This window comes from Magnolia sinica, chromosome 2 (assembly GCF_029962835.1).
Source record: "Magnolia sinica isolate HGM2019 chromosome 2, MsV1, whole genome shotgun sequence".
Lineage (NCBI taxonomy): Eukaryota > Viridiplantae > Streptophyta > Magnoliopsida > Magnoliales > Magnoliaceae > Magnolia > Magnolia sinica.
This window is the reverse complement of record NC_080574.1, coordinates 100,816,355-100,888,443: the sequence shown is the minus strand read 5'-3', so window position 1 is coordinate 100,888,443 and position 72,089 is coordinate 100,816,355. Positions and strand designations below refer to the sequence as shown.

The following is a 72,089-nucleotide window of genomic DNA, read 5'->3' as shown; positions in this document are numbered from 1 at the left end:
TGTAGATTTCTGTCAGAATGACCCGATAAACTTCAAATTACACGAGGGGCCAATCGGGGCATTTTCCGTGGGACCCAAGGGGGAACCACATCATTTGGACCAAGGAGGACCAGGAGGACCTCGCCAAATCGGCGAGGCATCGCCGATATGTCCAGAGACCGGCGATGCCATCGCCGGTTCGGCGAGAGATCGCCGGTCGTTGGGCCGACGCGGGCCGATCGTCCCGATCGTCCATGAGGCTTGTGTGGCCCACCCCTCCACGGGTTTCACTTTAAAACCACCCCTTTTACCTATTTCCTTTACAAAACCCTCTTCCAAGCTCTCCTTTTCTTCAACAACCTCTCCAAACTCTCTCAAATCTCTCCCAAATCTTCATCTTCCTTCCATTTTCGTGCAAACCCATCACCCCATTCTCAAATCTTCTATTCCATTGCTGATTTCTCCATTTTTCCTCTCATTTGAGCCCTTTCATTCCCTTTTTGGCTCATAGTTGTGTGGAAGCTTCACCATCTTCCTATTTCTCTCTTTCTCTCATTTCTCATGGCCCTCTTTGAGATTGTGACGGCCATCTTTTCCATTTCTTCCCTTCTTTCCTTGATGGGGAAGAAGAGAGCGCCCGTGGATGAAGCCGGGCCGAGCCGCCCAACCCGTGCACGGAGGCCGAGAGGTGCCGCTGCTAGCACATCCGCCACGCGCGAGTTCCAGACGAAGCGGGACCTCGATCCTCGAGCTCCTGTCAGTAGGACCTTGTTGGCGGAATTGTCGCATGGAGTCTATGAGGGGCGTAGAGTCCTTTTTGAGGCTCATGTTGATCCGCGGCTCTTTGGTGAGTTCTTTTTGTTGGAGCGCCTAGAAGGGGCTGGTTGGGGTCCCTTGTTCGAAGGCGAGTATCGCGCGAATGCTAGCACTGTTCGGGCCTTCTATGCCAACATTCTGGAGCCTTCGCTGGATCTGCAGTTCAAGATTTCCTGTGGTAGCGGTCGAGTTGGAATTGTCAATGTTGCTTTGATATCCCGACTCTTGAAGGTGCCACTTGGAGAAGTGCATGCCAGGCGAGAAGAATGTGGACAGTGTGCGCGAGAAGGATCGTCGCACCAGATCCTTGTGTGGTCGTCTGGTCGAATGGCAGCCGAATAGGAGTCTTTTGGCTTCTCACATGACGGACGACTTCCGTTTGCTTCACCACATCTTTACGTTCAATGTGTATCCCAGGTGGAGCAACCGCAGCGAGTGTACGCGCCTGATGGTAGATTTTCTATATTGGGTGGGGCAGGATGCGAAGTTGTGTGTGCCGACGTACGTCCTGCGCCAGATTATTCTCATCGCTCGTTCGAGTAGACGGACCGAGTCTCTTCCCTTTGGCCGCCTCATTTGCAAGATCGCACATGAGTTTGGCTATAGGCTTGGAGCCGAGAAGCCGGTCCCTCTGTTCGCTATATCAACTTGAGGACCCTTAAGCCGATGGAGGTTGGTTCTGGTCGGCTTGCCTCGAGGGTGAGGCCGGGTCTGAGAGTGATGATGAGAGTTATCTTTGAAGGTGGTGCGGAGTCTCGAGGAAGAAGCGAGCAAGACGAGGAAGAGATTGGGGCACAAGATTCGAGTGATCGCTCTCCTCCCGTGGTGCCAGAGCAGGGCGCAGCCAGGTTGCCAGAGATGCCCATCTTACACGGCTTGAAGAAGGGCAAGCCGCTTTACGCCAGGAGATGGTGGATCTTCGAGGCTTGGTTAAGCACAAGTTCAAGAAGATGTCCCGGACTTTGAAGTCTATCCTGTGTTGCTTGCGGGATAAGGGTGCTCCGCCTCCGTCTCCTGACTCCGACGAGTAGCATCGTCGTGGCCGTCTTTGCTTTGTTTGGGGTTTCTTTCTGTGTGTAGCCGTTGTTGGCTTGTAGTTGGAGTTGTTGTAGTGTGGTAGCTGTTAGTGGTTGTAGTAGTTGTGGTTGTTTGTAGTGTTAGATGTTGTTGTTTTCATGCTTTCCTAGTCGTGATTCATGTATTGTTGCACTACTTGTATTGCGGCGATTTTGGTTAATGGAATGCATGTTGTTTGTTTTGGAGTTGTGCTGTTGTGTTGTTGTTGTGTGGATGGATTATGTGACTTAGAATCAGGTTGCATCCTTTGATTTAATGTAGGGATGCCTCCTAAGGGTTCGAAGACTTGGGCCCGTCTCTCCTTGATTGAGTCGCTTGCAGGGGTTCCTCCCTTGAGCGATAGCCATCAGATCCGCAGCGGGTCCATCTCGTCTTTGGTGTTGGAGTCGACACCTATGGCTCCTCCGGTCACACCCTCGGTTTCTGAGCCGAGCCATGCACCTTCTTCTACTCCACTGTTGATAGGTTTGAGCAGATGATGTTGTTGATCCAGTAGCAATGACGGCGGCAGCGGCAGCGGCGGGGAGTTCCTCTCCTCCATGGTGGCATCTTTGCTCAGTCGATAGGGAGACTCCAACTGTTTCACCTATGCCTCCATTGGGAGTGCTGGGAACGCGAGTGCCGGCGGCACATTCGAGCGATTCCAGCGCTTGAGACCTCCTACTTTTGCGGGTTCTCAGACCCAGGAGGCCGAGTATTGGATTGACCGCATCTCTAAGATGCCGAGGCCGCTTCACTGCTCTGAGGTCGAGCAAGTTGAGCTTGCCACCTTCATGTTTGAGAAGGAGGCCGGTTTGTGGTGGGACGGTGTGCTTCGCACTGTGTCGAAGAGGACTTCGTGTGGTCGTGGCGGGCGTTTGAGGCGCGCTTCCACGAGAAGTATTTTCCGGTGACGTACCGGCATGAGAAGGAGAGTGAGTTCCTTCGCCTCAGGGAGGGTTGTCGGTTACGGAGTATGAGAACCGGTTTCCTGAGTTGGGGCGGTATGTTCCTTTGATCCTGGGTGATCAGCCGATGAGGATGCGGCGTTTTTATGAGGGGCTGCGACCTGAGATCCGATCGAAGATTTGCTGTGCCAGCATTTCTTCATATGCGGAGCTAGTGAGCATGTCCTTGCGAGCAGAGCAGGACGGAGATAGAGCGTCCCGCATGCGAGCACCGATGCCTCCTAGGCCGAGACCGGATTTCCATTGTGCACCTTTCCTTGGCAAGAGGCCGCGTGTTGATTCTCCTCCTAGGCGTTCGGCGCCGCCGCTCAGCAGATGAGAGCCGATCTTGAGATGTTCTTATTGTGGGAAGGTTGGGCACTTGGACCGTTTCTGCTTTTCGTATGCGAGCCGGTGGTTTTACTCCACCGCAGAGGGTTAGCCGTCCGATGCCTCGGTTATTTCTCCTCCTCCTCTTCGATCGGCGCCACTCATCCATCCTTCGAGACTGCAGTTCTGGTTTCGAGCCACCTCGGGCCCATGGTTCCTCCGCCGAATCGTCGGCGCAGCTCGTGTTCATGCGCTTTCGGTTGAAGCGCTATGTCTGACTTGGTGCCGAGGTCCTTTGAGGTGACAGCGCATATAGAAGGTATTCCGGTTTCTGTGCTAGTGGATACAGGGTCCACTACTTCTCTTATTTCTTATGCGGCAATTAGGCGTTTGGGTTTGAGATCTGTTCCTATGCCGGAGAGACGCTTACTACCGCTACGGGGATGTCCTCTGCCTTGGGCAAGCGTTGGATGGAGTGTTTGGTCGATCGGGGAAGTGGATCGATCCGTGTTGATTTGCTAGTCGCACCGCTTTATCACTACGATGTTATTATGGGTATGGATTGGCTCACGAGGATGCGATCTGAGATTGATTGTGAAGCGAGATCAGTGACGATCCATGGACTGAGGGCGAGATTGTTACTTTCCCAGTTCAGGTCAGTTACCCTATTCGTATTGATTTTTATTCTTCTCTGTTGGAGAGTTCGGCCGAATCGGGGTTAGTTAGTACGCCGGTAGTTCAGGAGTTTGAAGATGTGTTTGAGTCGATTCCTGGATTACCTCCTCAGCGTGAGATTGATTTTGCTATCGATCTTATGCCTGGTGCGGTGCCCATTTCTTTACCCACCTATCGTATGCTTCCGAGTGAAATGGAGGAGTTGAGGAAGAAGATAGATGGTTTACTAGAATTGGGTTTTATTCGGCCCAGTGTGTCTCCTTGGGGAGCACCTGTTTTGTTTGTGAAGAAGAAGGATGGTTCCTTGCGATTGTGTATTGATTATCGCAGGTTGAATCTGGTAACTGTGAATAATAAGTACCCTTTGCTCAGGATTGATGATCTGTTTGATCAGTTGAAGGGGGCACGGTACTTTTCGAAGGTTCATATGCAGTCAGGGTATCATCAGTTGTGCGTCAAGGATGGGGACGTGTAGAAGACCGCTTTCAGGACCAGCTTCGGTCATTATGAGTTCCTTGTGATGTCGTTGGTCGACGAACGCACCGGCCGTGTTCATGGATCGATGAACAGGGTGTTTGGCCATTTCTGTTTCGATTCGTCATTGTATTTATTGATGACATCTTGATTTATTCGGCGGGCAGAGCACGAGGAGCACTTAAGAGCGGTTTTGGGTACTCTTAGGAGCATCAGCTTTTCGCACAGTTCAAGAAGTGTGATTTCTGGAAAGAGGAAGTCAAGTTCCTGGGACATGTGGTGTCCAAGGAAGTATAGCCGTCGACCGTGCAAGGTAGGTGCGTGGTCAGGACTAGAAGCAGCCTGGTTCAGTTACTGAGGTGAGGAGTTTTCTTGGCCTTGCAGGATATTATCGACGCTTTATTCGGGACTTCTCGAAGATTGCCGGACCGTTGTCGCGGTGACACGGAAGGATTTGAAGTTTGCTTGGAGTGAGCGGGCGGAGTTGCAGGAGGTGAAGGACAAGTTGACGTCCGCCCCTGTGCTAGTATTGCGAGCAAGGGGTTAAGTATATTATATATACCGACGCCTCTCGCGTTGGTCGGGTTGTGTCCTTATGCGGAAGGACGGGGTGATTGCTTATGCTTCGCGTCGATTAAGGAAACACGAAGAGAATTACCCTACGCACGACATGGAATGATCGTCATCTTCGCATTAAAGCTTTGGAGACATTACCTCTATGGTGAGGAGTTCGAGCTCTTTTGCGACCACAAGAGCCTTAAGTATATTTTCACGCAGCGTGATTTGAATATGAGGCGCAGATGGATGGAAACATTGAAGGACTTCAAGTTCGATGTTTCTTACCATCCCGGTAAGGCGAACCTTGTGGCGGATGCGTTGAGTCGCAAGAAGGCTTTGAGTTTGCGGCTCCGATGATAGCAGAGTGGGAGATGTTGGAGTTCGTGCGCGATTTTGAGCGAAGCTTACGGTGGTTGAGCCGTATGAGGTTATCGCACACATTCGTGTACCCTTATCGCGAGAGGATCGTTGCAGCTCGGGCAGATGATGAGCTTTTGGTGAAGATGAGGCGGCGGGTTGGTACAGATGGGAACTCCGACCGGAGTGTTAGTTCGATGGGGGCCTACGTTTTCGTGGCGGTTATGTGTTCCCGACATCCCTGACTTGAGACGTGAGGTTCTCGAGTTAGCCCATAGTTCTAAGCTTGCGATGCATCCAGTAGCACGAAGATGTATCGGGATATGAAGAGGTCTTATTGGTGGGACAATATGAAGGTCCAGATTGCTGAATTTGTTTCTCGTTGTCTCACGTGCCAGCAGGTCAAGGCAGAGCATCGCCGACCTCCTGGGTTGTTGCAGCCCATGCCCATAGCGAATGGAAGTGGGATTTCATCTCTATGGATTTTATTTCTGGGCCGACGACGAGAAAGGGATTTGACTCTATTTGGGTGATCGTCGATCGATTAACGAAGTCGGCGCATTTCTTACCGATCGAGTCACTTACTCTGCAGACGAGTTGGCTAGGTTGTATATCAAGGAGATAGTGCGCCTGCATGGAGTTCCCCTGGAGATTGTGTCTGATAGAGACACGCGTTTTACATCTATCTTATGGACTCGTATCCAGGAAGCGATGTGTGAAACTGAAGTTCGGCACCGCGTTTCATCCGCAAGCAGATGGGCAGACGGAGCGCGTGAATCAAGTCCTGGAGGATATGTTGCGAGCTTGTGTTTTGGATTTCAAAGACGGTTGGGATGATTGTCTTCATGCCGAGTTCGCGTATAATAATAGTTTCAGGCGAGTATCGGCATGGCTCCCTTCGAGGCGTTGTATGGTCGCCGTGCGAGCACCACATTGTTGGGCGTGGTGAGCGTAGTTTGCTTGGCCGGAGTTGGTGCAGGTGACTTGAGAGAAGGTTGACATCATTCGACGTCGACTTCTAGCAGCGCAGAGCAGAGAAGAGTTATGTTGATACGAGGCGTCGACCGCTTGAGTTCGTAGTGGGAGATCATGTTTTTACGAAGGTCTCTCCTATGAAGGGAGTTTTGCGGTTCGGTAAGAAGGAAAGCCGACGCCGAGATTTATTGGTCCATTTCAAGTTACGGATCGAGTGGGAGCGGTAGCTTACCGCCTTGCTTTGCCCACACCTCTTGCGGGCGTGCATAACGTATTTCATGTTTCTATCTGAAGAAGTACGTTCTGATCCTTCGCATATTATCGGTTGGGAGCAAGTGCAGTTAAGTGAGGATGCCACTTATGTACTGCAACCGACGCGTATTCTGGATAGAAAGGAGCAGGTATTGCGTAGCAAGGTTATCCCTCTCGTGAAGGTGTTATGGTCGCATCATGGCGTAGAAGAGGCTACTTGGGAATCTGAGGTCAGGAAGACCTACCCTCCGATCCTCGAGGATTATATGAAGGTATGAATTTCGAGGACGAAATTTTCTTTAAGGGGGTAGATTGTAACGACCTTGGAATTTTGTGCTAATCTTTCCTTAAGTAGTTGTTTTTGGGGTAATTAGCGCTTTACTTGATTGCTTGTGAAATTCGCATCAATCACTTTAAATTGTATCTGCATGGCTCTAAACGTGTAGATTAGTGAGCGCTATGTTACTCTAAATCCGGGATCCATCGCTAAATCCAGCTGTTGGGGAATTTTGGAAGATCTGGATCGGACTGGGACCGCGCGTCGAAAGTCCGATGGCGATGATCTTAGTCATTGCGGTCACCGAGTTGGGCTTGGTCTTCACCTCAAAAATCAAGTCGATCGGATTTCCGGGTCGATTTGGTTGAGTTCGGAGTGAAGAGTGTGAGAACAGTTGGAATTTAATAAGCTTTTATGAAATTGAGTCGTCGCTTGCGCGACGATTTTAAGCATCTGACCGTTGGATTTCGACCCAATTTCACCCTCGAATCAGGAGGTTGGCCCGGGCATATCCTAGTGCTTGTGGACTGATCGAGTTTCCGTGACCGTTGAATTGAGTGTGGTCCGCCACGGTGATCTCAAGAGCCGGTCGGTACGAAAACTCGGCGACCTAGATCCATGGTCATGAGCTTAAGTCCGACCTTTCGTGGTTATAGGCCCACCGGAAGTGCTTCGTTGGATCGAGAAAGGCGTACTTTGGTTATAACCTAAGTATACCTTGACCATAGGGTTATTTCCATCATTTTAAGGCCTATATATAGTCCTTAAACCCTAGCTCTCATTTCCATACGAATTTTCTCTAACCCTAGCTTGGAAAGAGAGTGGAAAGAGAGAGTTAGTGAGAGAGATTGGTTGGTGAATCATCTTGATTCTTCCTTGTTCTTCTTCACCTTTGAACCTTCACTTTGAATCGTTCCCTTGGCGATTTTGAGTTCTTTTGGGGTAAGTTAACCTAACCCTAACTTTGTGTTAGAGCTTAGATTAGACTTGGTGTTGTTGTATCTCATTTCTATCCTGATTTTAGGGTATTCTTGCGCCGTTGACGAAGACAACTCGTCTAAATCGTTCGGCGGTTCTTTCTTTGCTTAAGGTGCGGACTTTAAGTGTATAGGTTATGGTTTTCAAGGCTTTCAATCCCGGTTAGTGATTTATTCTTGTTATGGATGAGATTTCACATGTCAAATGTTATGTTTACATTGCTTTCTGATATGCATGTGATATGTTGAGGTTTGTGTATTCTATGTGTATTTATAAAGTACCGTATACGTATAGAATATGCACTTATGTTTGCCATGATTAATTGTCATGTATGTATGCTAGATGCATGTATGACAACTCCTTGATAAAAGGAATTGTCTAAGTGCATGTGTTTCAACATACGTCATGTATGTTGTTCCATGGATGCTAAGTGTTTGTAGAAATGCATGAATGACCTACGTGTAACTGATTACACTAAATGCAGGCGTTGAGAAGTGATTCTCAATACTTCTATGGATGCGCATGATTTCCTTTATGCAGTTACATTCCAAGTTATTTAAATTCAAGCATCTCCTATGCTTACATTTATGTTAAATTGATATTCTTCAGATGTGTATGTAACATGATTTGAGTTGTTGTTCCATTACTGTTTTACATTCCATATGAATATCTGTAGTAGTGTAGGATATTTGGGACTATGCCTTAGTCCAGGAAATCGGTAATTGACCCTATATTCGTGGTTGAGATTGCTTTCGCCACGTGAGATGCATTAGACGAACCCGAGTCGTATTAGAGTTGGCGGCAGTGGTTTGGCCACGCGGAGTGTTTGCGCACTCTATGTCGTTCAATTCAACGTGCGCTCGTGCTAGTCGAGTTCGTCAAGTAACCCGATTGTCCAATGTATGTTTACCATGTATGGACGCTATTGCTTGAATCTAGGGTACCGAACTTACCAGTGAAATCCTTTTAACCTTGGTACTACGATCCGCTAAGACTCATGAGCCGGACATGGTGGTATGGGACACCGTGGTCGAGCTGTCGGCCTACGCTGGGGTGACGAGCCTCCCCGTAGTGACCAGTGAGCAACTAAACTCGTGAGCCGATTATGGTGGTATGGGACACTATATTCGTGCTGTCGGCCTACATTGATTGGTGACGAGCCCTTTGTAGTGACCTCGAGCATACCTGGATACCGCAAGGAGGTGACGAGCCGATCTGTGGTAGTAAGGGCATGAAAGGCGTGCATTGATTGGTGACGAGCCCTTTGCTACGACCTCAACTATATGATCGTATGAGATGTCTAGGATTGACGACCCTAGTATGGATCACTGTTGGATGGTGATATGAGGAAGGTATCTTAGCTTCCCAATCCTGCTGTATGAATTGGACTAATAACAACTTGGTAATCATATTCATGCACCGCATTTGCATGTGCTTTGTAGATGTGGCGCACTTTGAGGCGATGTCATGCGTAACGTAAGATGAAGACGCTGAGGGTGTACGCGTGAGGGCACGCATCATACCGCATTCATACTTGCATTAATAAGAGTACTTAGGATTTATTTAATTGTCCTGCTTTATCATTACTGTTTGATTGAACTGATAACATGTTAACCAGTGCCTTATTGTTCCACTGAGTTGATCACTCACTCCCACGTTTCTGGGGCGGTGTTACACACCCACCAGACTCCTGTCTTAGGCCCCGATGTTGCAGATGTGGATGCGACGTCGAGGCAGAGCAGCTGGATGACGACGAGGCCGCCTTCTCCTATATGCAGAGTTTTGAGACGGGTTCTAGCGAGCCTCGGTGTATTGCGCGGGATCTATGGGATTACTATTTTGGGAACGAAATGATGTAACTTGTACTTATAATTTTGATGAATAACACTTTTACACGATCTGGTTGTATATGTAATTCGGGACTTACACTTGTACACATATTTTACTATAAGTCTTCCGCTTGCTTTATTCACTTATCCCCTGAATCATATCTGCGTTTTGGCTTAATCTATCCCATGTTTATGTGCTAATACAATCAACATACATCATTCATTAATTATGTTGCATAAGTGATGTTTTGGAACTCGGGAGCCGAGTTATGCTCGACCCCCGAATTTCAGGGCGTTCAAATATGTCCTCCTTGGATCACGACCCAACTGCAACATGAATCTTGGACAGTTGGCCTCCAGGATAAAAATGACTATTACCAAGTCCCAATGGTGCACTTGTTTTATGCAGGCTTGAACCAGTGTGCAAAACTTAAACGAAGTGAGTTGACTTGGCAACGAACTTAGTTAGTAAAACAACACTGAACTAGAGACTAATTTTAAAGAACCATATAGAAATCGTCGGTTTTTTAATTAATGAATTTGAAAAAGGAGTAGGTCTATATATAAACCACGATTATGTTCATAAAATACTATTTCAAATGGGTTAGGTCTGTTGGGTTTGAACCCAATAGGTGGGACCACCCGAACAGATGTGTCCATGTTTTGAAATTCATGCAAAACTAACAAGTGCGAGTATACTCACGGAGTACGGAACAAAACTGTTAGTGCGAGTGTACTCTTAGTCCTCACATAGACATAGACCTAGACCGGTGTGCACACACACATCCACGGGCCTAGCCCAGTATATCTCAGTGCGTGCGCATGTCTCGATTCAAACAGTTAACCCCATTTTTAATAAGAGAATGAACCTTTCAAACAATCGGTCCATTAAGCAAGAGAATGGGCCTTTCAAATAGTCGGCTCATTCAACTCGCAAGGGAACATGTCTCTTAAACAGTCCACTTACTCAAGTAAGATAGTGGGCCTTTCAAATAGTCGGCTCACTTAAGCAAGAATGGGCCTTTCAAATGGTCGGCTCATTTAAGCATGGGGATGGGCCTTTCAAATAGTTGGCTCATCCCTAATAAGAGAATGAACCTTTCAAATAGTCATTTCATTTAAAAAGCAAGTGCCATGAATGCATGACTAATCCCATCCATTATTATTTCAAATTTACAAGCAGCCAATTTAGGAAAGCTCAAAGGACATTATGGGGGGCTCGTCACCTAGCATAGGCTGACAGCTCCGGCATAGTGTCTCATTCCACCATCCTCGGCTCATAAGACTCCATTATTAGGATGTTTAATGACATCCTCCTCAACTAGTGCCCAATCATAGTTTATCAAGTGGGACTTGCTATCGCACGATCACATAAAATAATCCATCAAGCTGCCTAGGGCAAATATGTAATAATCAGGGTTGCAAGGGGCAAATATTAGTCAGAAAAAGCTACATAGGCACAACAATCCATGGATGGTAAGCCCACATCAATGTTTCATTTAATCCATCAATCAAAGTAACCATTAGGTGAGTGTCCATTACAATCACAGTCAGTCAAGTTACATCCCAAGTCTGGATGCACATATATAAGTGGGGTTTTCCATTGATAGATATAGCAGTTCTAGTCTTACACGCAATTCACAAACAATCCATAAACATGACAGATACACAAGTACAACATATGGATATTCATACAAGCTAAGTGTTGAGCATATGATTGATAATCTGATTTAATATCTAACAAAAGTTATCATGAATTAGCGATATCAATTATCTTAAAATAAAATGAACTACTACTTAAACTAACAAGGAAGTGTAAGTGCTATAGTTTATAGCCCTTTTTGTTGTCAAATTTGTGGTGCCAAAGACACTGTTATGAAGCTTGCATCTGTGAAGAACAATGCTCTACTCAAGATCAGCTTCGTTTAACAAGCACTGTTCACAAGTCAAGAATCTCAAGAAGCTTTCAAGTTCAACCTCAAGATCTCAAGAAGCTTTCAAGTTTGAGCTCCATCAAGACTTCAAGCCTTGCTACTTTCAAAGGTCTCTTGTCTCTAAGTTTCAATGTCCTTACTTCACTATTGAGGTATGACTGACCTTAGGTTGACCTTTAGAGTAGGCCATTCTGGATACATAATTCATATGTTTTATACAAGTGAGTTTAGGCTATTTTAAGACTAGTCCTAGACCTTGTTTAACTAGTCCTAGCACTGCTTCAACCTATCTAAGCATTTCCTAGATCAGTCGTAAGGTTGTTGCAAAATTCAGATATTTTCTATTTGGCTTTGACTAGTCTTAGGGACTGTTCGACTAGTCGTATGAACAGTGTCGACTGTTTCTTCGGCTAGCTTTGACTAGTCGTGTGTAACCTACGACCAGTCGAAGGGGACCTACGACCAGTCGTAGACCACCTACGACCAGTCATGAAACTTCCAGATCTTATCGCGCCTTAATTTTCAAATATCTGTTAGTTCTACGACTAGTCGTAGAGTTCTTTAGACTAGTCGAAGATATGATTTGCTCACCTATAAATAGAGTACGAATCTCACAATAAAATATGAATTTTAAGCTAATTTAATTCATCCTTCTGAGAGATAAGTCTGTGCTTCATTTTAAGCTAAGTGTGTATATTTAATATTCTCTTTCTTTAACTTTCCTTATTTGATTTTGTTCCTGTATTCCAATCTTATTTGAAAAGTGGAATTGCTGTATTCCGTCTTCTGGGAATCAAAATCAAATAGAGCTACGCCCAATTGGTTTAATTTAAAATCTATTAGAACTTAGAACCATTACAAAGAGAGTATTGGACATTGAACTTTGACATTCAAATATTTACTCCGACTTGGTTCTTCTGGGCTGCTACAACGAAGGTGAAATTCAAGTATTTTACATTTATGTAATTTACTTTCTTTTGGTTTTTCTTTTGGGATTTGCCAGAAAAATCTCATTGTATTGGTTATCTAAGGAGAGCAAGGAAAACTCAGAAGAGGGTTTTTTTTAATTGTGTAAGCCCACAGAAATAAATACAATTGTGAAGGTTTTTGGTGAACCTGGAAAACCTATCTTTGATAGTGAATGCTGATATCCCTTATGTGAGGATATTAGGAGTGGAGTAGCGCTGTGTGGCTGTTGTTGAATAGTTGGTGTACACATAGGCGAACCACTATAACTCTTTGTCTTATGGTTTGAATGCTTGCTTAAGTTTTATATCTCTTTTCATTCAGATTTGTGGAATGTATGTGTGGATGTGAATGTTGTAAAATTTACATTTCAAGCACAGTGGGAATGTTGTAATAATTTAGTTTTAAATTCCCACAATTTATTTCAATTCCTTGCTATTTATTTATTCCTCTCCGGTTTGAGTTTTTGATACAAAAGACATTCTAGAAATAAGGTTGTCCTGCCATAAACCCTTGGTTTTTATGGTGTAAGGTTGTCCTTAGAACTGAATTCGTATCAACCTCTCAATACTTGTTTAGTAAGGTTGCTTTTATTTCAGCATTGTGATTTGATTTAGTTTATTTGGCTATCTATCTTTCTTTATTCCGTTGTTAAAGTTTTATTTTGGCATTGTCCTATTCACCCCCCCTCCTCTAGGACATATAGCTAGGCCATTTCAAGTGGTATCAAAGCCTAATAGCTCCTCTATTGCTTTTTATTTGGATTTAATTCATGAGCTAATGATCTAAGTTATATATAAGATGTCAAATTTTGATAGCCTATCAGTCACTAGGCCTCCACCCTTTGATGGCTCCAACTATGCCTATTGGAAAGCCAGGATGAGGATCTTCCTCAAATCAATGGATGAGAGTGTGTGGCAAGCCACAGTGACTGAATGGAACCCACCTACCGCTGAAGTGACTGGTATCGATGGTTCAAAATCAATGAGAGTAACACCATATTTCTCATGGAGCACCCTTCAGAAAAATGAGAGTAGTGCCAATGCAAAAGCACAAAATGTAATCACTTGCGCACTATCACCGGATGAGTTTAAAAGAATCATATCTTGTGATAATGCAAAGCAAGCCTGGGATATATTGGAAATGACACACGAGGGTACTACAATTGTAAAAAAAAATCTAAAGTCCAACTCCTCACAACCAAATTTGAAGAAATTCATATGGAGGAAAATGAAATGTTTATGAACTTTTACACTAGATTAAATGACATTGTAAACTCAATGTGGGGTCTTGGGATAAAATCCCTGAAAGTAAAGTGTGTGCAAAGATACTACGCTCACTTCCTGAACGATTCAACTCTAAGGTAACCGCAATCCAGGAACTTCGTGATACAGACAATATGAGGGTAGAAGAACTAGTTGGTTCTTTATAAACCTATGAGTTAAACTTTAAAGCTCCTAAAAGTAAATCTATAGCTCTTAAATCTTCTAAAGAAAACTCTGATTCTGAAGATGATATGGCTCTTTTAGCGAAAAAGTTTTACAAGATTTTCAAGAGTAAAAAGAGGGTTGATTTTCAAAAATCAAATGATAAAAAAAGATCAAAACCCAAATCTAAAACTTGGAAGTCTTTGAAAGATAGTCAATGTTACAACTGCCAAGAATATGGGCATTTAGCAAACAAGTGTCCTAAAAAGGACAAACCCAAAAAGAAGGGTATGTTGGCTACTTGGGATGAATCATCTGATTCTGAAGCTTCTTCTGAATCAGAAGATTCTGAAACCGAGTCGGGCAGTGAAGTTAAAGCCCTTATGACTCTAGCCAAATTCACTTTTTTAGATCATGATGATTCAACTAGCGAAGAAAATTTGAATAGTGATTATGAAAATGAAGATGATCTTCAAGATGCTTACAATGCCCTATACAAGGAAAGTTGTAAAATTGCTGTCAAACTTAAACTTCAAAAAGAAAAGTTTTTTAAACTCAAAGAATGTTTTGAATATTTTGTTTTAGAAAAATCTCAAATTTTAGATTGTTTTGAAAAATCAAAATGTGATTTAGAATTCAAAACCTCCCTGATTGAAAATCTGAAATCTAAAAATAAGAGACTTAAAAATGAAGTATCTTCTCTTCTGAGTTTAAAAGATACATGTAGGTTTGCCCAAGGAGATCCAAAGTTAGAAAAACTTTTATCTGGATCTAGAAAATGTGGCGACAGATCCGGGTTGGGCTATGATAAAAATGTTCCTCTTAAACAAAAGTATACTTCTCCTAAATTTATGAAAGGAGAGTCCTCTAACTCAAAAGGAAAAAATACTAGTCAAGGTTTTTCTAAAAATACAAAAGCTTTTCAAAAACCTAGAGGCAACTATGTCAACTTCAAAAATCAGAACAGAAACCCACTACCTGAAAAGATAGTGGATTTACTTAAGGAGCTCTTAAAATCTAACTCAGTAGGTCATTCTTATAACAATAGTCAAAAGAAGACCAACTATACTCCTAAACCCAAAACAGTTCTGAAATGGGTTCCTAAAGTTGCCTGCTTGGTTGCCCACACCACTTTCAAAGCAACAAGCCATTCAAAGTGGTACCTAGATAGTGGATGCTCCAGGCATATGACAGGCGACAAGGGCTAATTCACCAATCTTAAAGATATGACTGATGGGTCAGTTACTTTTGGTGATGGAAGCAATTGTAAGATTATGGGCCAAGGTACGGTTCAACTCTATAACCTTCCTTTGTTTAAAAATGTTTTCTATGTTGAAGGACTAAAACATAATCTTCTAAGCATATCACAAATTTATGATAATAACCATAGTGTTCCGTTTTCTGATCAAAGCTGTGAGATTCTAAATAACAAGGGTTCAGTAATACTAACTGGACGTAGAACGTCTGAAAACTGCTATATTATTAGTGAATCCAGATCATCTAATCAATCGTGTTACATGGTCCATACAGACGAGACTGATTTGTGGCACAAATATCTTGGACATATACACTACCGAAATCTATATAGATTGAGCAAATGAGAACTTATAAGAGGTCTACCCAAACTACAAAAGTTAGATAAAATATGTGGTGAATGCCAGATTGGCAAACAAACGAGGAGCTCACACAAAAAGGTGAATTCCAATACCACATCAAGACCACTCGAGCTTCTCCATATGGATCTTGTAGGACCTACCAGGACGGAAAGTCGAGGTGGCAAAAGATATATCTTAGTAATAGTAGATGACTTTAGCAGATATATATGGGTTGTCTTCTTAAGGGACAAATCAGAAACCTTTGAAGAAGTGAAAAAGGTTCTTAAAAGAATTCAAATTGAAAAAGGTTCTCAAGTCAGTAAGATTCGTAGTGATCATGGATCTGAATTTAAGAATAGCGGTTTTGAGAAGTTCTGTAGTGACCAGGGAATATTACATGAATTCTCAGCACCAAAAACTCCACAACAAAATGGTATAGTTGAAAGGAAAAATAGAGTACTTCAAGAAATGGCTAATGTCATGTTGAATAATATGAAGCTCTCTAAGAATCTTTGGGCTGAAGTAGTCAATATAGTTGCTATATCATTAACCGGGTTTACACTAGTAAAGGTAATAATAAAATAACTTATGAAATGTGGTTTGATAAAAAGCCTACTGTCAAATACTTTCGAGTTTTTGGCAGCAAGTGCTATATTTTACGAGATCGTGAATAGCTAGGAAAGTTTGATATGAAGAGTGATGAATGGATCTTTTTAAGATACTCTTTAAACAGTTGAGCTTATAGGGTTCTGAACAAAAGGACCGGTGTGATTCAAGAGTCTATCAATGTAGTCATTGATGATCACTTAAACACACCAGTTCAAGTTCAGATAATGATGAAGTTCTAGTAATTGATAAATCTGATACTTCATCTAATCAGACTGATTCTGAACTGAGGACTGTTAAAGATCATCCAACCACATAGATTCTTGAAAACCCTCTCACTGGTGTTCATACCCATAGACAACTTGAGGATATATGTAATTACGTATGTTTTACATCCCAGATAGAACCATCTAATGTAAAAGAAGCTCTTGCTGATGAAAACTGGATTGTTACAATGCAAGAACTTAACCAATTTGTAAGAAATGATGTTTGGTATCTCGTAACTAGACCTAAAGATAAACACATCATTGGAACCAAATGGATTTTCAAGAATAAGTCTGATGAGCTTGGCAATATAATTAGAAACAAGGCTAGACTAGTGGTACAAGGTTACACTTAAATTGAAGGCATTGATTTTGATGAAACCTTCGCACCAGTAGCACATCTTGAATCAATTAGACTTTTATATCCATTACATGTTTTAGAAAGATTAAGATTTACCAAATGGATGTGAAAAGTACTTTTTTAAATGGTAACCTGCATGAGGAAGTCTATGTTGAATAACCCAAAAATGCTGATCATGTGTATCGCCTTAAAAAGGCACTTTACGATTTAAAACAAGCTCCCAGGGCATGGTACGAGAAACTAAAAAGTTTCTATTAAGCCATAATTTTTAAATGAGATGTGTTGATAAGACTCTATTTATCAAAAAATATAATGATCACATTTTAATAGTACAAATTTATGTTGATGATATCATTTATGAATCTACCTTTACTGACATGACTATTGAGTTTACAAATTTGATGAAATCTCAGTTTGAAATGAGCATGGTTGGGGAATTGAATTATTTCCTTGGGTTGCAAGTAAAGTAAAAACCTGACGAAATGTTTATTTCTCAATCTAAATATGCTATGAATTTGATTAAGAGATTTGGATTTGAGAATGGTAAGAAATTTGATACTCCTATGAGTACAACCTTAAAACTCTCAAAAGATTCTAAAGGTAAAAATGTGGATCCAAAATTATATCATAGTATGATTGGTAGTTTACTGTATTTAACTACTAGTAGACCTGATATCGCTCTAAGTGTTGGTATTTGCGCTAGATATCAATCTGATCCTAAAGAGTCGCACTTGACTACTGTCAAGCAGATTATACGATATATCGCAAGTACTGTTAATCTCGGTCTCTGGTATCCTCATGAGACTAGTATTCAATTAGCTGGGTACTCGGATGTTGACTGGGCTGGTAATCTTGATGATAGAAAATCAACCAGTGGTGGTTGCTTCTATATTAGAAACTGTTTAGTTTCTTGGTTTAGCAAGAAACAAAGTTCTATATCACTTTCAATAGCTGAAGCTGAATATATCGCAGCTGGTAATGCGTGTACTCAGCTAGTTTGGATGAAATGTATGCTAAGTGATTATGGAATTAAACAAGATTCTATGTTATTATATTATGATAATTCCAGTACCATAAATATTTTAAAAAATCCAATTTAGCATTGTTGTACTAAGCACATTAACATTAGATTTCATTATATTCGAGAATTAGTAGAAGAAAAGGTTATATCTTTAGAATATATCCCTACCGAAAATCAACGTGCTGACATTTTTACTAAACCACTCGACAAAAGCAGGTTTAACAAAATGAAGTTTGATCTTGACATGTGCATTTTAAATTGATTATTTATGCCTATTTATATTATAATGTATATAATTGCTTGATTTATTTTCAAATTTTTGAATATAATGTTGGAAATCAGTTTTTCTGGCCGATACTCGACCAGTCGTGAATCTACATGACCAGTCGTGCCACGACCAGTTGTGTACATCCATGACCAGTCGTGAATCATGTGAATCTCTATAATTTGGGAAAAATGCTTCTTCTTCTTCATTTCTTCTTCACTCTCCAACGGGCCGATGAACGACCAGTCGAACCCATCCTTCAAAATCTTCAAGGTTAGTGCTCCTTTTACATTTTTCTTGTAGATTTGAGTCTAGATTTCTTCTTTTTTTCTCTTGAAGTTATCTATTTCAAATTTCTTTGAGATTTGGAGTTTTTCTTGGGTAAAATCTGATTTGAGAAAACCCACTTCTCAATCCTTTACAACTTTATTTCCTGGAAATCCTTGTTGCAAATGGTATCTAGAGGTAGAAAAACAACATCCCGTGGTCCTTCTTCTTCCTCTAGATCAGCCCTTATTATTAAGCGTCATCTTCGGGCTCCCGAGGATGATCCATCCTATGTTCGGGACATCAGATTACGTAATGTTATTGTTGAACATCCTGTTGACATTAATCATGTTACTCCATTTGAGATCCTTCCTATGCTCCAAGCTGTAGGTTGGGATAACTTATTACATTGGGGTGGGCCAGCATACCGGTCCATTGCCCAGTTCATGTTTGCATGCATATGTGATTTTTCATTGAAAAATTTATCTTTTAAGATAGCCATAAGAGAAGGACCATTTGACGTTGATCGTCATTTGATTTCAGCTCTTATGGAAATTCCTGTGAATGATGAGGGCATTCATATCCATAACTTATCTGAAAAACCCTCAGTATCTGAAAAACGTATGCTCACAAAAGATTTATGCAATTTGGATGTTCAATGGACTCATAAAGGGAATGCGCTTCCTTCAAAATATTTGTTACCCAAATACAGAGTTCTTCACAAAATCTGTGTCTAACTTATATCCTCGATCAGGTAATAAATCTGAATTGACTTCCTTCATGGTCCGTGTTCTTCATGCTGTTGCTAGCGGTGCTCATGTTTGTCTACCATCCTTGATTTGTCACTCCATTATTCAGTTTTGACTCCATCCTGGTCACAGTGACATTCCTTTTGGTTATTTGATGACTATGTTAGCTACGCATATGCTAGTCGATATGCCAGTTGGAGAGGCCCCTATCCATCATTTGATATTTAACAATTCTAATATCAATAAGATGAAGCTTGATTTCCTTCCTGGTCAAGGTGTTGGTGGTGGCAATACTGAAGCTGAACGTGAGGAAGAAGCTAGTGATCTTCCTCCTGATGATATCAACATGGATGATATATTTGAAGAACTTGAATCTAATTCTGGAAATGATCCAGATTATGAGCCTTCTGAGTTTGATGCACGTCTGCATGCATTAGAAGATAAAGTTGAGAATATGAATGTTAAGATTGAAAACATGTCTGTTGCCCATGATTTACAATTCAAGTATATGCACAAATATCTTAGGCGCTTGAACAAGGGCTTGCATCAACTTGATCCTTCCATCCCTGCTCCTTCATCTGGTTTAGATTAGTTATTTTAAGTTAGCTGGTTTGTTATAACTTTATTACTCTTGTGTTAGCTTAACTGGTTTTGAGACTGTAGCTATTTTTGACTTAGCTCTGTATATGAATTATGTGGGCTGTTTATACTGGTTAATCATATCTTATCTTGTTTCCACTCATATATCTCTTTCATTATTTCTCCTCAGCCATTTGTTCTATGCTTCCTTTGTCCTATTGTGACAAAAAGGGGGAGAATGGATATGGATGTGATGTGTGTCTAATGAATGATTATGTTATGAGGAGGGAGTAGCATTGTATGTTACTCAGGGGGAGTATGTGCAGAAGTGGACTGTATGTTATGTTGAATATTAATTTACAGGTTTACAGGATCATGTATGCCGGTTGATAACAACTGGTACATGATATAATAACTGGTGCATGATTCTTTAATCAGATATTCCATGTTATGTAACATATCTTGAAAGTGTGTTTTATCACTAATTTGATAAAGGGGGAGATTGTAAGTGCTATAGTTTATAGCCCTTTTTGTTGTCAAATTTGTGGTGCCAAAGACACTGTTATGAAGCTTGCATCTGTGAAGAACAATGCTCTACTTAAGATCAGCTTTGTTTGACAAGCACTGTTCACAAGTCAAGAATCTTAAGAAGCTTTCAAGTTCAACCTCAAGATTTCAAGAAGCTTTCAAGTTTGAGCTCCATCAAGACTTCAAGCCTTGCTACTTTCAAAGGTCTCTTGTCTCTAAGTTTCAATGTCCTTACTTCACTATTGAGGTATGACTGACCTTAGGTCAACCTTTAGAGTATGCCATTCTGGACACATAATTCATATGTTTTATATAAGTGAGTTTAGGCTGTTCTAAGACTAGTCCTGGACCTTGTTCGACTAGTCCTAGCACTGCTTCGACCTGTCTAAGCATTTCCTAGATCAATCGTAAGGTTGTTGCAAAATTTGGATATTTTCTGTTTGGCTTTGACTAGTCTTAGGGACTGTTCGACTAGTCGTATGAACAGTGTCGACTGTTTCTTCGACCTGTCGTAGAGCTACGATTCAATGTATAGCGTTGAAATTTGGCTAGCTTCGACTAGTCGTGTGCAACCTATGACCAGTCGAAGGGGACCTACGACCAGTCGTAGACCACTTACGACCAGTCGTGAAATTGCCAAATCTTATCGCACCCGAATTTTCAAATATCTGTTGGTTCTACGACCAGTCGTAGAGTTCTTTAGACCAGTCGAAGACGTGATTTTCTCACCTATAAATACAGCACGAATCTCAGAATAAAATATGAATTTCAAGCTAATTTAATTCGGCCTTCTGAGAGATAAGTCTGTGCTCCATTTTAAGCTAAGTGTGCATATTTAATATTCTCTTTCTTTAGCTTTCCTTATTTGATTTTGTTCCTGTATTCCAATCTTATTTGAAAAGTGGAATTGCTATATTCCGTCTTCTTGAAATCAAAATCAAATAGAGCTACGCCCAATTGGTTTAATTTAAAATCTGTTAGAACTTAGAACCATTACAAAGAGAGTATTGGACATTGAACTTTGACATTCAAATATTTACTCCGACTTGGTTCTTCTGGGCTGCTACAATGAAGGAGAAATTCAGGTAATTTACATTTATGTAATTTACTTTCATTTGGTTTTTCTTTTAGGATTTTCTAGAAAAATCTCATTGTATTGATTATCTAAGGAGAGCCAGGAAAACTCAGAAGAGGGGTTTTTTTAATTGTGTAAGCCCAAAGAGAAAAATACAATTGTGAAGGTTTTTGGTGAACCTGGAAAACCTATCTTTGATAGTGAACACTGATATCCCCTGTGTGAGGATATTAGGAGTGGAGTAGCGCTGTGGCTGTTGTTGAACAGTTGGTGTACACACAGGCGAACCACTATAACTCTTTGTCTTATGGTTTGAATGCTTGCTTAAGTTTTATACTCTTTTCATTCAGATTTGTGGAATGTATGTGTGGATGTGAATGTTGTAAAATTTACATTTCAAGCACAGTGGGAATGTTGTGATAATTTAGTTTTAAATTCTTGCAATTTATTTCAATTCCTTGCTATTTATTTATTCCTCTTCGGTTTGAGTTTTTGATACAAAGGATATTCTAGAAATAAGGTTGTCCTGCCATAAACCCTTGGTTTTTATGGCGTAAGGTTGTTCTTAGAACTGAATTCGTATTAACCTCTCAATACTTATTTAGTAAGGTTACTTTTATTTCAGCATTGTGATTTGATTTAGTTTATTTGGCTATCTATCTTTCTTTATTCCGCTGTTAAAGTTTTATTTTGACATTGTCTTATTCACCCCCCCTCTAGGACATATAGCTAGGCCATTTCATGAAGAAGAAAGCACAACGGGAAAGATTCATTACCTTATGAGTCGAATTACACCCAATGTCACTAGGAAGTGTGTGCGCCCTTAGATTTGAATCCTACCATGAATCGTAAGTTGTATGGTTAGATCAATGTTTTACAAACTATCTATAGTTAGGATCAATGTTAGGATCTTGCTATGTTCTCTAATGAACTTTAACCTAAAATCTAAAGTAAGGTTAGGGTTCTGAGAAAGGCAAGCTTCATAGGTATAATATCTAATTAAATAATCAAATTTAAATTACACACAAGAGGGTAGAGAGTTTATACCTCAGTGGAGGTTGGATGTGGTGTCACGTCTAAGACTCAAAAATTGGGCTCATAGAATTTTCGATCGCCGAATCCGGCACCGACAGCCTCGGTAGTTTCCCATTCTCCGCTCTTGGCACCCATATGCCAAATTTCGATCCTGGGATCCTACAAGGAGGATTTTCAATATGAAATTTTTTTGTAAGGGAGCATAACCACAAGCATGACCAAGTCACAAAACAACATCACCACATATCCACTATATCAAAAACTTTGAGTACAATGTGGAAAGGGAAATAGAAATATAGATATCAGAACTCTAAAAGCTCAGCTACATGCTCCTGCCTCAGTGCTTCTGTGATCTAACATCACCTGCATGTAACGGTCGTGCATAAGCTTACGAGAAGCTTAGAGAGTGGTGTAAGTGTGTGCACAAGGCAAGTGTCAAGTATGCAATATCAGAGTAATGCAAAAATATGCTTGTAAGTCCATGAATACCATAAGCCATACCAAGGCTATGCGATGTAAGGCATGAATGCTATCAGTCATACCAAGGCCATGCGATGCGAGGCATCAATGCTCTCGTCCATACCAAGGCCATGTGATGCAAGGCCTATGTAACCAAATGTCATATGCGAGATGCAACACAAATATGCCTGTCCTCATCAAGTACATATATAGTACAGTTCTCCTTTGGGATATCATTGGGGTCCAGTACACTCCACAATGACCGCCGCCTCCCTAGCCGCACAACCCAACGAGTGGAAGAGACCACAGTATCCACCTGACCAGTAGTCTACCAATACCTACCTGGCTTGTCGATAGTGGACCCATTTATGAGCTGGTTAAACTCAGCCTAGTTTACAACCCCCTCACTCAGGCGGATAAGGCCACACCCCCTTCCAACCGACCACGACACAGTGGGAGATACCAAAAAAGTTCTGAGACTTTCACCCAAGGACATCCTATGTGCCCACAGTGCTAGAGCCAATATTTTCGGTATCCAATCTGGCATCCACGATGTCCCTGTGGAGGCCACGGCCCTGATGTCACTGGGCATACAGTGACCATGCAACACAAATGTGAGATGCATGAATCACACTGTCCAGTCATGCAGCAATCCTGCATGTACCGCGTACTCATGTGGGCAACTCCTATCTTGAGTCCCGTAAACAATCTGCCCCATGGCATATGCTATGATCAGTCATTCCTCATTTCAAGCATACATATGATGCGTATGGGCATGAATCATGGAGTTATACTAAGCATGTCATATGGTGATGAACTATCTTCATAATGAAGATGGGCCTAGATGGCTTACACACAACAAGTATGGACTTAACAATGGGCCCTAAGGAGAGTTACAGTGCGAACATTTAACCATCATTGCTCTCACAATGTGGACGTCAAACCATCATGGTTCCCAAGGCATGGCCCGCCATAAACATCATTACATACATCATGGTGGAATCACACATCGCAATAGACCTCATATACATCACATTTGGCCCCATACAAAGGCCTCACATAGGTCTCATTGGGCCTCACTCATGGTCCTTATATACATCACATTGGGCCTCAACCCATGGGCCTCAAATACATCGCAATGGGCCACATATACATCAAGTGGGTCACATCACATGGGCCGCACCAATAGGCCTCATATACATTAAGTGGGCTGCATCCACGGGCCGCACCAATGGGCCTCATATACATCAAGTGGGCCGCATTAATGGGCCGCACTAATGGGCCTCATATACTGTAACGTCTTGAATTTCGAGGGTCAAGCAAAGCTCTACTCTCGAGATCTAGCATATCACTTATGCAACATGGATGATGATGTTTAGATTTCGTCCATATGAATGAGTTAAACATAAGTGAGATTATACTAAAATGGCACATCATACTCCAAAGATAATTTACTTAAGCAAGTGAAAGTTTGAAGCATATATATATATATGTAGGTATGTAAGTGTTTCACAGCCCCCAGAGTATGAATATGTAACCAGGCTCAATTTATACATGTACTGTTTCAAAATTAAAAAAATGTGGAAAGTAAATGTGTTCAACTAAGCCAAAAATCCCTGTAGTCCTTGAACATCGGTACAAGATCTATATAGACCCGCCCGAGAGCTGAAAGTAGGAGAATTCTTCCTCCTCAACCATAAAGTCTTGCTCCATTGCATAGACTTCATCATCACCTACATCTAAACTAGAGTCTGGTTGGTGTTTTAAAACACCATCCCAGGGTGGGAGTGAGTGATCAACTCAGTGGTACTATAAGGCAAAGGTTAACATGTTATCAAGTCAATCAAGCAGTAATGATAAAGCAAATTAACAATCACTTCCTAACTACTCTTGTTAATGCAGGAATGGAATGCAAGTAATAATGTATGCCCTCGCATCAAAGCTCCCTCAACAAGTGACACCAACACCAATATAGCATATGACAACACTGCCTCCTATGCGACTTCCACGCATTTAAAGCATGTCCTAACTAATGCAGTGCAATGCATGGTCATGTTAGCCCAGTAATTAATTAAGCTTATTCATATAGTAGATTTGGGAAGGTAGGCTATCTGCCTTTATATCATTGACCCGAATCAAAGAATCTATCTAGGCTCGTCACTCCTAGTCAAGCATATACGATAGGCAAGTTGTAGGGTCATCACTCCCAATGAAAAGTAGTCGATAGGAAAATTCAAAAGTTTATACTCGCGGTCACTATGGGGTGGCTAATCACCTCGGTGTAGGTCGACAGCTCGAATACGGTGTCCTATACCACCATGCCCGGTTCACGAGTCTGAGTTGCTCACTGGTCACTACGGGGAGGCTCGTCACCCCAGCGCAGGCTGACAGTTCGAACATGGTGTCCCATACTACCATGCCTGGCTCATGAGTCTTAGCGGATCGTGGTACCATGGTTAAAGGGGGCCTTTACATCGGAGAGGGGTACCTTAGATTCAAACAATAGTGTCAATACAAGGTAAACACACAATAAACCGATTGATTTATTAAGCAAGTTTGATTGGTACGGGCACAGGTTGACTTCATCGACATGGAGCGCATAAGCACCCCTTTGTGACCTGACTATGGTCAACAATCATTGTGTGACTCGGATTCATCAAGGATACCCAATGTGGCGAGACTAATTCGGCCACCCGAACAGGAACTGTTACCAATCGCTTGGACTACGTTATAGATCCAATCTTACTCAAATGCAATAGGCAGACACATGTGATAATCATGTCTGCATTTAAATAACCATCCAAATAAATTCCTCATTTGAGCATTTCATCAAACACATTGATCATATTACCTAACAATTGCATTTCACCCATAAATTGCATAAAAACAAATAAAATTACATGAAGGAAACTATACGTATGCATAAGGTAATTGAGAATCCTATCTTAATACTCTTAATATATACAAATCATCACAATTTCTCATTCAGACAATTTATCAAACACTTAGGCTGCACTTCACCATATACATAGACTAGGTTAGTTACAACGTATATTTTAGCAAATCTTTATACAGAGAGGTCAATATACATATAACAATGATGAATCCTAGATTAGTAGACATGGCAAGCATAAATCATATTTACCTATTCATTCAAACATTTCAACAAACACATGGGATGCATATTCTGTTCAACATAGTTCATACATATAAAATATATCAAAATCGGCATATCTAAAATGATATGGTAGTAATCAAGTCAAACATAAATCATTAACTGACATTGAAAGCATTGACAACCATAACCTAAATGTTTATAGTCCGACCTTTCGTCAGAATACTCGATTCGGACTCGGTTCGAATTCTACGTTCCCAAAAACAGAACGTCGGGCACCTAAATAACGTAAATGGTTAGCTAGTTTGCTGATTAATCAATCTAGATCTCTATAACTAGATTAGGGTTAGGTTTTCTTACCCAAATCGTAGCCAAAATAGGGTGTGTAGTGAAATGGGGAAGTGATTTGGTGCGTGGAGTTATGGGAGAAGATTACTGCAACAATCTCTCAAAAGTCTTCTTCTCTCTTTCCTCTTTTCTCTTCTTCTCTCTCTTTCTCTCTCTCTCTCTCTCTCTCTCTCTCTCTTTCTCCTAGGGTTTGGAGAAATTCGTATAAGATAGAGGTGGGGTGAAATAAGGGCTATTTATAAGCCCAGAAGTGATGCAAATGGCACCAGGGCCACTTATATATGGGTTATACCCTTCGGGCAGCTGTTTTTGACAAACAGGGCTCATAGGGTGGTCCACTACTCACTTAGGTCATAGGGTAAGTTCCCTGACAATGGATCTATGCCAAGTTGTGGTTTCGATGCGATTGGATAGGCTGATCGACCGTTAAGGACCCGTGTCAAATCAACAATCGTACTTACTCGATCGGGGCACAAGTATACGGATATGGGCAGGGAAATTTCCTTTTCCCATAGGTGAAGTTTGGTCAGAAACTGACGGTCCGAAATTCTCAATTTCGCGTGTGAGCGAATGACCCAATTTACTTAAGTTCCATTACATTTTCTAAAAATATTCATGTTTCTCTCATACTTCACATAGGCTCAAGTTGTCATTTCTAGACACCATCTGAGCTCGATTCCCGCGATGGTTGTCAAGCCCAGTAGGACGGACATAATCCTATAGTTTCACGGTTATCGGACTCTCGACGTGCGGTCTAGGTTTGATACGGAGTTTCAATGTGTCGCTCTCGGGATTTTTCCTAGGTCTTTATGTAGTGTTGAGTCAGTGGTATTAATGGTTTTAGGTCTTCTCATTTGTGGAAATGGTGGCACAAACTTAATCCACCAATTATTCAGTTTAGTACTTAACTAAATTCCACCTTAATTACAACAGGATATGGTCCTTAGGTATTTCTTCATGAGGTGGTACTCGGGTCTACGTACGGATTTTTCCAAGACGTTACAATCTACCCCCCTTAAAGAAAAATTTCGTACCCAAAATTAGTACCTTTTCATACTCCTCGAAGATCTGAGGGTAGTTCTTACGGACTTCAGTTTCCGTTTCCCAAGTAGCCTCCTCCTCAGTGTGGTGTGTCCACAATACTTTCACGAGTGGGATAACTTTACTGCGTAACACTTGTTCCTTCCTATCTAGAACTCGCGTTGGTCACAATATATAAGTAACATCTTCACTTTGCTGCACTTGCTCCCATTTGATAATGTGGGTAGGGTCAAGAACATATTTCTTTAATATTGATACGTGAAATACGTTGTGCATGCCCGCGAGTGGTGTGGGTAAGGCAAGACGGTATGCTACCACACCCACTTGGTCTAAAATCTAGAACGGGCCAGTGAATCTCAGTGTGAGTTTTCCCTTCTTGGCAAAACGAAGGACTCCCTTCATTGGGGAAACTATAAGGAATATATGGTCCCCAACATTAAATTCCAGCTGTCTCAGTCTCGTATCGGCGTAACTCTTATGTCTACTCTCGGTGCAAGAAGTTGACGCGTGATAATATCAATCTTCTCTAAGGTCGCCTGAACTAAATTTAGGCCAACCAAATTCTTCTCACCAACTTCTACCCAACAATGTGGAGCTTGACATGGGCGCTCATACAAAGCTTCGTAGGGAGTCATGCTAATGCTTGCTTGGAAGCTATTGTTATATGTAAACTCGGCATAAGAAAGATAGTCATCCCAGTTGTCCTTGAAGTCAAGTACGCATGCTTGTAGCATGTCCTCAAGTATCTGATTTACCCGTTCCGTTTGTCCATCGGTCTGTGGGTGGAACAATGTACTGAACTTCAGTTTCACTCCCATTTCTTCTTGTATTCAAGTCCAAAAAATAGACGTGAATCGTGTGCCTCGGTCTAACACAATCTCTATAGGAACCCCACGCAGTCGTACTATCTCCTTGATGTATAGCTTGACTAGATCATCTGCCAAATTAGAAATTCTAATTGGAAGGAAATGGGCCGATTTCGTTAACCGGTCTACAATCGCCTAAATGGAGTCATACCCCTTTCTCATCTTGGGTAGCCCAGAAATGAAATCCATGGATATGAAATCCCACTTCCACTCGGCTATGGGCATGTGCTAAAGTAACCAGGGGGTCGGCGATGTTCGCCCTTGACTTGCTAGCATGTGAGACATCGAGATACGAAGTCTGCTATTTGGGCCTTCGTGTTGTCCCACTAGTATGAACGCTTCATGTCTCGATACATCTTCGTACTGCCCGGATGCAATGCTAACTTTAAGTTGTGAGCAGCCTCTAGAACTTCTCTCCTCAAGTTATGGAGATTTGGGACGCATAGGTGGCCACGATATTGCAAACCTCCATCTGAGCCAACCCTCTATTCGGATTCTTCACTATCACTTGTACGTTCTCTCATCTTCACCAACAGTTTATCTTCTTTCTGAACCACAATTATTCTATCATTAATAAGTGGCTGCACATGGATGTGTGCAATGCTCTCAAATGGCTCCTCCACTGTCAGCTTCTGTTTGAAATCTTGCACGAATTCTACCATAGTCCACTCTTCTATCATCAGTGGGGCTGCAAATTCTTTTATTTTCTTGCGGCTCAATGCATCGTCCACAAGGTTAGCCTTGCCAGGATGGTAGGAGACCTCAAAATTAAAGTCTTTTAAGGTCTCCATCCAATGTCATTGCCTCATATTCAGGTCCCTTTGCGTAAAGATGTACTTGAGACTCTTGTGGTTGCAAAAGAGCTCGAACTCCTCTCTGTAAAGGTAATGTCTCCAGAGCTTTAATGAGAAGATGACTGCTGCCAATTCTAGGTCGTGAATGGGGTAGTTTTCTTCGTGTTTCCTCAACTGTCGTGAGGCATAGGTGATCACCTTATCTTTCTGCATAAGTACACATCCTAAACCGACACGAGAGGCGTTAGTGTATATTGTATATTTGACCCCTTGCTCTGGCAGTACTAGCACGGGTGCGGACGTTAGCTTGTCTTTTAATTCCAAAAAGGTTGCTTCTGTTTTCTTATTCCAAGTAAACTTAAGATCTTTCCAAGTGAGTTGCGATAAAGATAAGGTTGCTTCTATTTTCTTGTTGAAACATGTCATCTATCCTAGGCAGAGGATACTTATTCTTCACTGTGACGTGGTTTAACCTGCGATAATCTATGCACAACCGTAGCGATCCATCCTTTTTTTTCACAAACAACACAAGTGCTCTCCAAGGAGTACGCTCAGCCATATGAAACCTGAATCTAATAAATCATCAATCTGCTTCCTTCCTCTATTTCACATGGAGGCATGCGGTATGTCAGTAAGGAAATAGGCATCGCATCTGGCATAAGGTTGATGGTAAAGTCGATCTCGCGCTGAGGAGGTAGTCCAGGGATCGCTTTAAACACGTCCATGAAATCTTGGACTACTGGTGTGTTCCTAAGTAACGGACTATCATAATTTTCTAATAGGGAGGCGTAATAAGGAATGTGGTAAGTACAACTGATTTGAACTGGGAAAGTGAAGGTCGTATCTTCGGGCCCATGAGCTGTCACTAATTTGGTTTCACAGTCAATCTCTGCCTTCATTTCGGTGAGCCAATCCATGCCGAGGATGACGTTGTAATGATATATCGTGGTGACAATCAAGTCAATGTACACTAATCTGCTCCCTAAGTCTATTGGGCAATTCTTACAAAGCTTAGTGGCGTCTGCGAAGGTTCCTGCTGCTGCGATGACTCTCACCCCAACCATAGGAGTAGTGTTCAACCCTAATTGCTTGACTGTAGAGCATGCTATGATTGAAATAGTGGACCCGGTGTCCACCAACAGAAATACTGGTGTACCTTGGATGTGGGCAGTCACTTCAAAGGCTAGCTGTACTGTAACCGCTGATTCAGATGCTTCGGCTGCGAGGGCATGCACTCGAGCTTGTTGTGGACGATTTGGTTGCACTGTCATAAGTCGTTGAGGTGGCCTATTCCAAGATACAGGAGGTCAGTAGAATGGTTGTGCCGGTGGTGTAGATCGTAGAGGTGGGGCTGAAATTGCTAGTGGTGGCTAGCAGTTGACCTTCTTGGGCGGCGTGAAACTGTTTTCCTTTGTCATGGTAAAACAAAGGGGTCAGTGTGTCCCCCTTTATTACAATAAGTACAACAATGGTCAGTTCATCTCTGCTGGGCCGGCAGAGCCATTGGTTTGGGAGGCGAGTCCGTACGTGGCCTCTTACTGAGAACTGGCCGGATCTGTAGTTTGGGCCGAGGCCTCGGGCCCATTGGCATACGTGTCTAAGACACTCTTTCACCATCCTGCTTGGCTCGCAAGGATATGTTTACTAACTCAGCATAGTTGGGAATGCTAGCGCAACACATCTTAGTGCGGATATCAGCCCGCAAACCTTCTGAAAATTGTCACATTCTCATCGACTCGTTTGCCAAAATTAAAGGAGCATATCTAGCCAGCTCCATGAACCGATTTTCATATTCTGATACGGTCATTCCTCCTTATCGGAGGTGGAGAAATTCGCCCTCCTTTTCATTACGGTAAGTGAAGGGGAAGTACTTTCCATGAAAATGGGTTTCGAACTCGTCTCACATCCACGCAAATCCTACAGGAACAGTTCGTAGGATGCTATCTCACTAAAGACTAGCCTCCTTTTCAAACATATACATAACAAGATCGACTTACTTTGCTTCAGTATAGTGCAATGACTTCAACATCTTGGATATGCGATCCAACCAGTACTCACCTTCCTCGGGTCTATGAGTACGTACCTGCAAAAGTGGGAGGACGGAGGCACTGAAAGTGCTCAAATAGGCCACTTATAGTCATAATCTTAGTAGGCTGCATGGGTGGCATAAGCGGGGCCACATTCATGTTTTGTGCAATGGCCCCTGCTATAGTGGCCAAAACTTCTTATTGTTGTTGCATTAGGAGCATTATCTGCTCCAACCTATCAAGAGGAGAGGCCACTTGAAGCATGTGTGGCATCGACGAAGATGCATGATTCTGACCTAGAATTGGTAGTGCACTCGGTGTGGGCCCATTTGTGGGGCTAGTGGCCGATTGTGAATCTAGCATGTCTCGATACCCAGGCCCAAACTAGGGTCTGTGTGGCTATTGCTCGGGGGAGGGGCCTCGTCAATCGATCTGTCAAGTGGTAGACATGCCATATTTCGAGTGGTTTTAGGAGGCATTCCCTATATACAACATAGGGTGTAACATTTATATGATTAAGATAACATCATCCACTTTTTCCAAACATTTCACACATTTCTAAACAAAAGAAGCTTCATGCATTTCATTCAACAAAATTTATCACAATACATATGATGTAGCTTTTACATGAACTATGACAAAGAATGCATATGAGCTAATTTAACAAAAGGCTTTAACACTTACTAACCTAACATCCATCTAAGCCTAACCAAGGCTATTATAAAAAAATAAAAAATAAAATAACTACAAACATATGACTAGTCCTTCGATTCTGGTGAAGGTGGAGGTGCACTCTTATCCTGCATATAGCACAGGAGGGCTTTTAGGGTGCGAGACATTCTCTTAAACTTTTGCTTCATATAGGCCTGGTTCTTCTCGAACTTCTACTTTAAGTAGGCCTGATTTTCGTCAATCTTGGCCATGTGGGCCTCTAAGGTGGCTCGGTCATGGCGGTCCTCATGTGTAGTAGGAGGTCCCCCATCTGAGTCTTGGGCCTCCTCTTCTTCTTCCTATCCCTCCTCTTCCTCACTGCCTTCCTCTTTTTCACTGCCTTCCTCTTCTTCACTGCCTTCCTCTTCTTTGGTCTCTTCTTTTATCTCATCCCCGTACTCATCAATCCTGGCTTGGCATTGCCTAGGGCATATTCCCATATTGTTGATTGTAGTCTCATTAATGAAGTGGATAGGCGCAAGATTATCCATATGAAGCCTTAAGCCAAAATTGCGGGCGATCTTGCAAATGAGTCGATTGAAAGGAAGGGATGCGTCCCCCCGAGTAAATCGTATGGTATTGATTATCTGAGACAAGGCAAGAGTAGGCAGACACATTTTTTCCCTTGTCCAACTCTGTACAAGAAGTCCACCATAAATCGAGTATATTCTGTGCGGTTACTCCACCTAGGATATATGTTGAACGTGCATATATGGTGGAGCAGGTGAAAATCTTCCATCATATGTGTCGATGCGAGGCTATTTCCTCACCTCCAATTAACTAGTCGGCTGCAAAGGAAATGTGTTCGGCGATCTCTCTCTCATCCACTAGCGAGATTAGTATCACTGGCATGTACCACACCACGCTCTATTCCCATAATACGCGCTATCACATCCGCATCAGCCCTGACTTGAGTTCTTCCCAATAGTGTGATAAACTGGAGAGGCTCCAGAGTTGGGTCCCGTATGTGAGCATAGAAGGCTTGTACGGTGCCTTCACTTACATGAGTTTTTCCTTCGAATATGGGACCCCACCCAATCTCCAGAAAGAGGTCGATTACTGGATACAACTTAAATAAGTTCTCATCAACATGAGCTTCAAACACAACCTTGCGATCATGGAATTTACCGAGCTTGGTGTCCATCGGTAGAGACCTTTCTATCAGGATTCAAGGGTCGAGGTCCCGTTTTAACCTTCGCTCGGCACTTTCCCTTGTCTCGGCACTCGTCTTCCTCTTAGAACGGCTTGGACAACTAGGCCCAGCTTCATCTAGGGATGCTCTCTTCTTTCCCATGAGGGAAAGGAGTGTTGAGATGGAGAAAATGACGGTAACAAGCTCAAATAGAGCCATTGAGATGGAAGGGCTTTGAGAATGAAGTGGGTTGGAAGGTATGGAAGTTATGAGACACAAAGAGGGTTTTTGTGCCCAAATAGGTGAGAATAAGGGAAATGAGAAGATGTAATGGGTAGTTTTAGAGGAATAGTGGTGGAGGGGTGTAGGATGTAGGGGAAATGAGAGATTTAAAGGTATGGGAAAGAGGATTTGAGAGGGAAAGAGATTTGTTGGTGGGTTTGGGGTGTTTGTGGGGTAGGAATAGGGTAAAATGAGCAATGAGGGGGTTTGGAGGGTTAAAAGGGGCCCACCACACGTGGGAGGGACCCACTTGGGCCAGCCGGATGGTGGTGCGTTGCCGCCCCCATGGTGATGCGGCGCCCGACTGTGGAGGTCAGTAGTGCGCTGCCAACTGAGCGGTGTCGCCGTGCCCCTCTGGGGTGTCCGGCAGTGGCTCCCCCCTGGGGCGGTGGCCACCCCCTCCCGGGGTCCTGTTTTGATGCGTGGGGCCCCCTGAGTCCCACCAAGTCTGGCGATTCGGGTCCCTAGGCCCGTAGGGTCCATTTTCTCAGTTCAATACGCGAGTATTCACGCCATTTGGACCCGTTTTGAGTTCAAAATTGTCAAGTACAACTCTACCTCATCGGCTAACGGCCTAAAGGTGACTAAGGTCAATTCACGTGATCTAAAATACGTGGTGGACCACGCAGCTATGTTCGGTCTCGCCCGTCGGTGAAACCTTGGGATCCTAATGCGGTCTCTAAATTTCATTGCCCCCTTTCTAAGTCAGAGTGCGTTAGAGTGCATCATGTTACCTATAACCTAGGTCTAGTTTAATCCAAATCATGCTCTGATACCAACTTGTAACGCCCTAAATTTTGAGGGTCGAGCAAAGCTCTACTTTCGAGATCTAGCACATCACTTATGCAACATGGATGATGATGTTCAGATTTCATCTATATGAATGAGTTAAACATGAGTGGGATTATACTAAAACGACATATCATACTCCAGATATAATTTACGTAAGCAAACGGAAGTTTAAAGCATATATATATGTGTGTAAGTATGTAAGTGTTTCACAGCCCCCAGAGTATGAATATGTAACCAGGCTCAATTTATACATGTACTATTTCAAAATAAAAAAAATGCGAAAAGTAAATGTGTTCAACTAAGCCAAAAATCCCTGTGGTCCCTGTGCATTGGTACGAGATATACATAGACCCACTCGAGAGCTGAAAGTAGGAGAATTCTTCCTCATCCATAAAGTCTTGCTCTATTGCATAGACTTCATCATTATATGCATCTAAACCAGAGTCTGGTTGGTGTTTTAAAACACCATCCCAGGGTGGGAGTGAGTGATCAACTCAGTGGTACTCTAAGGCAAACGTTAACATGTTATCAAGTCAATCAAGCAGTAACGATAAAGCAAATTAACAATCACTTCCTAACTACTCTTGTTAACGCAGGAATGGAATGCAAATAATGATGTATGCCCTCGCATTAAAGCTCCCTCAACAAGCGATACCGACACCAATATCGATATGACAACACTGCCTCTTATGCGACTTCCATGCCTTTAAAGCACATCCTAACTAATGCAGTGTAATACATGGTCATGTTAGCCCAATAGTTAATTAATCTTATTCATACAATAGATTTGGGAAGCTAGGGTACCTCCCTTTATATCATTGACCTGAACTGAAGGATCCATCTAGGTTTGTCACTCCTAGTCAAGAACATACAATAGGTAAGTTGTAGGGTCATCACTCCAAATGAAAAGCAGTCGATAGGAAAATTCAAAAGTTTATACTCATGGTCACTACAGGGTGGCTAATCACCTCGGCGTAGGCCGACAGCTCGAACACGGTGTCCCATACAACCATGCCTAGCTCATGAGTCTAAGTTGCTCACTGGTCACTACGAGGAGGCTCGTCACCCCAGCGTAAGTTGACAGCTCGAACACGGTGTCCCATACCATCATGCTCGGCTCATGAGTCTTAGCAGATCGTGATACTATGGTTAAAGTGGGCCTTTACATCAGAGAGGGGTACCTTAGATTCAAGCAATAGTGTCCATACAAGGTAAATACACAATAAGCTAATCGGTTTGTTAAGTAAGTTTGATTGATACAGGCACATGCTAACTTCATCGACATGGAGCGCATAAGCACTCCTTATGGCCTGACCACTGTCGACAATCTTCGTGCAACTTGGATTCATCAAGTATACCCAATGTGGCGAGACTAATTCAGACACCCGAACAGGAACTATTACCGATCGCTTGGACTACGTTGTAGCCCCAATCTTACTCAAATGCAATAGGTAGACACATGTGATAATCATGTCCGCATTTAACCAACCATCCAAATAAATTCCTCATTTGAGCATTTCACCAAACACATTGATCATATTACCCAACACTTGTATTTCATCCATAAATAGCGTAGAAACAAATAAAATTACATGAAGGAAACTATACATATCCATAAGGTAATTAAGAATCCTATCTTAATACTCTTAATAAATAAAAATCATCACAATTTCTCATTCAGACAATTTATCAAACACCTAAGTTACACTTTACCAAATACATAGACTAGGTTAGTTACAACGTATATTTTAGCAAATCCTTATACAGAGAGGTTAGCATGCATATAACAATGATGAATCCTAGATTAGTAGACATGGCAAGCACAAATCATATTTACTTATTCATTCAAACATTTCAACAAACACATGGGATGCATATTTTGTTCAACATAGTTCATACATATAAAATATATCGAAATTGGTGTGTCTAAGATGATATAGTAGCAATCAAGTCAGAGATAAATCATTAACTGACATTAAAAGGATTGACAACCATAACCTAAATGTTTATAGTCCGCACCTTTCATCGGAATACTCGATTCAGACTCAGTTCAAATTCTATGTTCCTGAAAATAAAACGTCGGGCACCTAAATAACGTAAACAGTTAGCTAGTTTGCTGATTAATCAATCTGGATCTCTATAACCAGATTAGGGTTAGGTTTTCTTACCCAAATCATAGCCGAAACAAAGTGTGTAGTGAAATAGGAAGTGATTCGGTGCGTGGAGTTGTGAGAGAAGATTACTGCAGCAATTTCCCAAAAGTCTTCTTCTCTCTTTCCTCTTTCCTTTCCTTTTCTTTCTTTCTCTCTCCTAGGGTTTAGAGAAATTCGTATGAGATAGAGGTGCGGTGAAATAAGGGCTATTTATAAGCCCAGAAGTGATGCAAATGGCCCCATGGCCATTATATACATGGGTTATACCCTTTGGGCAGCTATTTTTGACAAACAAGGCTCACAGGGTGGTCTACTACTCACTTAAATTACAGGGTAAGTTCCCTAACAATGGATCTATGCAAGGATGTGGTTTCAGTGCGATCGGATAGGCTGATCGACTGTGGAGGACCCGTGTCAGATCAACGGTCGTACTTACTCGATTGGGGCCACAAGTATACGGATATGGGTAGGGAAATTTCTTTTTCCCATAGGACAAGTTTGGTCAGAAACTGACGGTCCGAAATCCTCAATTTCACGTGTGAGCGAATGGCCCAATTCACTTAAGTTCTATTACATTGTTTAAAGATATTTGCGTTTCTCACACACTTCACTCAGGGCTCAAGTTGTGCGTTCCTAGACACCATCTGGGCTCAATTCCCACGAAGGTTGTCAAGCCCAGTAGGACAGACATAATCTTATAGTTTCGCGGTCATCAGACTCTCAATGTGCGGTCTAGGTCCGACACGGAGTTTCAATGTACTCTCGAGAGCGACAGGCTCTTGGAATTTTTCCTAGGTCTTTATGTAGTATTGAGTCAATGGTATTAATGGTTTTAGGTCTTCTCGTTTGTGGAAATGGTGGCCCAAACTTAATACACCGATTATTCAGCTTAGTACTTAACTAAATTTTGCCTTGATTACGACAGGATACAATCCTTAGGTATTTCTGCTTGAGGTGGTACTCAGGTCTACGTACGAATTTTTCCAAGATGTTACATATACATCAAGTGGGCCGCATCTCATGGGCTGCACCATCTGTAATGCCTTGAAATTCGGGGGTCGAGCATAACTCAGCTCCCGAGTTTCAAAACATCACTTATGCAACATATTGAATGATGGATGTATGTTGTCTGTATGAGTGCATAAAACATGGAATAGATTAAGCCAAACTGCCAATATAATTTAGGGATAAGTGAAGAACACAAGTGGAAGACTTAAAGAAATATAAGTGTACATGTGCACATCCCTGAAATACATATACATACCAAGTCGTGTTACAAGTGTTGCTATCAAAATTACAAGTATCAAATTACATCATTTAATCCCAAAAGAAATCCCAGCATCCCGCGCATCAGAACAAGGCTCACTAGAACCCGTCTTAAAACTGCATAAAAGAGAATGCAGCCTCAACATCATTGAACTCCGGCTCAGCCTCAGAAGTCGCATCAACATCTGCAACTAAGACAGAGTCTGGTGGGTGTTTAATACCACCCCAGAACGTGGGAGTGAGTGATCAACTCAGTGGAACAATAAAGCACAGGTTAACATGTTATCAGTTCAATCAAGTAGTAATGATAAAGCAGAACAATTAAACATGTCCTAAGTACTCTTGTTAATGCAAGAATGTATGTAGAATGATGCGTGCCCTCACGCGTACACCCTCAGCGTCTTCATCTTACGTTACGCATGACATCGCCTCAAAGTGCTCCACGTCTACAAAGCACATGCAAATGCGGTGCATGAACATGATTACCAAGCTGTTATTAGTCCTTTTCATACAACAGGATTGGGAAGCTAAGGTACCTTCCTCATATCAATGTCCAAACAATGATCCATTCTAGGGTCGCTAGTCCTAGATCATCTCATACGATCATATGGTTTCAGGTCGTTGCAAAGGGCTCATCACCAATCAATGCATGCCTATCATACCTTCGTTACTATACTAAGGCTCGTCACCTCAATGTGGTATCCTGGCATGCTCGAGGTCACTACAAAGGGCTCGTCACCAATCAATGTAGGCCGACAGCACGAATAGAGTGTCCCATACCACCATAATCGGCTCACGAGTTTGGTTACTCACTGGTCACTACGGGAAGGCTCGTCACCCCAGCGTAGGCCGACAGCTCGACCACGGTGTCCCATACCACTATGTCCGGCTCATGAGTCTTAGCGGATCAAGGTACAATGGTTAACAGGATTTGCATGGTAAGTTCGGTACCTTAGATTCAAACAATAGCGTCCATACATGGTGAACATACATCGGACAATCGGGTTACTTGACGAACTCGACTAGCACGAGCGCATGTTGGGTTGAACGGCATAGAGTGCGCAAACACTCCGTGTGGCCAAACCACTGTCGATAACTCTAATACGACTCGGGTTCGTCAAAACACGTCCTTTGTAGCGAAAGAAGCCTCAGCCACAATCTCAAGGCTAATTACCGATTTCCTAGACTAATCATAGTCCCAAACACATTCCACTACAACAGATATTCATAATGAATTTAAAACAGTAATGGAACAACAATTTCAACCATATAGCATATGAGTATTTGAAGAATATCAACTTAACGTGGATTTACACACAAGTAATATAGGAAGTTAAACAACAAGGAATGTAACTTACATGAAGGAAATCATACACACTAATAAGAGAGTTGAGAATTGCTTCTCAACGCCCATACTAGGTTGATATATTACACCTTAGATCATTCAGACATTTCTACAAACACTTAGAATACATAATACAATATACATGATGTATGTTGAAATACACGCATTTGGACAATTCCTTTTGCCAAGGAGTTGTCACACATACATCTTGCATAAATACACGACAAATAATTATGGCAAACACATGTGCATATTTTATACGTATACGATACTTTATACATATACATAGAATACACAAAACTCAATATATCACATGCATATCAGGAACGCAACATAAACATAACATTTGACATGTGAAATCTCATCTATAACAAGAATAAACCATTAGCTGGTATTTAAAGCCTTGAAAACCATAACCTATACAATAAAAGTCCGCACTTTAACCAGAAATGGAACACCGAACTGATTCAGACGAGATGTCTTCGTCAACGGCGACTAGATAACCTAAAGCAAGAATAGAAATGAGCTACAACAACACAAAGACTATTCTAAGCTCTAACACAGATTAGGGTTAGGTTAACTTACCCAAGGATGAACTAAGAACCGCCGGAATAACGATTCTAAAGTGAAGGTTTAAGGATGAAGAAGAATAGGAAAGAATCTAAGATGATTCACCAACTTCTCTCTCACTTTCTCTCTCTTTTCCTCTCTCTTTCTTAGTTAGGGTTAGGAAATTCGTATGGAAAAGAGAGCTAGGGTTTTAAGGTCTATATATAGGCCTAACATTGATGAAAATAACCCCAGGGCCAAGGTATACTTAGGGTATAACCAAAACAGGCCTCTCTCGATCCAACGGAGCACTTCTGGTGGGCCTTTTTCCACGAAAGGTCGGACTTAAGCTCACTGACCATGGATCGAGGTCAAGTTAAGATTTCGTACCGACCGGATCTTCAGATCAGCCGTGGCAGACCACACTCAATTCAACGGTCACCGAAACTCGATCAGGTCCACAAACATCATGATATGCGTGGGCCACCTTTCCTGATCAGAGGGTGAAATTGGGTCAAAATCTAACGGTTAGATTACTTAAAATCGTCGCGCAAGCGACACGACTCAGATTTCATAAAATCATATTAATTTCTCACCGTTCTCACACTCTTCACTCCGGACTCAGATAAATCGACCCAGAACATCATCTGGACTTGATTTTTGAGGTGATGGCCAAGTCCAACATGGTGACCAAAACAGCCTAAGATCATCGCTATCTGACTTACGACACGCGGTCCAGGTCCGATCCAGAACTTTCAAAAATTCCCAAGAGCAACCGGATTTAGCGATGAATCCCAGATTTCAGAGCAACCTAGCGCTAACTATTCTACAAATTTTGAGTCATGCAGATCAAATTTAAAGTGATTGATGCAAATTTCACAAGCAATCGAGTTAAGCGCTAATTACCCCAAAAAGCTTCTAAGGAAAAATAGAGGTAGTACTCGGGTCTTGGCACAAAATTTTCAGGGTCATTACACCATCTACACCATTCATCTATTTTAGAGATCTTTTTAGAGCATTACCCAAAAATGAATCACATCAAAGGATCATCTGGACCATACCACAAATAACAATGGAGATAATGATTTCCACCCTTAAAATTACCAGGGCCCACCATAACATTATTTTCCATCCAATTTATTCATACTGTCACAAAGACCAGCACTACCAAAAAAATGACCAAAGGCTACGGACTATTCGGGTTTTTAGCCACGGCTAGAAACCGTAGCTAATTTGCTATGGCTTAAAACCGTAGCTAATATTGTCTAAACCGTAGCTAAAGGCCAACTCTGCCATACCTACATACAACCTTAGATACCCTATAAGGGACTCTACAAGGCCCATTAAAATGTGTATTCTCCATCTAATACATCTATCCGTTTTTTAAGAGTATTTTAGGGCAAGAACCCAAAAAAAGAAGTAGATCGAAAGCTCAAGTGGACCACACGGTAGGAAAGAGTGGAGATTAATTCATTGATCGATGGTGTGGTTCAATTAGACCTTCGATTTGCTTAGATGTTAGGTTCACTCCTTATAAAAAAAATTACAAAATTAATGGACGGAGTGGATATATTGATTGCATCAAGATGGACCCCACAAAGCCCATGACAAGGCCGTCCGTCCAGATCCCGTGAAATGTGAATGATGGAGTGGCTATTACGGATTGTACAATGGCTACGGTCATATGAGCTTTTAGCTACGGTTAAAAACCATAGTAGAACCGTAGCAGGCGAAAATGTAAAAAACTGCGGTGCCTTTTTCTTTTCCCCCTCTCACTTCCCTCCACTCAACCCTATTCTGTTTTTCCCCTCTCACGAAATGTACATTTCCCTCCACTCAACCCTATTCCCTCTCACGTCCGTCCCTCTCTCTCTCTCTCTCTCTCTCTCTCTATCTCCCTCGCCGCTCTTCACTATCTCTCTCAATCTCAATCTCACGCCCGTCAAAACCCCTTTCTCATTCCCTCGCTCTCCCCCTCCCTTTCTCATTCCCTCGCTCTCCGGGTTTGCATGTGATGATTCCAATAGAGAAGATGCAGTGGCAGAGGTTCAAGGGGGTTTTAATGGTGGACGCGGAAAGGATTTTGGGGGCTGTCAGATTTGGGCGATGGCCTGACCTGATGGGTTTGTGGGGACTACAATGAGGGTGGATTCGGCCTGATTAGATTGCAATGGGCGACATCTATGGTCGAGGGTTGGATGAGGACAGAGGTTTTCAGCGATTGCGACTAAGGAGAGATGGGTTTTCAGTTTTCAATGAGGGGACAGTGGTGGGTTTCGATGAGCGGAGATGATAGGTCTGAGTTGATGCCGAATCTGTAACCCAATCGGATCAGAGATGGTGACAGATTTGAGCAAATGTCAGATTTGGTGAGTGAAGATGAAGAACCGAGCTCGAGCAGTGCCATTACTTCAGAAGGTGATGTCAGTGGCTATTAACATGCTGCTATATCTACATAGTATTTGGTCTATCAAGTTCGTCCATAGTTCCACAAGGCATTTGTCCACCTTGGGTACATGTCTTTCCTTCTTCTCTTAGTCTTTTGCCTGTGTGATTCCTAGAGATCATGCTTTTGTTAGATTCTTGCAAGCAGTTTTCATTTATTTGATGCTTTCTTAAATGTAGATGTCCTCCATTCAGGTGAGGATCTGCAGGTTTCTTTGCTATAAAAAGAGTTTCAGGGGACTTGCTCTTAAAGAGGACAGTTCGTTTCATCTGTTGCAACCATGAAGAAAGTATTTGATCAGATTATTAGGGACCTGTTAGAAGTGCTCTTTGTTCTTTGTTTATAAATTGTGTAATTTTCATTGGTTTGGTGATAAGTTGTTCTTGAAGTGCTTAGGATGTTTTAGTGCTTACATAATGGAATTAATCAAACCAATGAAGACTTTCTGGTTGCATCTGGTTGCCAGCTTAGATAAAGGAGAGGGGTTGCATCTGGTTGGCAGCTGACATCAAGCTTATGCCATTACTTCAATCATGAATCCTAACAATATGACATGCCAAACAAAATATTATAATAAGAATAACAACAACAACAACAACATTAACAACAAGTCCTGCTTATACTCCAGTCTAAATACAAAAACTCCAGTCCTGTTTTATACTCCAGTCTAAATATATAAAAAGAAAACCAAGATTGAAATTGAGAAGAATATATAACTTGATATCCCCACTGAAACCCAGTTTAACGAATCCATTGTTGTCAGGTTTGCAGTTGGGAATGATGATGAGATTTTTTTTTCCCAGAAAGGAATATATAGACCATAAAGTTTATTTATGAGCACAACTCACTTTGTTTTTTTAAAAAAAGATGGTCAGAGTTCCTGTCTGCCTACAAATTTTGTTAATTTTCCTTGCTTTACTTTTAGCTTCTGACAGGTAAAATTTCAATGAATGAGTGATTTCGATCAAAATGAAGGCTTTAAACTATTGTACATTTGTAGTGGTTCAGATTTTGTCAGGTTGTGGTCAAATATGTAAATTGCTGAAACACACATACATGGATGTCTCATGAACCCGTAAAGCGACACTTTTGATTTTATGTATGTGTATTGCGTAGCGAGTATGTATGTGCATGCACATATGTATTAATGTAGGTTGTTTGTGGTTGATCTCAAACATCAGAAAGAAGCTTTGTATATGCATTTAAATGCTCCTTTTTGTAACCATATTTGTTAGTTGAATGTTAACGACTGTCCATTTGTGCTATAGAGGATACTTCTTGTACTATATAGAACCACAACCCATTTTAAACATGTGTACAAGAAACCCCAACATGACCAATTTTGTTTGTTCCCAAACTGAGTTGGGTGTATTTTTCTCTTTTCTTTTTGCAGGATGCATTTGTGCTCTGCAAAATTTTTAAAAATAGTAGACCAGGCCCAAAAATGGTGAACAGCATGGAGCACCATTTAGAGAAGAAGATTGGGATGATGATGCGGCAAACAATTCCTCTTTATCTCTTCCTCTTGCTGGCTCTAGTTCTCCTTCACCTGGTTCGACAGATGGCCAAAATATGGTCATGACAAACTGCGCAACTGAGGCTGGGATAGGGTGTAATTCATTGTTAGAACCACATCCTTGACTGTCTCCTGTTGTTGGCGAGGAGGATCCTTCTTTGCTTGAGTATTTTAATATCAACGAGCTACTGTTGAAATTGTCTGACAAGGACATTGAGGCTTCAACTTCCCATGGAAGTCATACTGCTGAGGTAATAACCTAGTCTTGTGGCTCTTTTGGCAGAATAATATTTTGCTATAGCACTACTCGGTGCATTTATACCAGGTTGTACTCAGCAATTTCCTACAAAGGTCTAAGCTTCTCATTTCCCAGTAGTTACACAGTAGTGCTTGATGCAACAATAGTGCTTGTTTCACGCTAATTACACAGTAGTGCTTGATTCAACATATCTGGGCTACCACTTTTGGGCTAGTGAATTGGAATTTCTGTTTCATCATTTCAATTTTTTTTTCTTTTTAACCATTCTAATATCATGGCTCATGGATCTCTCTCAAGCACAACCTTTCATCTTTTGACTTCCACGTTGGTTTAACTATGCTTTTTTATGTCTTGAGAACTTATGGAATATTCTCATTGATGGAAATGAAGTTCCTGTTAGAAGCTGTATTTTCATTGATGTTGGCACTCTGTTTTTGAAAATTCTGTTTGGTCATTTTAATGGTTTTGAGAAATCGAAACCCATGTAAATAGAATAAATATGAAATCTAATATTCAACATGGTTTTTTAATAAGATACCACAAACTTTAAAGAGTGTTTGTTACTCAAAAGATTGCATTACAGCAAAGTCAAATGGTTGCAGAATTTTAGTGATGTTACCTCTAAAGATTGCTTATAGCAAAGTCAAGTGTTTGTAGAATTTTAGTACCTTTGTCCTTCCAAGAATGACTTGCTAGAGAAAATGGAAGGAAAAGCTATCTCTGCTTGCAGATTTGGTTCCAGAAAAAGGTAGAAAACCCTCCCCTATGCGTAAAGAGAGAATTCCATCCTGTTTTAATCCTTGTTGAATGGTTGAGGTGGATGGGGAGTGTTATTTACCTGAAATGCCCCTAAATGCATCTGAAAGTTCTTGCTCTGAGAACGGGAATCAACCAAAAAAAGTCAACAGCAGAAATCTATGTTGGTTCTAGCCAAAATGTTTGAAAAGAATATTGGAATAGGAGCTTTTGAATTTTAGTTCCACTTCAGGTTCGGGCACAAAAAGTTTTGCTGGAATTGGCTGAAATAAAACAAAAACTATTATGTTAATTTAAAGTTTTAAATAACATTTTGGGTGCATCATCTGGGTTTTAAGTCTTCAAAGATCTCTTTTCATGGCAAGGAAGGAACTTCTGCCTTGGGTAACTTGTTGTGTATGGATGCTAATAGATGATCTTTTTTCATTGTGCATTGATAACAATAATGAACAATTTCTGACTAGCATTTTAGCTGAGTATTTCAGAACTCTTTGGTGTTTTAGCTTCTTTGAAATCTCATTTATTTTTTTTATTTTTTTCTTCTCTCAAGTCACTACACTTTCTCTATTCTTTCTGTCCATACTCTATTCTTTCTCTTGAAGTTACAATGCATTTAACTTTCCACTTGCAGTCGCCTGATGTTTATAAGGCTGCATGTAATCTGTTGAAGGTGAGCCTGTTTCTGGTGCCTGCATTTAGAAATTAGCATTTCACTCTTGAAATGTGTTGTTCTGGTATTGATGTTGAGCCTGTTGATGCTTATGTTATCTTTACAGGACCCAACCGAGCAAACTGGCATTGATAACTTCATGGTACAACAACTTGATGGAACAGTTAATGAGTGGGGCTGGTGCAAGCAAAAGGTATCATGGTTGTTCCTCATTTATTTTTATTTTATAGGAGTTTATGATCCTTCCTGTTGGGGCATCCACTTTCAAGGAAGCCATGAAGATGGGTGTCGAAGTATATCACCATTTGAAGGCAAGCTTTTATTTTGCTTAACAACTTCAAAAATTGTCCATTTAGGTCTCAACTACAAACTTTGATTCCCACTTCTCCTTCAGGCTATGATTAAGAAAAAATATGGCCAAGATGCAATGAATGTTGGTGATGAAGGTGGCTTTGCACCTAATATTCAGGTTTGTTGCTAATTTAGCTTTTCCACCCTGAGAGAGCAAAAAGGAAAGACGAGAATCCCTGAACACTGTCATGATTTGTATCCATATACATGTTCTCAATTACCAATATCATGACATGAGATTACCGTATAGGTGCATGTTGATGGGAAATGGATGATTGATGAGCTTTTAATTTTCCATTTATATATTTTTCAGATTTTTTTTTTTTGTTTGGTAATTTAAGAAAATCAGAAATCTTACAATTGGTGTAGGGAAATTGGTGAAGCCAAGCATGTTATGTGTTGAACCAACAAACATTTGCTGGAACTCCAATCATATCATAATGCTTTCTTTGAGTCCCAACTGTAGTGATTGCAACATGGTTTGAGGCAATGCTCGTATCTTTCCCTTAAAAGACCTTTTTTTTTTGTATTGATATAAAATGTTTCATTTTAAATTAATCCATTATACTTTATTTTCATCAAACAGAATGTAAGTATAGATTTGGGGCTTTGTAGGGGACCTGTATCCTGCTTGGCAGTAATGAAAATGATACTATTTAAAGTTAAAAAATGAGTTTCCAATGGTGGAAATCTAAGGAGCAAATTGTATGCTGAATATTTGCTGCTAGAAGTGCAGTATGAAGACATTGTTACAGTATTTTTAATGTCTGTTTAGAGTCACAAGCCTCACATTTATTTTAATGTCTGTAACTTGCAGAATGAAGGTCTCAAACACCGAGTGTTTGAGTGTTCCTTGGCTAACCTTCAAGCTGATGAGGATCAGTCCTACAGGATTTTACAACCGACAAATTAAGATCGCTGGTCCGTAAGTGGCAAACCTTGATCAAGGCGCATGTACATGTGAAGACGATAGACAACTACACCCTGAGAATGTTTTGCATTGGATTCACCAAGAGGCGCCCTAACCAGGTTAAGCGAACTGTTATGCCCAGTCAAGCCAAATCAGACAGATTCGCAGAAAAATGAGGGAAATCATGGTTAACCAGGCAACGTCCTGTGATCTCAAGGAGTTAGCGCTTAAGGTTTAGTGTTTTCAATTTCCCTTTCTATCTTCAATTTTCATGGAATGTTTGAGGATTTTGTTTTAGTGGATGGAGAATTTTGAGAGATGACAATAAGAAATATACATGTAACTGTGGTGCAGTTATAGTGTCTGCGGGCTGTGGTGCAGATATACATGTAACTGTTAAAATAGAAAGTGCAGACTCCACACCAAATCTGCATTCTATCATTTCTACATCTGATGGGGTAATCAACTTAATCATTCCATTGCCAATCTTAAAAAATGTTGTTAAGTTTAAAAAATATTTATCTTTCTGTTTGAACAAATGCTTGTTTCTCTTGTACTGTCTTAGTTATCTTTCTGAACAAATGCTTGTTTCTTTTGTACTGTCTTAGATATCTTTTCAGAGGCTATTGAACAAGCACAGTGGAAAGTGAGCTACTTGGGAGTATCCATTTGCTATGGCTGGTGTAAATATCACATTCATGATCATGCAAATGCTAGATTTGAACTCCCGTAAGAGTCATCTCTCTCTCTCTCTCTCTCTCTCTCTCTCTCTCTCTCTCCCCCCTTCCCTCCCTCCCTTCCTCTATGTGTGTGTGTCAAATGGGCAGCTCAGCATTCTTAAGAAGCTGACCCGAAATAGCTGAGACAGCTATGATGATGACACACATATACATATACATGGAATGAGTGTTTTTCCTTTTTCTTTTTTCTTTTTTCTTTTATGTAATTATTGCCATGGATATTAGTAATATTCTCAAGGCATTGGTATCATCATATCATGATCCTGGTATGAGCACTGCATGAATAATGTTGTGTTCAGTTCATTGCTATCTGAATCTGGGTTCCGTTTTTCATGAAACCAAAAATGGCAAAAAATAAAAAAGAAAAGAAAAGAAAAGGACATGGCACCAATCTCTGCATCAGTGTTTGTAAACGAATCTGTCATAGCCTATAAACTTGAAATTCTATGGAATGTGTAGCTACCTGATTGAGAACTTGTCACTAATGATGGCTTATATATATTTGCAGCAAAACGAATCTGTCACTAATGATGGCTTTCAGGTTAGACTTCTATGGCCCTCAGACCTGAGAATATGTTTTTATACATGGGGCAGGCCCATGAGATTTATTTATTTTTTGCTAGTTACGCTGTTTGTTGAAGATCCTGAAATTTGATATGGTTACAGGAATTTGTAGCCCCAAACAAATCACAGTTCCAAAATTGAAAGCCTATGAAGGTAAGTTGTGTACACATCCCTTTTGTACACAGCTATTTACTGGTTAGCTTTGTATCCCTGCTAGGTTTAAAAATGAAAGTATTGGCTATGTGCTGTAGGTACGATCTGCTACACTCGACACATGGCTTCCAGAACAGGTTGCATTTATTCAAAGTAAGCATGCAGAACACTTCTCAGCCTTCTTTATGAGCTTTTTAATTGCCGTAAATCTGCCTACCAATGAGGACAGCTTCTTAGCCTTCTTTATATTGATTTTAATATTGGTCTTACTCTTTTGGTTGTATGCAGCAATGGGAAATGAGAAGTCATAGATCAGATTACTTTATTGAATTTCTCTATTTTGAAGTTTTGTAGCTAAAAATCTTTATTTTTTCCAACCGAACTATAGGAGATTCAGGCAAAAAGAGCTCTTCAGAACTCTGTATTTCCAGCTGTAAGCAGAGTTTGGAATTTTATTCTGTGGAAAATAGGATTTTTTTTTTCTTTGAGACTTACAATTCCTTTTCCCTTTTGAAACAGGCACTGGCAATGAAGAGGTGGAGTACAAGCCTCTCCTTGGTGGTCTAAGAAATGGTACTAAAAAAGAGACTAGGGCATCTGGAGATGCAAAGGTGAGTATGTTGTTAGTTGTATTCCCATCTATCTAAGCTGTTAGAGTAATTTCTTGTAACCATCCCAAGTCCCAATTCTTAAGAATGTTTACTGGAATGACCTCATCCTTTTTGTCTCTGTCTGGATTGCATTCCTTGCACTACAGATTGCCAAAGTGAGAGCTCTACTATGCCTCATTTTCATGTTCAAGTGCGGTAGATTTTCCTGTATTGTGTTTGTTAGAACATGAGCAAACCGATCAGTAGCTTGACCTATTTGATGCAGCATTACACGGCAACCTGTTCGATAGCATACTGGGTTTTGAACTTATTGCAGGTACGATCTTGCTCTGATCCTTGGTTTACACACATTTTGAAGTTACTAAGATGTGGTTACAAAATTTAAGTACAGTAGTTATTTGATTTAAAAGAATTACACTGTTTACATTTGGGACAACAGAAAGGAATGTTATCTCTTTACAGTTAGTTTACAAGAATATGTTATAGTTTGCTTTCCATAATTTTTTAGTACTTGGGCCCCATTCAACTCAACCTGCATATTTTCTGACCAAGCACCTCAAAGAGTTTTTAAGATTACTTTGATAAGAGATGAATGCTCTTGAGAAGCCTGGTTTTTAATGTGTTGGAGTATCAAATGTTTGTCTATTGATATCTCTCAGATCCTAGTTGTTGTTGGGGTGTCTCTACGTGAAGGTAGAAGAGTAATCGCAAATTTTGTGGACCTATGAGTAACTTGAAAAAAAAAACTGCAACTAAGAGAACTGAAATTCACCATAATCCATGGGCTGCAATCTATGTTAAGCATATCTTCATGTCTCTGATGCCCCACTGAGCTAGTACACGTTAGTGTTCATAGACAGAATAAAAGATCATAGACTTGTGAAGGAAATGTTAAGGCCCTTTTCGTCAGAGGCCTGAAAATGAGTTCATCCCATGCTCGTCAAAGACCATGCTCGTCTTAGAGTAGAAAAATGCACTAGCAAAGATTTGAGTTTTATTGTTTTGACAAGATTATAATCCTTTGTTGGATATTCACATTTCTTTTTTTTTTTTTCTTTCTTTTCTTTTTGGTACTAAGAGAATAAAATTATGTTTTCAGGTTTGCCAGCGACACATGTACGGCTGGGACTGTTAGGAGAAAATATTCATTGGTGATAGTTTGAAAAACCAACTTCTCTTTCGATAGTTGGAAATTAATGTATGCATGGTTGTTTGTGAGGATATATCCACTACAACACAACGAGTGCACTGTCATTATCTTTTAGCCACTTTCTATACAGCACACCATACTGAATTTTGAATTGTAATTTGTGCTGCTATGGTCTTTGTTTTCAGTATGGTGTAGAAGGACAGACGAGCTTGTTGATGGCTTGGTTTTCATGTTCATTTGGCTAGGTTTTGAAAGCCATTGGAGTAGACCCCATCAAGGGGTTTATAGATTTTCAGGTGTTGGCTTGAGTTGCAGTCTACTTTGTAATTACCGTGACTCTATTTGTCATTTTTAAACTGAGGAATTTGGGTTCTTGATGGTTTAGCTAGAGCTTCATTTTGGATCTCGTCTTTATTATGTTTATGCAGGTGGTGGAAAATGCAAAAATCTAGGCAGAAACGGTATGGATTTTTTTTTAAAAAAATAAATCTGGTCTTTTTTTTAATGGCCAGAGAGAGTTCTATATTACAATGGTTCTTTTAACTATAGAGTTAATTTCATTTTTTTGCTGACATTGTTGTAGGTGGCAGCCATGATACGATTGGATATGAGTGAATATATGGAGCGGCAAAGAAAGTAGTTGGCAAGATTAAAGTGGAAGGTTAGTTTTCAATGGTATAAATCGAATTTCATGATGTTTGGTGCAACCAACTGCACCCTATGCTACACTTATTTTCATTGGTACAGAAATTGTGAGTAATAGTCTATCTTAAATCAGATGTTAAAAAGTCCTAAGCCATCTTAGAACATCTCAGGTTGTGTTTATGTTTGTATGAGTCCCGGCTTTTGAGTTTTGGAACATCTAAAGTTTGAAATTCTCATTATAGGGTATTTCTCTGTGCTTGTAATGTAGTAAAATCCACCATTACTTGCATTTGTGTATTGTATGTTAATATCCCAATACTCTCACCTGCATTTATGTATTGTATTTGAAGACATGTTTAGATGTATCCCAGAATGAGAATGAAATCGAGTATGCATCAGCTGGTGCATATTCACTGGATTGGAGCTGTTTGGCATGATTCAAGAGGCTAATATTGGTGTTGGTATCAACAACATTGAAGGTATGTAGGTTTGTTGTTCCTACAATTAGGCTGCCCATATATCTTCCTAACTATAAGTCACATGTCATATATTTGAGCCATGCTCATACTATAGAATCTTGGAAGCTCTACAACTAGGAATAACAAAATCGCTAACTCTTAGATTAATTTGAGTTACTTGTATCCCACATATATCAACAATCACATCTTGCAAAAGTTGTTATGCCTGAAAGCTACCTTTGCAGAAATACTTTACTGGTAAATATATCCCTTGAGTTTGTGGATGATGTGATTATGACAATATATCTCATGATTTACAATATATGCCTATATTTTCCTCATAAAATGAGCTTATGGTCCAATTTGCTTATAATTGATTGTTCCTCAATACAAGTCTTTGATTACAAGATGCTCTTGGTGGAAATTCAAAAACAACATTTATTGCAAATGCCAGCCCATCTATTTGGTGTGTACCTATTTTCCTAGAGTTCTCTAATTTACTTTTTTATTTGTTTCATATTTAAAATTATATTTGTTTTGTATTGTGAATCACAAAGATAATTGTTTCCGTGCTTGGTTCCAGCACAAACCAGTCCATTCATCCAGTCTGGTCCAGGTTTTACATCCAGTCAGCTTTTAAGGTTCTTTGGGTTATGCCTTGTTCTTTGCGTTAGTTTTTCATGATGTGGCATGGTGGTTTCCCACTTTCCCTCTTCTTCCAAGAAATGGAAATGGTGTATTTTAGTTTTGTTGTTCATTTGTTCTGTTTTGTTGTCTTATGTGTAATATGTTTTTCATGATGTACTCCACTATAAATTATAGCTAATGCCGAGTTCTTCTTTGCAGATGCTTTCAAACAACTGAACAAGCTGTAGTTGTTCATCAGCCAAGCAAAAGTCATACCCAAATCTTGCGTTGTGACTTTGTATTATTTGTGGAACTTAATGTTGTGTAACAGTTTGATTAAGTTTGTTTTGAAAACTTTAACTAGACTGTTGTAATTGTAATTGATTGACTGAAGAATTGTAATTGATTCATTATTGAATGAATGATTGTAATTGAATGAATGAAGGATTGTAATTGATTAATTATTGAATGAATGATTGTAATCGAATGAATAAATGATTATGCAGGTGGTAATTGAATGAATGATTGTAATCGAATGAATAAATGATTATGTAGGTGGTAATTGAATGAATGATTATAATTAAATATTTTCTTAACAGTGAGCATTAGCTACGGCTATTAACCGTAGCCCTTTGTTGAAAACCATAGCTCTTGCTGAATTTGGCTTTTTGCTACGGTTCTCATATACTTTTAGCTACAGATAAAATCCGTAACTGTAAGTAGTTTTAAACTATGGACAATATTGCTACGGATCTAATCCGTACTTATAATTTCATTAGCTATGGCTATTAACCGTAGCCTTGTATCTGAAAACCGTAGCTGTTGCTAATTTCAGCCTATTGCTACGGTTCTTGTTCAACTTTTAGCTACAGATATAATCCGTAGTTGTAAATACTTTAGTGCTACAGAAGCAACGGCTACGGATTTAATCCGTATCCACTATATCTATGGCTACGGATTTAATCCGTAGCCATAGCTTTTCGACCTATGGCTACAGCACCAATGGCTACGATCGTGCTACGGATTTTAACCGTAGCCATAGACTTTTAGCTACGGTTTTTATCCGTAGCCTTTGCCCTGTTTTCTGGTAGTGCAGAATCAAGTGGAAAAATTAATATCATATTGATTCAGAACTTTTGTGATCCCTAAAGGATTTCAATGGTAGGCATTCAACTCTCCACTATTTTCTGCAGTGTGGTCCACCTGATAGATCTGCCTCATTTTTAGTCTCAGGCCTTAAGACGAGCTTGCCAATTGGATGGATGGTTTAGATATAATACATGCCTCATGATTAGGCCCACACTTGTTGACATCACTATAACAGCTCTGTAGCTGGTGTGACCCAACAGATGGACGATTGGATGAAACACATCCATCAAGGTGGGCCCGGCAGAAGGATGGCGCTGATAAAGCACATATATCACGAGGGGCCCCACTAAATGGACAGCAGGGGTGAAGCATATATCATACAAGACCCACAGAACTTGGTGACGTCAGAACAACAGCAATTTGCTATTGTTGCTGGCCCACCATCCATCAGACGGATGGTTAGGATGTAAAATAGATGGACAGTGTGGGTATAAGACATATATTGTGGGTCCCATTTAGATGGACGGATGGCGTGGATGAAATCCACACATCATGTGGGTCCCACCATCCAGCCATCTGGACGATGTGGACGTGCACATACCTCCCACTGACCCACAGAACTTACTGACTTCATGCAGCAACCATTTAGTTAGTGTCAGCGTACACCAGCCAATCCTCTTCTATACATATATAATGTATATATTTTATATTATTATTATTATTATTATTATTATTTATATTTTTTTGTTGTTTAAACGTCCAGGCCCTGGACATCTATTGACAGACGGCCTGGCTGTAGCATGTACATCATAGGTGGGGTCCACGTCCCCTGGATGGACAAACGGGATATAAAATGCATACATTTGGTGGGTCCACATGTGTGGCCCCACCAGCTGTACTAGCTGATATGTTTTCCCTTCATACGGTCCAGCAATAGTTTGCTGTTGGACGACGCTATGGCTGGACGGTCTGGATGACCCGTCATAAAGGTGGGCCCGTGTCGTGGACGGTGTGGATCCGATACATATGATAAGGTGGGCCATCAAACAGGAAAGAGAGAGAGAGAGAGAACAAGTGATGGAGGGACCCCGGCACTATGGGCCCTCCCTTCCATGCATTACAACATACATCAAGTGGGTCCCATTACATGTGGGCCCACCAATCCAAATCAACAGTGGGGATCCCTTCTCCACTAAAAATGCAAGGTCTAGATGACCCTTCCATAATGAGAAAATAAACATCATGATGGGGTCCATGGAGAATGGCCCCATCATGGGATGATCATATGAATCATGGTGGGCCATCGGTCACACCTAGGGTCCAAAGTGAGATCCATACCATCGATCGGTAGGTCCCACTTGGTCCATCATCAAAATACAAAACTAATCCTATAAACACCCACCGATTGCTTATCTTTTTAGTTCTATGGCTTCCCTTGCTCCTTGGCTTCAACTTTGATGGAGGTTGATGAGAATTGAAGGGTTGTATGGTGAGATTTGGGGGATAAGAAAGTGGGCCTTGATCTTTTCTCTCCTTAGGACTCTTCTCTCATGGTTGCTTGGGAAATGGTAGAGAATGGAGTGAAATGAGAGAGGAGTGGGGTTGTGTAAGAAGGATGGGATGAGAGGAATGGGTAGTGTAAGAGAGAGATGGGTGTGTGTAAGAGAGAGTTAACTTATGGGGGGTGAGGTGGCATGGGGTATGGGTTGCTTGTCTTTGTTGGTAAGAAAGAGATGGGAGAGGCATGGGTTGTGTACTTGAATAGTACTTGATTGATTGATGCGATAGGTTGTAGAGGTTCTCTTAAAATTTGCAATGCACGGCATTTCTTTGAAATATATGCGGGCCCACGACTCCTGGCCTAGGTATTGCATCGGTGCGCAAGACGCGGTGTTGGATGCGGTCACGATGGTACAAGTTTTGAGTCGAGCCGACTTAAATCTATGACATGCGACTTAAGGTTGTGCGCAAATTTTGATTACAAGTTGCGGGTTGCTGGAATTCGATAGAGACGATCGCGGGAGTCTACAGAATGGTACGGACTAGGATACAGGCCTTCTATATGGCCCAACTCAATGTCTAGTAGTTAACTCGGGAGGGTGAGTAAAGACAACGACTTGATTCAACTGAGTCGACTCAACGACTCCCTTTACTCCTTCCTTCCTTTCCTTACTTTCTTCTTTCATTCTCTTTCTCCTCTTTTGGGATTGAACTATCATTGAACTTGGCCTGGTCAAGTTCCAGCTAAGTCAGCGGGTTGATTCGACGGGAGTTCTGTGAAGAGGACAATGCCCCACTCTTCTCTTCTCCTTCTTCTCTCTTTTCTTTCTTCCTTTCTTCTTTTGTTGGAAATCCAGCAATACCTGGACTAGAACCAAGCCCAGCTCAACCTTGCTGGACTCGGTGGGTTTTAACCAAGTTGACTCAGTAGCAGCCAATGATCTAGCGCCCTCTCTATCTCTCTCTCTCTCTCTCCCTTATCCCTTTCTCCTTTCTCTCTTTCTTCTTCTACTAACCTCAGTGTTGTAGGGTTTACTGAACCCAACTTGACCCAGTAAGTCAAGTCTAGTTGACTCGGCAGTGAGTGCAGTGTCGTGCGGCATTAGCTCAATTCCACTCTCTCGTTCTCTCTTCTTTGTTCTTTCTTACTTCTTACAGTTTCTCTCTCTCTCTTTCTTCTCCAGAGATGCCCAATAGCGAACGTCAAGCCTGACCTAACTCGGTCCAGACTCGACTTAGTTGCCTGGTGCAATGGTGTAGTGTGGCACCAGCTCGAACTGACTCTCTCCCTCTCTTTGCTTTCTTCTTCCACTTTCTACTTCTCTGCTTCTCTCTCTAGACTTTCTGTCTTCTTCCTGTTGAGATGCCTAAGAGGATATGGACGCAAGCATACACAACCCACAATCTGCCCTAAACCTGGCAGACACGGTGGAGAAGAAGGCATCTCCAATGGCGGATCTCGAACAGGAGTCTCTTTTCCCAAAATGAAGCCACTGAACATCTCTAATTGGTCTCACAATGCTTCCAAACCATAGATTTCGAAGCTCTAAATGCATTTCTTGGGTGGGTTTGAAGCTCGATTGCTTTAGCAGATTTTCTCGGGTTGCCGCCACAACTAGAGAAAAACTGGTTGCCATCCAATCCCTTTGCCTTATATCATGCCCTAAATTCCCTAAGAGCCGTCGAATGAAGATTAGATGGCATGGATCGAATCCCACTGTTTTGTTTTCTAAAACTGTGGGGAGAGATCTGCGTCAATTTTCTTATAGGAGCCCTAATCCGCATGAAGCTATAGATGGTTAAGATGGGTCTATTTGGATGATCCAGATCATGTTAGACACCCCTCACATGGATCGCCAGCTTGGCAGTGCAACGCACGAAGATAGTTTCCATCTTTGGAAAACATTGTGCGTGCAAGTCTTGTTTACACTAAGAATTGTGTGCATGCACACGTGTTCCCAGGTGTGGGATTAGGTGGGGTTTGGTTAGAATCGCACCCGCACTAGATGGACGGTTTAGATCCTCCTTTTGGATGATGGAGGTGGGCCATATCTTGACGCCAGTGGTGTCTCGTTCGAATGCTTTACAAGTGGGAAGAAGAAAAAGGAGAAGGAGAGATTTCCTTCTTCGGAAATCTTTGGTCAAACCAGGTTTGACCAGATTTCTTGATGCAGTGTGGCGCGGGAGTACACTGGTTGTGTACTCCAATCTCTGGTGTGGGGTCCACTGCGATGCCCTTTGATATCCACTTCGTCCATTCACCTTAAATAGGGTTAGGCCATCCCATCCAAGATGAGGTGGATCCAATGTTTAGGTGGGTCGTGTTCAGTGAATTTTGTCTTATTTTGTTGCTTTACATTGATCTAATTGTTGGGTTGATTTTAATCTGATTTTTTTAATGGTCAAAAAAGGGTCCCAAGAATTCATTCAGATGACTGGGACCACCTGTTCTATGAATTTAGAATATTAAATGTTATTATTAGAATAAATTTCAACAATTATTATTATTATTATTACTTTAAATTAAAATTGTAGGGCCTACCTCTAATCAGAAGTATTCCTCCAGGTGAGTCGACCACTTCGATTTATGTACCTCATTCTTCAACTAATTTTAATAGTTAAGTGAGCCACACTAAGTAAACGTCCACTTATCAACTCTCGACATCCTAATGATTCAAATAATTCAACGGTTGAATTGCACGATCTTTAGTTATTTATAGTCCTAGGAACTCTAAGAAGTATTTAGGTGTGATCTGGCAGTCAAATATGGGGAGTAGATGATCCGGTTTGTGTTTCTAAAGGATGGATAATCCAACGGATGTTGTAACCTGATGAACGGTGGACTTCGTGATCCATAGCTTTAAATCTACGATGGTCAGTTAGATTTGTCTATCAATGAAATTATAATCATAAGAATAGGTTTTTCTAACGACGTGATGGTCCGTTGAAGAATAACAGATGGATAGCTTGATATATGGGTGTAGACTGCTTCCAATGGTCGAATTTTAACTGAAATGCACGTGAATGATCGTTTAGGTTATGTTTATACTTATACTAAGTTGGGTTACTCAGTAACACCCGAGTATGGAAAAGTACGGGGTGTTACATCGAGGCTCTCCGTGAAGCCTTAACGAAGTCTATGGAAGAGCAGGCTATTTTGAGGGCTTCACTGGAGGAGACCTGAAAGAAGTCTGAGGAGGAGCAGGTCGCTCTGAAGATTCAGTTGGAGGTGGCTCGGAAGAGCGAGAGCTCGGCACGGACCTAGCTGGAGGGGAAGAAAACATGCCTCTCCAAATCTGAGGAGGGAAGAACCGAGGCAGAGGCTAAGGCCGAGAGGTCAGATGTGGAAATGGCCGTGAAGACGACCCATTTGGCCGAGGTGGAAGCATCCATTCCATCGGCTCATGCTGCGGCAGTGGAGGAATTTAAGGCCTCCAAGGAGATGATTGACCTGATAAAGATTTATTATAACCTAGGTTATGATAAGTGCCTCGAAGAGTAACCTCCTCAGGCCAATTAACTTTGCCAACCCCCCCCCCCCCCCCAATTCTTGTGGTTCTCTCTCTCTCTCTCTCTCTCTCTCTCTCTCTCTCTCCTTTTTTTTGTACTTTGAAATTTCATCAATGGAAAATTTACTTTTGGGCATGTTCTCTCTTTTTATGTGATTTCCTATTAGCTATACACGTAGCGACGGAGCTCATAAGCTTATAGTTAATAAATCGCTCCTAGCTCGACCAACATGTAGGTCAGGCATAATGCCTGAGTAGGCAAGTCGACAAGATGGTCGGTCACAAAATAGTCGACATATCCGTAGTTCAAGCTCGAAGGACTTTCTTTCCTTTTATAATGGGTCCTATAATTGGTAATGCATTCCTGGTAATTGAAGTGTTTTAGAGGAGTTCAATCCCTTTTCCTTAGGGAGGCCCTACCCATATAGAATATAATGGGAATTAATTGTACCGACCTGTTCTTAATAGGCCTAAGAAAAATCCTCATGGTAGGTCATGTAGTCTGGATAACTAAAATGATAAGTATGAACTTTTAAAACTCTCAACCTTAGAGGATTTTATTGTAGATTTTGTAAAGTAGAAAAATAAGTCACTCTGACCTTACAAGCCAATTATTTCTAATCTGGGACCTGATGAACTTTTATAGATAGTAGATCTTCAAATGCTCGACGTTCCATGAGTGCAGTAGAGGTCGTCCATCCATGTCTTCAAGTTGATATGTTCATGGTTGGGTCGTGCCCGTTATCATATAGGGCCCTTCACAGTTCGGACCCAGATTTCCCGAGCTAGGCTCCTTGGTATTTTGAAAGGTTCTTACGGGTCACGGTCCTCAGTTGTGCTTGCTCCCTTTCTTCTTCAAGTAGGTCAAGGCTCAAAGCCATTTGCTCGGCGTTCTGATATTCGTCATACTATCGAATCCATGCAATAGGAAGTCCTATCTCAATTGGAATGACAACCTTTACCCCGATGGCTAGGGAGAAGGGAGTTTCACCCATAGACGTCTGAGTAGTAGTTCGGTATGCCTAGAGGACATAGGGAAGCACCTTGGTCCAGGCCCCTTTGGCCTTTTCGAGCTTAGTTTAGAGATGGTTTTTAATGATCTTGTTGACAACCTGTACTTGGCCGTTAGCTTAAGGGCGTCAAGCTGACGAATAAGCATTACGAATTACGAGCTCCCCACACATGCCTCAGAACTTGTCATTATCGAATTATTTACCTTTGTCTGAAACGAAACGATTGTATGTAGAATTCTGTATCAACAAATAATATTTTTTTAAACAAAATCGATGATCTTTTACTTGATAATCTTAGCTAGGGGCTCGGCCTAGGCCCATTTGGTGAAGTAGTCAACTGTGACGACAACAAACTTGGTCTAACATCTGTCATCGGCAATGGGCCAATGATGTCTATCCCCCATTGAGCGAACGACCATGGTCCAGTCATGGGGTTCAACTGCTTAGGTGGTTGAAGAGGTATCATTGCAAATCTCTGACACTTGTCACATCTTCGGATATATTGCTTGGCGTCTTCCCAGAAGTTCGGCCAAAAGTATCATTGCGGATGACCTTAGGGACAAAGGCTCGGCCACCAGAATGGTTGCCGCAATTTTCTTTATGTATTTCTCTCAAGACGTACTTGGCTTCCTCAGGTCGGAGACACCTCAGATAAGGTAATGAAAAACGTTTTTTGTACAGGGTGTCTCCCACCATGGTATACCGAGTTGACCTGGCTCGGACCCTACGAACCTCAAGCCTGTCTTCGCATAGCTTGCCTTCTTGGAGATACTCGATGATTGGATCCATCTAACTTGGGGTCGAGATGACGGGACAAGTTGTTCCTTGATTGGACTCACTGATGTTCGAATCTGATAAGAACTCGATGGGAATTGATTTTGGGATGTTGTCTTCAGTCACTGTGGCCAACGTTTCCAATGCATCTGCCTTAGAGTTTTTTACCATAGGGACCAAGATGACTTCACATTTTTGAAACTTACTGATGAGTTTCTGAGCTTTTTGAAGATAAGAGATTATTTTCTCTTCCTTGGCCTGATATTCGTTAGCGACCTGGTTGACAATGAGCTGCAAAACGCTGTGGACTTTTGGGGTTTGGGCTCCCATTATTGCCACCAACCTGAGTCCGATAAGCAATGATTCGTACTTTGCCACATTATTCAATGTTTGGAATCCAAATCTCAAGGCATATTACTTGAAGGTTTGGACAGATGCTTCAAGGACTATCCTGGCCCCGCTGCCTTTAGAGTTGGAAGAACTGTCGATGTACAACATCCAGGTTTGTTGGAGCCTCCAAGTCCTGCCCATTTGTGAACTCAACAATGAAGTCAGCCACTGCTTGAACCTTGATGGTGGTCTGAGGTTGATATTTGATGTTGAACTCATTAAGCTCGATTGCCCACTTTGTGATCCTTCCTGACACTTCAAGCTTCTGGAGCACTTGATGGAGTGGTTGGTTGGTCAGGACTATGATTGTATGGGCCTGCTAGTGGGGCATAGGCGACGAGACGACACAACTAAAGCTAGGGCGAGCTTCTCAATGTCAGGGTACCTAGTATCGGCTTAGACCAAGGCCTTACTAACGTAGTACACTGGGAGTTGCTTCCTTCCTTGCTCCCAGATAAGGGCCGAGCTGATCGCCATGGTAGAAATTGTTAGGTGGAGCAGCAGTGGTTCTCCTTATTCAGGTTTGGAAAGTAGCGGAGGTGAACCTAGGTATTGCTTGAGCTGTTAAAATGCCTACTCGCAGTCCTCGGTCCATTCAACCTTTGTTTTACCTTTCAACTGCTGGAAGAAAGGAAGACACTTGTTAGTGGCCAGGGAGACGAAATGATTGAGGGTGGCGACTCTTCCAGTGAAGCACTAGATCTCTTTCATTGACCTGGGCGAGCTCATTATAGCAAAGCTCAGATCTTATCGGGGTTTGCCTCAATTTCCCTTTGGCTAACCAAAAAGCCAATAAATTTTCTCGAGTTGCCACCAAAGGCACACTTGCTTAGGTTCAGTTTCATTTGATATTTTCGCAGGGTTACGAACATCTCCTTGAGGTCGACAGCATGACTTGTAACTTTGATGCTCTTGACGAGCAAGTCATCGATAAAAACCTCCATGGAGTGTCCGATCTACTGAGTGAACATTTTATTGATGAGTCATTAGTACGTGGCTCCAGTGTTCTTCAGTCCAAAGAGCATAACTTTGTAGCAGTAGAGACCCTTGTCAGTGACGAAGGTCATCTTCTACTTGTCATATAGGTGCATGGCTGTAACGTCTTGAAAAAATCCGCACAAAGACACGAGTACCACCTCAGACAGAAATCACTAAGGACCAAATCCTTTAGAAATTAGACGAGAATTATCTAGTGCTAAACCAGATTACCTGTGAAATTAGCACTGATCACTGTCAACATGAACTGCAAGACTCAAAACATGTAGAATCGTTAACGCTGCATTACCCTAAAACTTAGGACCCATCTCTAAACCCGGTTGCTCTCGGGAGCACACCGAAACTCCGTATCGGACCTGTACCGCACATCAAAAGTTCAAATACTATGAAACCATACGATTATTACCGCCTTGCTGGGCTTGACTACCATCTCAGAAATCAAGTCTTAATAGTACCCAGAAACGTACAACTTGAGCTCGGAGTGAAGTGTGTGAGAAACGCAAATATCTTTAGGAAATGAACTGAAACTTAAGTGAATTGAGTCATTCACTTGTTGGCCAAATCTAAGGATTCAAACCATCAGAATCTGACCCAATTACACCCTCGAATCAGGAAAATTTCCAACACCTGTTAGTGCACTTGTGGCCCTGATCGAGTACCAGTGACTGTTGAACTGAAACTGGTCCGCCACGGCCGATCTGTAAATTCGATCAGACCGAAAACCTAACTCGACCTAGATCCAATGTCAGGGAGCTTAAGTCCGACTGCATGCAGAAAAGTGGCCCCAAGATGTGCTCCGTTGGATCGGAACGGTCAGCATTTGGTTATAACCTAAGTATACCATGGCCCTGGGGCCATTCTCATCACTTTTGGGCCTATATAAGGGCCTAAACCCACCTCTCTCTCATTCTATATGAATTCTTAACCCTAGGAGAGAGAAGAGAGAGAAAAGAGAGAGAAACTGAGAACGAAAACTGGAGTTTATTCCTGGGATTCAATCCCACCGCTCCACGTGCTTAACCACCCTTCCCGTGTCGGTATTCCGGTGATTCCGATTCCGCTCTTAGGTAAGGAAACCTAAACCTAATCTGTTTTAGGATTTTCAATAGTGTAAATGGTGGAATAGCTAACCTATTCCCTGTTATAGGTTGTTGTGGTGCCATAGACAAAGACTTAGCTTTTAAACTGAGTTCGTTACGAGTCTACCGGCGAAAGGTACAGACTATGAATGTTTAGGTTATGGTTTTCAAGGCTTTCAATGTTAGTTAATGATTTATGATTGACTTGAATGCTGTCATATGCTTAGATACGATGTTTCCCGCACTTTACACATATATATGAACTATGTTGAATATAGTGAAATCCATGTGTTTATCGATATGTTTGAATGAATATGGAATTACGATTCATTCTTGCCATGATTATTGATTGTAAATGCATGATCGTTATATACAGGGCATCTCCTTTGTGAAAGGATTTGTTATAATATGTGTTTTAACTAAGTTATTACATGTATGTAATATGTGTAGTCTAAGTGTTTGATAAAATGCCTCAATGAGGAAACACTTGTTGAAATGTGTGTAATGAGGGTGTTGAGATAGGATTCTCAATTCCCTTAACTATGGCCATAGTTTCCTTTATGTGACCTATATCGCTACTACGTGCTTTATGGTTGAAATGCCTATGTATGCTAATATGTATCCTATGTGTTTGTTGAAATGCCCATGTGAGATCTGTATTTGATTTCAGTTGCCACATGTTGTTTTGGCTTACTATATGTGAATGCTATTATTTGGAATGTGATTGGGGCTACGAGGTAGTTCAGGCAATCGGTAATGGTTTACGATAGGTGGTCGTACTACTTAGCTACGACAGACATGCCCGATGAATTCGAGTCGTACGCTGCTTGTCAACAACGGTTAGGCCACACGGAGTGCTTATGCACTTCATGTCGATCGGCTCGACATATGCTCATACTAGTCGAGCTTGTCAAGTAACCCGATTGACCCGATGTATGTTCACCATGTATGGACGTTATTGCTTGAACCTAAGGTAACAAACTCACCAGTGGAAACCCCGTTAACCTTGGTACCTCGATCCGCTAAGACTCATGAGCCGGACATGGTGGTATGGGACACCGTGGTCATGCTGTCCACTTACGCTGGGGTGACGAGCCTCCCCGTAGTGACCAGTGAACAACACCACCTCGTGAGCTGAATACGGTGGTATGGGACACTGTATTTGAGCTGTCAGCCTACACTATTCAGGTGACGAGCCCTTTGTAGTGACCTTGAGCATACTCTGAGACTACATTGAAGCAACAAGCCTTTCCATAGCAACCAGAGTATAAACTAGGCCTACACTGATCAGGTGATGAGCCCTTTGTAGTGACCTAGAACCGCAACATCAAATGAGATTTGCTAGGACTGACGACCCTAGAATGGAACATTATTTGGGAATTAATATAAGGGAGGTACATTAGCTTCCCAATCCTGCTATATGAAAAGGTCTAATAAAAACTCAATAATCACGCTCATGCATCGTATTGCACAGTGCTTTGGCAAGGAAGTGCATAGCGGAAGGGGTGCATGCCACGACCGTAAGAGGAAGATCGCAGAGGGAGTGCAGGTGAGGGCATGCATCATTAATACATATCATTTTTGTATTAACCAGAGTACTTAGGGATGCTTGATTGTATTGCTTTATCATTACTGCTTGATTGAATTGATAACATGTTAACCTTTGCCTTATAGCTCCACTGAGTTGATCACTCACTCTCACATTCTGGGACGGTGTTGTACACACCAACCAGACTCTGTCTTAGCTGTAGGTGATGGCGATGCTTATGAGGCAGAGCCGGACTATTACGATGACGAGGAGGAGTTCTCCTATATACAACTCTCTAGCAAGTCTATGTAGGCCTGGAGTTGCACTGTCGGGGCTACAGGGTTTTGGATAGAGAACATTACACATTTTGATTTTGTAAATTTTGAATCAAACTTGTAAATATTTAACCTAGTGACATTCATACTCTGAGGGCTTGCTATTACTTTGTATAGTTTATATGCACATCACAGTCTTCTTCTAACGCACTTTAATTGCCTTTGGAGTATGATATACTATTTTGGTATAATCTCATTCATGTTTAAGGCACTAACGTGGACAACATTAATCATCATTATCTATGTTGCATAAGTGTTGCGTTGGAACTCGGGAGTTGAGTCTATACTCGACCCCCGATTTTTAGGGCATTACAAGTTGGTATCAAAGCATGATTTAGATTAAACTGGACCTAGGTTATGATCGCACGATGCACACCGACATATTCTGACTTAGGAGGGTGCGCTAAACCATAGAAACAGTGTAGGAGTCCTAAGTTCCGTCCATTGGCAAACGTTTGACCGCCAAGGCGAAACTGACCGTAGAAATCACTCTAATAGGCACCGAAAATCATGTGGGATGATCCCAAACATTTCCTAAGCCGTCAAATGACGGGTCTAGACTAGGTTTCGGGCCATTTCACACTCAAGCCAACCCGAAAATGCGAATACACGCGAGATGGGATTCGAAACCGCTTCAATCGGCCGAGAGGGCCCGAATTGCACAAAACGGTGGGACCTAGGGGGTTTCCGCATGTGTACGGCACCCCGGGAGGGGGGTAGTCACCGCCCAACCACGGCGGCACCACACTGGCCGCGGCAGCACCGCGCTCGGGTCCAGCGGACTACGGCTGCACCGCACTATCCGCGGTCGACTGCGCCCGGGTTGGTCCGGGCCTGTCGGGCCGTAACGGGCCGACCTCCCAACACATGTGGGGCACACCAAATCGTGTGGGGATCCCTATTTCTTTCTCATTTTCTTCCCTTTCTCCATTTCTACCCCTTCAAGCTCTCCAAACCTCCAAAAAACTTCATTTTTCTCCCTCAAATCTCCCCCTCTTACACTATCTTCTCCACTCCCTTCACCACACTCTCTTTCCCTCATCCCCCTCAAACCCTATCTTCCCCCATTTTGATTTTTCCCTTTCTTCTTACCCATTTGGGCACAAGTTTGTAGCTTTGTGTCCCATCTTTCAAGAACCCCACATTTACCTCCATTACAAAGCTATTTGGGTTTCCATGGCTCTTTTTGAGCTTGTGGTGGCCATTTTCTCTCTCTCCACGATTCTTTCCCTTATGGGGAAGAAAAGAGCTCCTGTGGATGAAGCTGGGCCTAGCCGCCCTACCCGTCCAAGGAAGAAGGCGGGCGCCGAAGCTAGCACGAGCACCGCCCAGGAGCATAGGTCGAAGCGGGACTTAGATCCCCAAATTCTAATCGAAAGAGCGCTACCGGCGGGCTTCGAACATGGTCAGTTTGGTGGCCAAAGGGTTGTGTTTGAAGCTCATGTAAACGAAAGATTGTTTGAGTTGAACTCGACGATGGACCACCTGGCGGACAACAGGTGGGGTCCCATATTGGAGGGTAAGTCTCACGCATGTGAGAACATGGTTCGAGCCTTCTACACCCATATGTGGGACCCATCACTGGAGCCACTGTAGTTCAAGATTCCCGTATGAAAGCGGGAAGTAACAGTCGATGTGAAATTGGTATCCCGAGTCATGGGGATTCCGTGTGGAGAGGTGCACGCTAGCGATAAGCCTCTCAAGAATGCGCGAGAAAGAGATCGCCGAACCCGCTACCTCTGTGGCCGGTTAGCTCATTAGAAGGAAGGCAGAAGCCTCCCGGTGTCAGAGATGACAGACGATTTTCACCTGCTTCACCACATATTCACATATAACGTGTACCCTAAGTGGGGCAACCATACAAAATGCACTCGATTGATGGTGGATTTCCTATATAGAGCTGGGCAGGGAGACAAGTTGTGTCTGCCTATGTTTGCCCTATTACAGATAGTCCAGACGGTGCATTCTCCTAGGAATGATGTCTCGCTCCCATTTGGCCAACTCATATGCACGATTGCTCGAGAGTTCACCCACAGACTTAACATGGACGATCTTACGCCGATCCACTTCATTAATGAGACTACACTCAACAACATGGGGATTGGACCTCGTCAATGCCAATCCCGGCTTGACCGGTATGGGGATAAGATGAAAAGTGAAGAGGAAGAAAGCAATGAGATAAAAGAGGGAGATGAGACAAAGGAAAGAGGTGAAGAAGGAGAGAGTGAGGAGGTGGTAGGGGAGACTCAAGGCACTGAGGAAGGCTCTCCTCCTACCGCACAGGGGCATGACAGTGATAAGGCTACATCAGAAGCCCGCTGGGCTCGAATCAAGGAGAGCCAAGCTGCCCCGCGACAGGAGGTCGGTCAAGTCCGGGCTGAACTTGGAGAGACCCGAGCCAAGCTTGAAGAGAACGAGGCCTTCATGAAACAGAAATTCAAGAAGGTGTCTCGCACCTTTACGGCTATCCTGTGTTGTGTACAGGACAAGGGTGCACCTCCACCATCACCAGATTCTGACGACTAGACATACATGTAGTCGTCTTTTAGTTTGTTTTGTTGTTTGTTTGCTTGTTTCTATGTATAGCCTTGATAGACTTAGTTGTATGGTAAGGTTAGTGGTGTATTTTAGTGTTTAAAGCTAGTTTAAATTAGCTCACATGCATCTTCTGTCATGATTCATGTAATACTGCATCTCATGTATTGTGACAAATTTTGGTAAATGAAATGCATAAAGCTTCTTGAATTTGAATGTGTGTGATGTGTGGATGCGTGTATGATCATGTGCTGAATCTAACACGGGTCGCGCCCTATGTTGTATTTAGGGAATGCCACCTAAGAGCACGTAGACCTTGACACGTCTCTCACTGGGCGAGTCGTTTGACGGGGCACCTCCCCTAAGCGATAGCTGTATGGACCCCAGCTTGGGTCCGATTCACGACACTATGCCGGATTCTCAGACGGCCACTGGCCCCGCCGCTAGGCCAACACCTATGACACCACCTATTACACCATCGGTTCCTAAGCAGAATCATGCATCTGCCTCGACGCCTCACATACCGCAGTCCGCTCCGCCTCTTGATAGGCTGGAGCAAATGATGCTGTTGATGCAGCAGCAGCAAATACAACAACAATAATAGTAGCAACAGTTTCTGACTACCATCCATTTGTGCCCCCTGCTGGGAATGCAGGTGTTAGCGGCCTCTTCGAGCAATTTCAGCGCTTGCGGCCTCCTACCTTTACGGGTACTCACCGACCCGAGGAGGCCTAGTATTGGCTTGACCGCATCTCTAAGATGTTAAAGCCACTGCACTGCACTAAGGCAGAGCAGGTGGAGTTGGTCACTTTTATGTTCGAGAAGGATGCCAGCCTTTGGTGGGACAGTGTCCTTCAAACAATTGTCGATGGATACGTATGGACGTGGGTAGCTTTTGAGACATGCTTCCACGAGAAATATTTCCCTCTCACGTACCACCATGAGAAGGAGAGTGAGTTCATTCACCTTCGACAGGGAGGCATGTCAGTGGTAGAGTATGAAAACAAGTTTATGGAGTTGGCTAGATATGCTCCATTGATATTAGCTGATCAGCCGATGCGTATACGATGATTTTCTGAGGGCTTGCGACCTGAGATACGCTTGAAGATGTGTTGCGCTAGCATTTTCACCTATGCTGAGCTAGTGGGTATGTCTTTACGAGCCGAGCAGAATGGGGACAAGCTGTCCCATACACGTGGTCCTATGGCCCCTAGGTCGCGTCCAGAGTTGCCGACCAGGCCGTTCCTCGACAAGAGGGCCCGCACTGTTTCGCCTCCCAGGATCGCGACTCCACCAGCCCCTATGAGGCAACCGGACTTGTGGTGTACGTATTGCAAGCGTGTGGGCCACGCGGATACTTATTGTTTCACCAAGATGAGGGACAACGGCTTCTCGCCGCCTCATAGGATCACCCGCTCACTTCCTTAAGCCATTATAACCCTACCTCTGCGATTAGCACCAGCACATCCATCTTTTCGGCTAGTTGCACCCCAATTTAAGCCTCCTCAGCGACCTATGGTACAGCAGCCAAACCGATCTCAGCAGGCTCGCGTGCACTCACTTGCAGCTGAGGCATCCGAGACAACCCCTGCAGCACCGTTGGCTTTTGAAGTCACGACGCATGTTCAAGGTACACCAATCTTCTTGTTGGTAGACACTGGGTCCACTATCTCTATTATATTATGCGCAGCAGTCAAGCGACTGAGGTTGGAAACTAGTCCTATGGTTGGGGTGAGAATCCTTACCGCCAAAAGGACTTTCTCGGATGCTACCAGGATGTGTAAGGGTTATTCAATAGACTTAGAGAGCAGAATAGTGCGCATGGACATGATTGTCTCTCCGTTGCACCATTATGACATCATTCTTGGTATGGATTAGCTCAAGAGGTGAAGGCAGAGATCGACTGCGATACTAGAGTGGTGACAGCCCATGGACCAGAGGGCATGACCTTTACATTCCTAGTGCAGGTCAGTTAGCCCTATCGCATTAGCTGTTACGCTTTATTACTAGAGGACATTAATGGTCCAACACTTGAGGACACCCCTGTAGTCCAAGAATTCTCAGACGTATTCATAAAGATACATGGATTGCCCCCTTAGCGCGAGATTGATTTTACCATCGATCTGGTGCCTAGTGCGACACCTATATCTCTTCTGACTTATCGCATGCCTCCATGTGAGATGGAGGAGCTGAGGAAACAGATCGATGATCTGTTGGATGCAGGCTTCATACGACCTAGCGTGTCTCCGTGGGGAGCCCCTGTGTTGTTTGTGAAGAAGAAGGATGGATCTTTGCGATTGTGTATTGATTACCGCAGACTGAACCAAGTGATGGTGAAGAACAAGTACCCTCTACCCAGGATAGATGATCTGTTCGATCAGTTGAGAGAGGCACAATATTTTTTGAAGATCGACTTGCAGTCAGGGTACCATCAGTTGCGCATCAGAGATGAGGACGTGCAGAAGGCAACATTTAGGACCAGCTTTGGGCACTACGAGTTCCTTGTGATGTCATTTGGACTCACGAACGCACCGGCCATGTTCATGGACCTGATAAACCAAGTATTTCGACTATATTTATACCGATTCGTCATCGTCTTTATAGATAACATTCTAATATACTCCAAGAGTTGGGAAGAGCATGAGGAGCACCTGCGGGCAGTCTTTACTACTCTCAAGGAGAACCAGTTGTTTGTACAGTACAAGAAGTGTGACTTCTAGAAAGAAGAAGTCAAATTCCTGGGACATGTGGTGTCCAAGGAAGGCATAGCTATGGACCTTGCTAAGGTAACCGCAGTTCAGGACTGGGAGCAGCTTGGTTCGGTTACTGAAGTGAGGAGTTTTCTTGGCCTGGCAGGTTACTACCGTCAATTCATTAGAGATTTCTCCAAGATAGCTAGACCTTTGTCTCAGTTGACTCAGAAGGATCTCAAGTTTGCCTGGAATGAGAAGGCAGAAGCAGCTTTTCGAGAATTAAAGGACAAGTTGACGTCCGCCCCTGTGCTAGTATTGTCAGAGCAAAGGGTCAAGTATATGATATACACCTACGCTTCTCGTCTTGGTTTGGGTGGTGTTTTGATGCAAAAAGATGGAGTTATTGCCTATCTATCGCGACAGTTGAGGGAACATAAGGAAAAATACCCTACGCATGACCTAGAGTTAGCGGCCGTCATCTTGCTTTGAAGATCTGGAGACATTACCTCTACGGAGAGGAGTTCAAGCTCTTCTACGACCACAAGAGCCTTAGGTACATATTCACGCAGGACCTGAATATGAGACAGTGAAGATGGATGGAAACCTTGAAGGACTTTAAGTTCGAGGTCTCCTACCATCCTGGCAAGGATAACCTTGTGGCAGATGCGTTGAATCGCAAGAAGACGATAGCATTTACAGCTTCGCTGATGATAGTGGAATGAGATATGGTAGAGTTTGTGTGAGACTTTGAGCAAAAACTTATGGTAGAGGAGTCGTTCGAGAGCATCACACATATTCGGGTTCAGCCACTCATTGATGACAGGATCATTGCGGCTCAGGCAGACAACAAGCTATTAGTGAAGATGAGAGAGCAGATTAGTGACGATGCAGACTCTGAGTGGAGAGTTAGTATGGATGGGGGTTTACGTTACTGTGGTCGCCTATGCATCTCAAATCTTCATGACTTGAGACAGGAGGTTCTCGAGGTTGCACATAGTTCGAAATTGGCGATGCATCCTGGAAGTACGAAGATGTATCAAGATATGAAGAGATCGTACTGGTGGGACAACATGAAGGCCCACATAACAGAGTATGTATCACGTTGTCTCACGGGCCAGCAGGTCAAGGCCGAGCATTGCCGACCTCTTGGACTGCTTCAGCCCATGCCCATAACTGAATGGAAATGGGACTTCATCTCTATGGATTTCATCTCAAGGCTACCAAAGACGAGGAAGGGGCATGACTCCATATGGGTGATCATGGACCGGTTGACGAAATCGGCTCATTTCCTCCCTATCAGAGTTTCGAACTCAGCAAACGAGTTGGCCAGGTTATACATCAAGGAGATTGTAAGTCTTCATGGAGTTCCTCTGGAGATTGTGTCGGATCGAAACACACGATTCACATTTATTTTCTGGACTCATATCCAGGAAGCAATGGGTGTGAAACTGAAGTTTAGTACCGCATTTCACCCACGGACTGACGGGCAGATGAAACGGGCAAACCAGGTGTTAGAGGATATGTTGCAAGCTTGCGTGCTGGATTTCAAGGACAGTTGGGATGACTGTCTCCCATATACAGAGTTTGCTTATAACAACAGTTTCCAAGCGAGTATTGGCATGACTCCCTATAAGGCCCTGTATGGGCGCCCCTATCGAGCACCGCATTGTTAGGCAAAGGTCTGCAAGAAGAGCTTGATTGGCCCAGAGTTAGTTCAGGCGTCGACTTCTAGCAGCACAGCAGATAGACGAGCTACAGCGATACGAGGTGGCGGCTACTAGAGTTCGAGGTTAGGGACCATGTGTTTCTGAAAGTTTTCCCGATGAAGGGAGTCCGGTTTGGGAAGAAGGGAAAGCTTACGCCGAGATTCATCGGCCCATTTCAGATACTGGACTGAGTGGGTGTGGTAGCATACCGCCTTGCTTTGCCTACACCACTCGTAGGCGTGCACAACATATTTCATGTATCTATGCTGAATAAATACATTCCTGATCCTTCCCACATTATCAAGTGGGAGCATGTGCAGTTGAGTGAAGACGCTACTTATGTACTGCGACCGACGCGTATACTAGATAGGAAGGAGCAGGTGCTGCGCAATAAGGTGATTCCACTTGTGAAAGTTCTGTCGAGGATGAAATTTTTCTTTAAGGGTGGTAGATTGTAATGTTTCAGAAAAATCCACAGAAAGACCCGAGTACCACCTCAGACAGAAATCACTAAAGACCAAATCCTTTAGAAATTAGATGAGAATTATCTAGTGCTGAACTAGATTACCTGTGAAATTAGCATTGATCACTGTCAACATAAACTGCAAGACTCAAAACATGTAGAATCGTTAATGCTGCATTACCCTAAAACTTAGGACCCATCTCTAAACCCGATTGCTCTTGGGAGAACACTGAAACTCCGTATCGGACCTGTACCGCACGTCGAAAGTCCAAATACTATGAAACCATATGGTTATGACCGCCTTGCTGGGCTTGACTACCATCTCGAAAATGAAGTCCTAATAGTACTCAAAAACGCATAACTTGAGCCCGAAGCGAAGTATGTGAGAAACGTGAATATCTTTAGGAAATGAACTGAAACTTAAGTGAATTGAGTCGTTTACTTATAGGCCAAATCTAAGGATTCAGACCATCAGAATCTGACCCAATTACACCATCGGGTCAGGAAAAATTCCCAACACATGTCAGTGCACTTATGGTCCTGATCAAGTACCGGTGACTGTTGAACTGAAACTGGTCCGCCACGACCGATCTGTAAATCTAATCGGACCAAAAAATTAACTCGACCTAGATCCAATGTCAAGAAGCTTAAGTCCTACCGCATGCAGAAAAGGGGCCCCCAGATGTGCTCCATTGGATCGGAATAGTCCGCATTTGGTTATAACCTAAGTATACCATGGCCCTGGGGCCATTCTCATCACTTCTGGGCCTATATAAGGACCTAAACCCACCCCTCTCTCATTCCATACGAATTCTTAACCGTAGGAGAGAGAAGAGAGAGAAAAGAGAAGGAAAGAGAAAGAGTGAGAAGGAAAACTGGAGTTTGTTCCTTGGATTCAATCCCGCCGCTCCACGTGCTTAACCACCCTTCCCGTGTCGCTATTCCGGCATTTCTGATTCCATTCTTAGGTAAGGAAACCTAAACCTAATCTATTTTAGAGTTTCCAATAATGTAAATGGTGGAATAGCTAACCTATTCCCTGTTATAGGTTGTTGTGGTGCCGTAGACAAAGACTTAGCTTTTAAACTGAGTTCATTACGAGTCTACCGGCGAAAGGTGCAGACTATGAATGTTTAGGTTATGGTTTTCAAGGCTTTCAATGTCAGTTAATGATTTATGACTGACTTGAATATTGTCATATGCTTAGATATGATGTTTCCGGCACTTTACACATATATATGAACTATATTGAATATAGTGAAATACATGTATTTGTCGATATGTTTGAATGAATATGGAATTATGATTCATACTTGCCATGATTATTGATTATAAATGCATGATCGTTGTATACGGGGCATCTCCTTTGTGAAAGGATTTGTTATAATATGTGTTTTAACTAAGTTATTACATGTATGTAATATGTGTAGTCTAAGTGTTTGATAAAATGCCTTAATAAGGAAATACTTATTGAAATGTGTGTAATGAGGGTGTTGAGATAGGATTCTCAATTTCCTTAACTATGGCTATAGTTTCCTTTATGTGACCTATATAGCTACTACGTGCTTT

At 42.1% G+C, this 72,089-nt stretch overlaps 1 protein-coding gene and 1 long non-coding RNA gene across 4 annotated transcripts; both read left to right on the top strand.

Annotated features, from left to right (window-relative positions):
- Positions 1–40,920: 40,920 nt before the first annotated feature.
- LOC131229740 (uncharacterized) lies at positions 40,921–45,114 on the top strand. Of its 3 annotated transcripts, none has more exons than XM_058225757.1 (3): positions 40,962–41,472; positions 44,663–44,701; positions 44,808–45,114. In XM_058225757.1, the coding sequence occupies exons 1-3, from the start codon at positions 41,434–41,436 to the stop codon at positions 45,075–45,077; spliced, it is 348 nt and encodes a 115-aa protein (XP_058081740.1). In that variant the 5' UTR covers positions 40,962–41,433; the 3' UTR covers positions 45,078–45,114. The 3 variants fall into 3 exon arrangements, 1 of the variants encoding a protein (XP_058081740.1); XR_009163573.1 differs by having other exon boundaries at positions 40,963–41,566; positions 44,808–45,112; XR_009163571.1 differs by having other exon boundaries at positions 40,921–41,566; positions 44,663–45,114.
- A 3,994-nt stretch (positions 45,115–49,108) lies between these two features.
- LOC131229736 (uncharacterized) lies at positions 49,109–49,982 on the top strand. The gene is made up of 3 exons (XR_009163567.1): positions 49,109–49,476; positions 49,609–49,641; positions 49,764–49,982. It is a non-coding gene; the product is annotated as an uncharacterized LOC131229736 (long non-coding RNA).
- The last annotated feature ends 22,107 nt before the right edge of the window (positions 49,983–72,089 follow it).

Bases quoted from the DNA above. Each gene is read 5' to 3' on its own strand.
- LOC131229740 (XM_058225757.1), top strand. From the start codon at position 41,434: ATGAAGAACCGAGCTCGAGCAGTGCCATTACTTCAGAAG. The intron at 41,473-44,662 runs GTGATGTCAGTG...TTCCACTTGCAG, and splicing joins CAGTGCCATTACTTCAGAAG to TCGCCTGATGTTTATAAGGC. The intron at 44,702-44,807 runs GTGAGCCTGTTT...TTATCTTTACAG, and splicing joins CTGCATGTAATCTGTTGAAG to GACCCAACCGAGCAAACTGG.